Below are 72,089 nucleotides of genomic sequence, written 5' to 3' on the forward strand. Positions count from 1 at the left end.
CTGTTATTCTGAGTCTTGCTGGATATGTAATAGTAGCATGGTGTCCCTGATTTATCAGCTTAGTGCATAGTGGGGCCAGTTCCCTTCTCTTTATAGAGGTCTCTGATGAGAAATCCTGAAATAACATAATTTTAACGCCCCCCAAGATTATGGGCTGGTTCTTTTTAAAATATTGTAATATTAATACCTTATCTTGGTAATTAAGCACTTTGGCAATAATTGGTCTGGGTCTAGCATCCTCTCTATCTGGTTTTTGCCATCCTAATCTATGGGCTCTCTCGAGCACTATCCTCGGGTATGTTTGTGGGATTTGTAACAATTGTGGGAGTGTTATAGTTAACAATTTGTCAAGGTCTTCATATTGCTTCTGTTCGGGCACCCCTATTACTCTGAAGTTATTGCGTCTAGCGCGATTCTCTAAGTCTTCTAACTTTGTCTGTACTTTTATGAGTTTGGAGTTCATTATGTCTATCTTAGTTCTATGACTTGTTGTGTTGTCTTCTAGATCTGAGATTCTTTGTTCTGCTTCTGTTAATCTATTTGAGAACTGACGAATTTCTGCTGTAAGTGTGTTTATATCCTGTTTAATTTCGTCTCTTAGGAGGTCAAATTTTGGTGTCAGGGCCTCTGAGATACTAGTGACTAGTGCTTGTAGGTTTATTGGTTCAGTTGTTTGTGGGGGATTCGGACTAGTGGAGTGGGTGTCTACTGTGGTCTCTACTGTGGTTTTATTCTTTTTTTCTCTTTGCCTCCCAGCCATATTGGTGGGGGGAGTCTTTGTGTTAGTGGAAAAAAATTTGTCCATGTGCTAATAACCGTGCCTAAGGTGTAAAAAAAAAAAAAAAGGAAAATGGGGTGTGTGTTGTGGGGGGGAGGGGTGTGTATCAAAAATGATTAAAGTTATGTGAGTGTGTACTAGTGAAAAGTTTAAATACTCCTTGTATTACTTTCTTCCTTATACCTTAACTACAATCTTTTCCCTTTATTTTCCCTTATTCCGTCTCTTCTTCCCCCTTTACTTAATCGATTCTAGAAACCAATTATTGTGTTAGCCTTTCTTTTTCTTTTAGCGAATCAGGTGTCTTAGCTCCAAGGTCTCTTTTTTAGTTGATATTGTACCTTTTTATCACTAATCAAAGCCAGTTAAATGTAACTTTTCTGAAGGGAGTATTAAGTTTATTTATCTGGCTAAGAATTTTTGTGAAGTAATCCAAGAAGCTCTTAATTAAATAGTTATTTTTGCGATTCTCTTATCCCTTAAAGTTTTTCTCTCCTTCCCCTTTCCTTCTCCCTTCCTCCTGTAATTAATTACACAGTAGATATCATTTATATCAACCTATAACAGTTCAATTAATACGGTTTATGACATGTTTCTATATGAGATCAAATAACGAAAACAGATGTATATGCACAGTTTCATATGATAAACAGACAGTATTTGTAGTTAGCTAAAGTATAATGTTTAAATAGGGGGTACCAATTGTATAGGTTTATGTCAATTCCCTTAATGCAAGTTATAATATATCTCTATATGTATTCAAAAGGCAAAAACACTTTTGTGTACAGAGAATCATATATTAAACAGATAACTTTTCTTATAATTAGCTAGGGTTCCCATTTGTGATTAATTCTGACACTTCATTCATTATCTTAGCCTAAGCTAGGTATTTTAGCTCGAGAGCCTGTTTCTATCTAGTATTATTAGTTTTAGTTACTGGCTGAGGTCAATAAATTGACCCAAAAAACACTTAATTGAACACTTCTTTTTACAAATTATTGCCCCCTTTTTTTTTTTTTTTTTTTCTTCCCTCTTCCCTTCCCTTTCTTTCCCTTTCTCCTCCTGTACTTGGTTAAGTAGTGGAGGCCAGTTATATAAGCCTATTTCAATTCCCCTTAATCAACTTGTGGTGTGGTTCTTCCTAATAACAGGGGTAGATTTATATGCTACAAATCTGTGTGATAAACAGATACTTCTTGCTTATAGTTAGAAAGTATGTTTTGATTAAGTAAGAGATACCAATTCTATAGGTTTATATTAAATCCCTTGTTACAGTTTATAATATACTTCTGTGTCTATTTATATATAGGTAGCGTAATTGTGTAGCAAAGTCCGTACAACAAGCAGGTAGCTTTAGTTAAGGTTAGCTAAAAAGTTCTCAGATTGCTATCTTCTTTTTTCCCTTCCTTTGTTACAATGATAGAAAGTACCTGGCCCCTGTCCGTGGGGATCTGAGGTGATGGTTCTCTGCTTCTGGGGGAAGGAAAGAAGGACTCTAGATAGACTAGTCCCCCCCTCGCAGCATCGGTGGGGGGAGGAACACTGGTGTTCTAATCAAAGAGAGGTGGTCGATTTTCCAGCCTTCAGTTTCAGCGTTGGAGGCTAAAGTATATCCGAGGCCCACATCTGATGGGACCTTGCAGCTTAAGGGTGTTACTTTATTGTAGATCCAATCGGGAGCCTGAGAAAAGTCCGCTGGGGTAAGTACCTTAGGGTTTGTGGCTGCTGCTTTCTTTGCCTTCCAGGGGTATCTGTCTGCGGAAATGCTTACGTGCAGCTGCCGGTACCCTCACGTTAAGTGTGATTATCGCCGCCACTCCCCCTCATCCGATGGATCCAGGCCACCCGGGGGTGGGGGCGCAGTCAGCTCCGATATGCTGAGGGAAAGACCGGCAACCGCAGCACTCAGCCCTCGCCACTTGCCCCTTGCTCCGGTCAGCCCACAGGTAGCCACCCGCGCTCAAATCCAGGCACCTATCCTCATCCAGACAGGCTCCAGGTGAGTCGGGCAGGATTTTATTTGAGGACTGAAACTTTGCGACAGCGTGTATCTCTGTTCTTATTTTACCGGTGTCAGTATGCTGACATGATGACAAGAGGTTTGAGAGGCTCAGAGTTTGCAATGTTATTTTCAGCCTACTCTTGTTTCACTGTATCCCATACAGTTTTGTTCAAGTTTAAAACTTTACAAGGTAATTTTCCTCTTTCCCAGGAACAATAGACAGGTAAAAGCCTATGGATGCAGTCTTTTCTCTTTTTTTTTTTCATCAAGGTTATGGCTTTATCTGCAGTCCAGTTGCTCTTTACTAATGTGGAATCAGTGTGATGTTTTAACACTGTTAGGAGAGCCGGCAGCCGAGTGTAGTTTGCTTTAACAAGCTGCCCAAGGTCTTGGGTGTTCGGCACGTTTTCCCTCTGCCAGTAGCTTGTTTAGGAAATGTGGAGCAGGTGTGTACCTGACCTTACACCTGTGCTCCTCCCACCGGATCTCCAGAACATACAATTTTCAGAGGCACACCATTTTAAACAACTTTCCAATTTACTCCTTTAATCGGAAATTAGTTCTCTTGGTACGTTTTTTAAAGTAATTCTAGAAGAGCTCAGGGGTGTGCACAGTCTTAAAGGGACAGTTTACAACGATTTTCATATAACTGCATGTAATAGACACTACTATTAAGAAGAATATGCACAGATACTGGTCTAAAAATCCAGTAAAAAAAACTTTTAAAAACTTACTTAGAAGCTTCCAGTTTAGTTCTGCTGATAGGGTTAGGCTGTGACATCCAGTGAAAGGGGCTGGTAAAGCAGTAAAAGCAGACACTCCCCACGCCCTTCCCTGCATATGGAAAGACAGATTACACAAACAATAACAGCAAGAATCTGCAGACCTTGGTCTAGATCTGATACTTTGGAGTCTGAAAATCAGCATAATGTTATTAAAAAATGAAACAAACTATACATTGTTACAAACAAACACCCAGATGGGTTACATAAATAGATCATCTACAGAACCTTCATGCAAAGAAACATTTAGGGAACAATGTTACTTTAAGCAATCTGGCAGCAGTATTATAAATAGTTACAAACACTGCTGCCATAGACTGCTGTAGAAATGTGCACGCTCCTAAGCTCCTATCAGCCTACCTAGGTTTAGTCTTCAACAAGAAATACCAAGAAAACAAAGCACATTTCATAATAGTAGTAAATAAGAAATTTGTTTAAATTGCATGTTCTATCTACGTTTAATATGGACTTTATTTTCTCTTTAAGGGAAAACAATTCCAGTTTCCCTTTAACTGAATTATGATCCTGTGGTTAATGACTATTGAAAATATATATATAAAAAATGTTATGGCTAATTTAGGACTAGATTACAAGTGGAGCAGTATTTAGCACTCCTGCTTGAGTGTAAACTTCAGCAGAAGTAAGCTTTTTTTGTGCGTGTCGGGAAGCGCGCATATTACAAGTTAAAAGTAAAATGTTGGCTCATGAACAAAACCCGTCACATGCTAACCAAATAACTTTGAATATCACAACTGTGTTAACAACCCCTTACACTTATCGCTCATGCTCTAACCCGACAGATTTAATAATTCACATTCCAATTTTCTTCACATACAGAAAAAAAAACATTTTTACTGTAAATATATATATATATATGTTTGTGTATATAGCTATACCTATATGTCTTTTCCTATAGATATATAGGTATAGATATCTATTTTACATTAACATTATCAGATGCAGTACATATATAGAAACATATATTTAGTAATACATTTTACATAGACCTAAAGCTGGAAACCCGAATCGCATTACTCATAATTTACATTACTAATGCGGTGTCGGGTTAGCGCATATGAAGAATTAGTTGTCTTAAAGCGCTTTCTTGAAATATTAAATATAAAATATTAAAAAACATTAATACTATTACAAATTATACATACTGTAAAAATATATTCTACAGATTATTTAGAATATTTTACAGTACCTAAAATGATTTTTAATAATTGTTAATATTTTATAATATTTTATATACAATATTTCAAGAACATGCTTTAAGATTACTAATTCTTCATGTGCTCTAACCCGACACTGTGTTAAATTAAATATCCGAAACCCGAAGCGTGATACGCATATTTACATTCCTATGTTTGTATTCAATATTTCAAGAATGTGCTTTAAGATTACTAATTCTACATGTGCTCTAACCCAAATCAGCGTTAGATCTAAAATGCAAAACCCAAAGCGTGTTGCGCATATTTTAAATTCCTATGTTCTTGCAAACATATAAATAAATACATACACATTTTTTAAAAATGTACAGTGTTTTTATGTATATATTCAATATAACCCCTTGCAATCAAACACCCTGTTACATACAATATAACTGATTTATTTATATTTATATGACTATTTTTTATCAGATAGTTTTTATATGAGTGTAACTGTAATTTTCAATGTATTTATGTTGTGTTTAGTGCAACTTTTTTTTTAACTCAATACCCATTACGCAAGGTTTTCAGCGCTACTTAACACTCCCGAGTGTTAGCTGCACTAGAAGTAAGCTTTTGCGTGCATCAGGTTGCACTCGTATTACAAGTTGAAAGTTGAAAGTAAACTATTTTCGCTCGTGCACTTACCCGACGCTAGCTGAACTAAGAATATAGGGCACTATAACCTATTCCCCCATAGAATTCAATGCAGCAAAATAAAAAAGTGGGTAAAAAACTAACGGCTAGATTTGGAGTTTTGTTGGTAACGACCCGAAAAGCTAACGCCGGCTTTTTTCTGGCCGCACCATAAAAATAACTCTGGTATTGAGAGTCCACAAAAAGGCTGCGTTAGGCTCCAAAAAAGGAGCGTAGAGCATATTTAACGCAGCTTCAACTCTCGATACCAGAGTTGCTTACGCAAGCGGCCAGCCTCAAAAACGTGCTCGTGCACAATTCCCCCATAGGAAACAATGAGGCTGTTTGAGCTGAAAAAAAACCTAACACCTGCAAAAAAGCCGCGTTCAGCTCCTTACGCAGCCCCATTGTTTGCTATGCGGAAACACTTCCTACGTCTGCACCTAACACTCTGTACCCCGAGTCTAAACACCCCTAACTTTACACTTATTAACCCCTAATCTGCCGCCCCCGCTATCGCTGACCCCTGCATATTATTATTAACCCCTAATCTGTCGCTCCGTAAACCGCCGCTACTTACATTATCCCTATGTACCCCTAATCTGCTGCCCTAACATCGCCGACCCCTATATTATATTTATTAACTCCTAATCTGCCCCCACAACGTCGCCTCCACCTGCCTACACTTATTAACCCCTAATGTGCCGAGCGGACCTGAGCGCTACTATAATAAAGTTATTAACCCCTAATCCGCCTCACTAACCATATAATAAATAGTATTAACCCCTAATCTGCCCTCCCTAACATCGCCGACACCTAACTTCAATTATTAACCCCTAATCTGCCGACTGGAGCTCACCGCTATTCTAATAAATGTATTAACCCCTAAAGCTAAGTCTAACCCTAACACTAACACCCCCCTAAATTAAATATAATTTACATCTAACGAAATTAATTATCTCTTATTAAATAAATTATTCCTATTTAAAGCTAAATACTTACCTGTAAAATAAATCCTAATATAGCTACAATATAAATGATAATTACATTGTAGCTATTTTAGGATTAATATTTATTTTACAGGCAACTTTGTAATTATTTTAACCATGTACAATAGCTATTAAATAGTTAAGAACTATTTAATAGTTACCTAGTTAAAATAATTACAAAATTACCTGTAAAATAAATCCTAACCTAAGTTAGAATTAAACCTAACACTATACTATCATTAAATTAATTAAATAAAATACCTACAATTACCTACAATTAAACCTAACACTACACTATCAATAAATAAATTAAATACAATTCCTACAAATAACTACAATTAAATAAACTAACTAAAGTACAAAAAATAAAAAAGAACTAAGTTACAAAAAATAAAAAAATATTTACAAACATAAGAAAAATATTACAACAATTTTAAACTAATTACACCTACTCTAAGCCCCCTAATAAAATAACAAAGACCCCCAAAATAAAAAATGCCCTACCCTATTCTAAATTACTAAAGTTCAAAGCTCTTTTACCTTACCATCCCTGAACAGGGCCCTTTGCGGGGCATGCCCCAAGAAGTTCAGCTCTTTTACCTGTAAAAAAAAACATACAATACCCCCCCCAACATTACAACCCACCACCCACATACCCCTAATCTAACCCAAACCCCCCTTAAATAAACCTAACACTAAGCCCCTGAAGATCATCCTACCTTGTCTTCACCTCACCAGGTATCACCGATCCGTCCTGGCTCCAAAATCTTCATCCAACCCAAGCGGGGGCTGGCGATCCATCATCCGGTGGCTGAAGAGGTCCAGAAGAGGCTCCAAAGTCTTCATCCTATCCAGGAAGAAGAGGCGATCCAGACCGGCAACCATCTTGATCCAAGCGGCATCTTCTATCTTCATCCGATGACGACCGGCTCCATCCTGAAGACCTCCACCGCGGACCCATCTTCTTCCGGCGACGTCCAACTGAAGAATGACGGTTCCTTTAAGGGACGTCATCCAAGATGGCGTCCCTCGAATTCCGATTGGCTGATAGGATTCTATCAGCCAATCGGAATTAAGGTAGGAATATTCTGATTGGCTGATGGAATCAGCCAATCAGAATCAAGTTCAATCCGATTGGCTGATCCAATCAGCCAATCAGATTGAGCTCGCATTCTATTGGCTGTTCCGATCAGCCAATAGAATGCGAGTTCAATCTGATTGGCTGATTGGATCAGCCAATCTGATTGAACTTGATTCTGATTGGCTGATTCCATCAGCCAATCAGAATATTCCTACCTTAATTCCGATTGGCTGATAGAATCCTATCAGCCAATCGGAATTCGAGGGACGCCATCTTGGATGACGTCCCTTAAAGGAACCATCATTCTTCAGTTGGACGTCGACGGAAGAAGATGGGTTTGTGGTGGTGGTCTTCAGGATGGAGCCAGTTGTCATCAGATAAAGATAGAAGATGCCGCTTGGATCAAGATGGTTGCCGGTCAGGATCGCCTCTTCTTCCCGGATAGGATGAAGACTTTGGAGCCTCTTCTGGACCTCTTCAGCCACCGGATGATGGATCGCCAGCCCCCGCTTGGGTTGGATGAAGATTTTGGAGCTAGGACGGATCGGTGATACCTGGTGAGGTGAAGACAAGGTAGGATGATCTTCAGGGGCTTAGTGTTAGGTTTATTTAAGGGGGGTTTGGGTTAGATTAGGGGTATGTGGGTGGTGGGTTGTAATGTTGGGGGGGGTATTGTATGTTTTTTTTTACAGGCAAAAGAGCTGAACTTCTTGGGGCATGCCCCGCAAAGGGCCCTGTTCAGGGCTGGTAAGGTAAAAGAGCTTTGAACTTTAGTAATTTAGAATAGGGTAGGGCATTTTTTATTTTGGGGGTCTTTGATATTTTATTAGGGGGCTTAGAGTAGGTGTAATTAGTTTAAAATTGTTGTAATATTTTTCTTATGTTTGTAAATATTTTTTTATTTTTTGTAACTTAGTTCTTTTTTATTTTTTGTACTTTAGTTAGTTTATTTCATTGTAGTTATTTGTAGATATTGTATTTAATTAATGTATTGATAGTGTAGTGTTAGGTTTAATTTTAGGTAATTATAGGTATTTTATTTAATTAATTTGATTATAGTATAGTGTTAGGTTTAATTGTTAATTAGGTTAGGATTTATTTTACAGGTAATTTTGTAATTATTTTAACTAGGTAGCTATTAAATAGTTCTTAACTATTTAATAGCTATTGTACCTGGTTAAAATAATTACAAAGTTGCCTGTAAAATAAATATTAATCCTAAAATAGCTACAATGTAATTATAATTTATATTGTAGCTATATTAGGATTTATTTTACAGGTAAGTATTTAGCTTTAAATAGGAATAATTTATTTAATAAGAGTTAATTTATTTTGTTAGATTAAAATTATATTTAACTTAGGGGGGTGTTAGTGTTAGGGTTAGACTTAGCTTTATTGGTTAATACATTTATTAGAATAGCGGTGAGCTCCGGTCGGTAGATTAGGGGTTAATAATTGAAGTTAGGTGTCGGCGATGTTAGGGAGGGCAGATTAGGGGTTAATACTATTTATTATAGGGTTAGTGAGGCGGATTAGGGGTTAATAACTTTATTATAGTAGCGGTGCGGTCCGCTCGGCAGATTAGGGGTTAATAAGTGTAGGCAGGTGGAGGCGACGTTGAGGGGGGCAGATTAGGGGTTAATAAATATAATATAGGGGTCGGCGGTGTTAGGGGCAGCAGATTAGGTGTACATAGCTATAATGTAGGTGGCGGCGCTTTGCGGTCGGCAGATTAGGGGTTAATTATTGTAGGTAGCTGGCGGCGACGTTGTGGGGGGCAGATTAGGGGTTAATAAATATAATACAGGGGTCGGCGGTGTTAGGGGCAGCAGATTAGGGGTACATAAGTATAACGTAGGTGGCGGTCGGCAGATTAGGGGTTAAAAAAATTTAATCGAGTGGCGGCAATGTGGGGGGGCCTTGGTTTAGGGTTACATAGGTAGTTTATGGGTGTTAGTGTACTTTAGAGTACAGTAGTTAAGAGCTTTATGAACCGGCGTTAGCCCAAAAAGCTCTTAACTACTGACTTTTTTCTGCGGCTGGAGTTTTGTCGTTAGAGTTAGAAAGATCCCATTGAAAAGATAGGATACGCAATTGACGTAAGGGGATCTGCGGTATGGAAAAGTCGCGGCTGAAAAGTGAGCGTTAGACCCTTTTTTGAGTGACTCCAAATACCGGAGTTAGCCTAAAACCAGCGTTAGGAGCCTCTAACGCTGGTTTTCACGGCTAACGCCAAACTCCAAATCTAGCCGTAACACCCTACCCGCATGCAAACATGATTGCATATTCTCAAGTGCGCTAACCTGACATGAAAACATGAATATTTCACATTTCAATGTTCTTCACGTAGCAGAATACATTCTATTTATTCATAAATGCATATAATATATATATTTAAACCTATAAATACACACATCTATTTTTAAATTTTTAAATACATAGATGATATTCTGCTATGTGCAGAACATTGGAATGTGAAATAGTTACAGTAAATACACAGTTAAACACTTTATTACATTTGAATATTGCAAAAGTATGCTTTTAGATGTTTCATCTACTTAAAAGGATAGTCTAGTCGAAATTAAACTTTCATGATTCAGATAGCGCATTCAATTTTAAGCAACTTTCTAATTTACTCCTATCAGTTTTTTTTCTGTTCTCTTGGTGTCTTTATTTGAATGTAAGCTTTGAAGCCGGTCTATTTTTGGTTCAGCAGCTGGGTAGTACTTGCTGATTGGTGACTACATTTAGACACCATTTGTGTTAGAAGAGGGCATTATACAGCTAACACATAAATAAGCAATATGAATATATAAATAGCTCAAATATAAGTTCGACAATTGTAAGATCCACAAATATTCTTATTTTAATAATCTAAAAATCTAAAATAGCATCACGTCTAATTATAATCAGGGACGTCTCCCCATAAATCAGCACATCAAATATGTAACAAAACAAAGCATAATAAAAACACAGCGTAATAAAAACATGTGTAATTAAAAGAATATATACTGTATATCAGCGGTTGTGCAAGAAAATCTTCTTGTAGCTTTGTTCAAAAATAGAGTTCCTGGTTCCACAGAGTAAACACTATGGGGCCTAGTTATCAAGCCGTCAAACGCAAATACGCTGGAATTCCGCAGCGTATTTGTGGCGAGACTGATTCGCCTTAGTTATCAAAGGCTACAGACCGGCAAAAGTAGAATTTTGTGACGTAAGCTTCGATCCGCCGGACTCAGTCCGACACAGATCGATTCTTACGTCACTCCAGATTTTCCGCACACAAGTGTGGCACAATCTGACTACTTTTGCTAGTTATTAAAAAACTAGCAGGTACGCTCGTCACTTTTCCGGCCCAGCGTACCTGGTTTTCAATCCACCGCCCTGGAGGCGGCGGATCCCATAGGAATCAATGGGAGTCTGACCATAGCGAAAGTACAAGTTCGCTGCTACCAGACATCCCATTGATTCCTATGGAAGCTGTCTACACCTAACACCCTAACATGTACCCCGAGTCTAAACACCCCTAATCTGTCCCCCCTACACCGCCGCAACTAAATAAAGTTATTACCCCCTAAACCGCCGCTCCCGGAGCCCACCGCAAGCTACTCTATACATATTAACCCCTATAGAGGGCGGCGGTATAGGGGGGCAGGATAGGGGTTACTAGGTATAATGTAGGTTGCGGCGGTGTCCGGGTGCGGCGGTTTAGGGGTTAATACATTTATAAGAGTTGTGGCGGGGTCTAGGAGCGGCGGTTTAGGGGTTACTAACTTTATTGGATTGCGGGAGGCTCCGGGGGCGCCGGTATAGGGAGTAGAACAGTGTAGTTAGTGTGGGTGCTTAGTGACAGGCTAGCAATAAAGCTGTAAAAAAGCCGAAGAGCAGCGAGATCGGATGAGTGATAACTATCACAGTCCGCTGCTCATCGCCCCGTACTTGGTGCGCGGCTTTTTGACAGATTTATTTATAACTTAGGCGAATTTTTTCAGGTCTGCGGCGGCGATGGTAGGTGAGCTTAGGCGGGCGTATTGGGCCGGCGAAGGCAGGAAAGTTGACACGTTGATAACTAGGCCTCATTATCCACAAATATAGCAAATGCACTCATATTAAGACCAAAACAGTACCGGTCTGTAGTAGAGAACAATGTAACTGTTATTTATCGCTGTTTTGCTGCAGCATACAGTTATAACTTGGTTCCGAATAGGGTACAGTGTAGCCAAAAAAACGCTTCTACTACCTGACCTTGGTATCCGCCGTTTGCCTTCCGCTTACACAGCAGCAAGTTCCACATCTCCCAAGCCATTGCACACCTTGTGTGAACCTGGTGAGACTCTCTGCTTCCATGTGTAGTGCTTCAATCAGCATAACGGTTGCTACCAATACCGGTCACCTGACCTGCGGTCATCTAACCATTGGTTGAATAGCGGACTTTAGAATTCTTGAATCCTTAAGGTGCAAGCAGTTGCAAATTCTCTTTCTGCAGTCAAATCTTTACAGCAATCACAACGGCTCTCCACAGTTATCAGTCGACACGTTTTGCCCACTATCTTGGGCTTTATCAAGATACATAACTGTGTTTGGAGCCTTCACTTTATATCTGTGGGAGCTTTGTGATTGGTTGTGGAGAAAAATCCCATTTTAAGGTGGTATTGTCCCAAAAAGGGTACAATATTAAGATGATATTTTATAGAGGAGTATATTATGAAACAGTTTTTGTCTCTTTGCTTCTGATCATAGTCATATCTGAGTGGAACCAATTTCAATCGTAAGAATGATATTATACACAAATATAATGAGTTTAAACACAATAATAGGGCAAACAATCCCAAAACTCCATATATAGTTGGGTTTTATATTGGACAAGTTGGTATAATTATTTATCTAACTATAGAATGAATATTGCACTTACATCTGGATATATAGTAGGGCAAATTTAGAAAGGGCACAGTTTGGGAACAAGAGTATATAACTTAAGACCTTAAAGAACAATATAGCATTAAAAACATAAATGTATTGGGACAGTTGTAAATAAAAACATAAATGTATTGGGACAGTTGTAAATGAAACATAAATGAATCTCTAGTCCGATATTCTATTAATAGCTTTGAGTAAGTAGGAACAAAAATAAGTTGCACTTCATTCTCATTATCTTTATCATTATAATGCATGCTTTCCATTTGTAATGCAGTTAAGATGTTCCCCAATTCTTTTTCTGAGGGTTCTTGTAGTTTCCCCAAATATTGCAATTTACACGAACATTCAATAATATAAATTATCCCTTTATCTGTACATCTTATAGTTTCCTCAATCTTAAACTCTTCTTCTAAGATTGAGGAAACTATAAGATGTACAGATAAAGGGATAATTTATATTATTGAATGTTCGTGTAAATTGCAATACTTGGGGGAAACGTAGACGCATCTCCAGGAGCATAGGATGCAGTTTCTGTAGAAGCGTTGGTAATTCCTGGCAATTCCATCGCCCTGCGCTGATCAAAAATAACTGCGTTCTTTACAATACGACCGGTCGCTGCTGTGCTCTTCTCCCTTACTGTTTAAGTCTCCTGGCGATGGTTAGGAGGGTTCATTGCTTGCGGCTGCTCCTCTGTTTTCACGTGGCTACCGGAGTCAGATCGGGATGGCCTCTCTATATCGACACAGAGCTGGATCCTATAAGTCTCCAGGATTGATCTTATTATGGCAATAATCTGAGTATTTCCCATTGATTGGTGCTTTGATAGTAGTTTTCAGTGATAGTACACTGCATACACAGCTTACAAGATACCGGGGGGGGGGGGGGGTTGTTGAGAGCCTCACACTGAGGAGCCTGCCTTAAGCCTCAACGCTCCGGATCAGTTATTAAGAGTGATATTCCCAATATTGTGGTATCTTTCAATTCTGCTTGATATGTATTTCTTAGTTATCAGGTTGAGGTAGATGGATGATCCTCTTATACAAAGATAAAAGGCATAATATTAGTGTTTCACTCAGAGCAACCAATATTGTGACCATTTAAGGTGCTGCCCAGAGACACGCCTCACAACTTTTATTTTTAACCAAAGGTCTGGCCTCTGATTAATTGTGCTTAGCGCAAAATGAAACCGCAAGCTTGTGGTCACATTAACCAGCCACTTGTAATGGATGGTTATTTAACATGCGCCCTTATATGGACAAATTGGACCCTTTATGGGTGCACATTAAGATAGCGCTCCACTTGTAATCTGGCCCATAATACGCTATTTTACAGTATAATACGTAGATATAACACACCATATACACATTTACAATATACTTACAAATCCTAAGCTCTTATAGGTTTATTTTTAAGTTGCTTTTTTTCTTTATTTATATTTATTTATTAATAATGCTCATCAAATACATAGCAAATATATATATTTTCATGGGAGTAACCTGTATAACAATAGTGAAATGTTGTATGTTCTAGTGTTCTAAACAATACCCGCTAGCTTATGGGCACCATTTTACACATACCTGTCTCTCTACCCTTTCAGTGCCAAGATCAACAGTTGTAAGAAATATGTGACATCTACTGTTAAACTTAGTTTGCATATAGATTATTTCACCTATTACAAAATAAAAACATTTTTAAAGTTACAAACTTCACATTAGTGAAAAAAAAAAACTAACACCATACTCGCGCACAAACCTGATCGCATATTTTCAAGTGCACAAACCCAATATGAAAATATTAATATTTAACATTCCAATGTTCTTCACAAAGCAGAATATGTTCTATTTATTCAGAAGTACATGTTCCTACATTTGTCTGATGGTATTTTGGTACAATATATATATAGAGACACTTTACACTTAGGGGCCCCTTTATCAAGCTCCGAACGGAGCTTGTGGGCCCATGTTTCTGGCGAGTCTTCAGACTCGCCAAAAACACCAGTTATGAAGCATAATCCTGTCCGTCTGCTCTGATGAGGCGGATAGGAATCGCCGGAAATCAACCCGATCGAGTACGATCGGGTTGATTGACACCTCCCTGCTGGCTGCCGATTGGCTGCGAGTCAGCAGGGGGCGGCGTTGCACCAGTAGCTCTTGTGAGCTGCTGGTGCAATGTTAAATGCGGAGAGCGTATTGCTCTCCGCATTCAGCGAGGTCTTGCGGACCTGATCCGCACTGTCGGATCAGGTCCGCAAGACCTTTAATAAATAGGCCCATTGTGTTTAATTTCCCTATAATATAGCTAACTCATGAAGCAGTTAAAGACTTGAGAAATGGTCACCTTACAGCACATACTATGTCTAAAATAGCTTAAAGACTTTACACAACTTAACAATTAAATGCTACTTATTTTTAGTTAATATAGATTTGCAAGCAATTAGGCTAATTGGACATTAGATTTGTTATAAAACCAGCTAGATGACGAATACTACGGTATTTTTATTGATGCTGTGACAGATTTGTGTTAATACTATAAATCAGTTAAATTAACATTAAAGTTACTTCAATTAATATATTTTATTTCTTAAGCAATAAAGGTTTATTTACTTAATGCAAATTAATTATCACAAAAACATCAGTTACCATAAAGACAACATTAATGATAGCAATTACAGCAATTCTCAGTGAGATCCATCAGAGATGCATTATAGTAAAGCTTAGATCCAAACTGTAATACTAAAAATAGTTCTATTTTGTAAATCTAAGTTAATGAGAATAATGATTTCCATTAAGGGTCAATGATTAAATATTTAAAACTATGGATGTATAATATGCCATGTAAACAAATATAGTTTACAGCATGCATTTTTAAAGCACCCACTTTTTAATGATTCTTTCCTTTCTTAATGTCGAGCTCACAACCATCCTGCATTTTGCGAAATTTACACCTTTTGGGAACTCTACCCTTTGTTCCTCTCACAGCTATAACAGGACCCAATTTGCAGAAGATTACTCAATGTCCCAGCCCCTTACCTAGCTCCGCCCTTCTCCTTACCGACAAATGCTCAGTCTCTGCTTTCTCCTCCGGCCTGGATCTCCCTGACTAAGCCACTATCCCAGATGGAGTTGGTAATAATGTCTTTCACCGCATGTTCCTGTTAATTATTTACAAGTGTGCATACAGCAGTTCAAAAGCCAACACAAAATAAGCAATACACGGACATAACGTTTTTTTTTAGAACAGCTTTGGGTTGGCGCTCAAGCAATAGCCAGACCTGAGTTTTATAGCAGGACTCATATAAGTCTATTAGGTGAGGGCTTTAGCATTGCCGCACTATCCGACCTCCAGATATTAGCACAGCCGAGACTCCCTCTTGAGTGCTTTACTGTTGTGTAATATGGAAGAAAAAACCCAGGCCTTACTTTTTCTGTGTCAAATTTTGAAGAAAAGTTTAAAATTCCAACAGAAATAAAAAGATGGTTTATTATTTATAGTTTTAAATAGAGTATTTTTATTCCCTATTTTTTCATGTAAAATATTCAGGATGTAAATCTTTCTTTCTTTCTCTCTCTTTCTTTCCTTCCTTCATTGCTTCCCACAATTTATTTATTGCATCCAAGATGTTTTTAGGGACATGAAAGTCAAAATACAATTTTAATGATTCTGCTTAAATTAGCTTTTTTTTCACTTTGTATCTTTGTTAACTTTCATGTCCCCCAAAAAACATCATAATGGATGTAAATTGAAAAGCTTTTTTTCCCCTTTTTTTAAATTTAATGATTTATCTAAATCACAATAGTTTATTTTGACTTTCATTAAAAAAAAAAATTAAGAAAGGTACATTAAGAAGTTTGTCACTATGCATATACTGTAAAATACTACAAATCTTTTGAAATAGGTGATAGAAATTGGATTTGGGTTTTTAGTTCAGTGAGTAATTTCACTACCTATATCATTGTGTTTTTCCCTTTTCAGCCACATAATTGGTGAAAACAAGAATACTGTTGTAATCATGGAACACATCTTGTTTGTTTCAGAAATAACCAACTAGGAACAGACCAGAGAAGAGGATGTGATTGAAACTTCCACAACAATAATTATTTAGTTTACCTTACCTACCACTTCTCTGTTTTTTCATTGAAGCAAGTAGAATTACACAATGTACTGACCTCAAAAAATATAAACGTGTTTTTTTCTTCAATTGGAAACATATATTCTGTAGCCTTTATTTGCTAAATACGGGCTAGATTACAAGGGGCAACTTATTGTTAGCACGGGTTACGATAAGCCATATCACATCAGTGCTAACTTGCACACATATTACAAGTTGAAAGTAAATGCGTTTACTCAAGTGCAAACAATCAGCATGCGTCGTGTTTGTGCAAGGGGAGACACTGGGGCCGAAATATCAAGCTCTGTATGGCTCCGACTGGCTCGCCAGAAACAGCAGTTATGAAGCAGCGGTCTTATAACTGATCCGCTGCCTCTGAGGCTGCAGTCTGCAATTCGCCCGATCCTATACAATCGGGCTGATTAACACCCCCTGCTAGCAGCCGATTGGCCACAAATCTGCAGGTGGCGGCATTGCACAAGCAGTTCTGGTGAACTTCTTGTGCAATGATAAATGCCGACAGCGTATGCTGTCGGCATTCATCGATGTCTCTCGGATTTGATCCTCTGAGTGAATCATGTTGGACAGACTGATGATAAATCGGCCCCCTAGTGTAAAGTGTAAGAGTTAAAAAAAATGTGCACAAAACACAATATACAATACAGTACATTGTATACATTTACATAAAGGATACAGACTTATTAACAGAATGAAAAAGTGTAATGGAGGAGTGTTAAAATAAATTTATGAATAAAACATGGAGAACATAGAAAAGGACATTTTAGAGATTAGACAAGAATTAGAAGGATGTTTATTATCAGCAACTATATAAAGACATTTAAAACAGAATATATAAACTAGAAGTAGAAACTATAAAAAAGAAAAAGATAAAAACTAGAAAGAGATCAGAATTAAAAGAAAATAGATACAGAAGATGTTTTCACTGAAAATGAATGTTGCAGAGAATCCAAATTTGGACATACTCCATAGTTCCAGTCAACAATTTAATTTTTGCACAAATAACTCCAAAAAACAAAGTTCATATTCTCAAAAGAAACAGAGACATTCCTCTAGATATAATGAATTTCAGAAATAATCAGAAAATTATATGAGAAATAAACAATACCAGACAGATAGAAGATATAAAGAAAAAAGATACCTTTATACCACATTGGGTAAGAAATAAAAATAGTAATACGAACAATACACATACGACACAAACCAAACAAAACCCATTGTTTAGGAGTAAGAAAAAGAAGAGAAACTCCTCAAAAAATAAGCTTCTATCAGATCACAAAAAAGAAAAAAATAATTTCTGAAGAAGAGGGTTTAGAGGAGGAAACAAAAACAAAATAAGATCCAACTGGCAGAAAAGATAGAAACTGATTCTAAAATAATTACAAACACAAAAGTTTTTTTATTTTCCAATCGAACTTTAAAGGAAATAGTTAAGAAGGTACTAAAGGAGTTCTTGTCTTTAGTTTCTCAAAATGGACTAGATGCATTCACTTTATTTCTAGATACCAATAAATACATAAGGAAACTAACTCTACAGAAACATTTCCTGGGAAAAAAAATGAGAAAAGTAGTGGAAATAATGAGTAAAGGAGTAGAACTAAAAAAACCATGATCAGACAAGTTTTACACAAGGTAGCCAGGAAGCATTACTAATCCTGGGGGATCTAGAAAATGAAGTGTTATATAAGGTAGAAGCATTAGATATACCCTTTACTCATAGGAGATTTACACCCCAATCATTGTTCCATCCAACACACTCCAAAGGAAAACATATTACATTTTTTGACAATTTAGTTCTAAATTATTTTGTAACACTATGTACAATGTTTAAACCACAAACAAAAAACATGATGAAAAAACAGGAAGAAACCTTAAAACACTCAAGTGAAATATAGTATTTAGGGAAGCAGGTAAGAGTGGGGAAAAAGTAATCAAAATTTAGACCATTGAAGGCATATATGGCCGCAGGGGCCAATGTTTGCAGCCTTTGTTCCATTTTGTCAATTCCGTGAGTCGAGTGACTGCATGAGAAAAGTTCTTTATAAACTTGCGGTAATAATTGGAGAACCCCAAAAATCTCTGTAGTGCCTTTAATGAAGTAGGTTGAGGCCATTCTAAAACTGTAAAACAGTGAGTTTAGCAGGATCCATGGCAAAACCTTCTTTCGAGATGTCATAACCAAGGAACTGGATCTGAACTTGGTCAAACTCATTTTTCTAGTTTGGCTACAAAAGAATTGTCTCTGAGACGTTGAAGTACCTGTTTCATGTGCTTATGATGCTCCTCCAGAGTGGAAGAGAAAATAATGATGTCATCCAGGTAGACAATGACAGTGCGATTGAGGTCATGGAAGACATTGTTTACAAATGCTTGGAAGACTGCAGGGGCATTACACAGTCTAAAGGCCATTATGAGGTATTCATAATGCCCAGATCTTGTGTTGAAGGTGGTCTTCCATTCATGGCCTGGGAAGATACGGATCAGATTGTATGCCCCACGTTAGTCCAGCTTGGTGAAGAAACGAGCATTCTGGAGTGAGTCATACAGTTTGGTGATCGAAGGAATGGGATATCAATTCTTGATAGTTATGTTGTTCAAGGCCCTGTTGTCGATGCAGGGTCTGACAAAAAAGAAGCCGGCCCCAGCAGGAGAGGAGGAAGGGCGAATGAAACCTTTAGCTAGCTTCTCTTGGATATACTCCTCCATGGATTTAGTTTTAGCTTTGGAGAGTGGATAAGTCCTCCCTTTTGGAAGTGGGGCTCCGGGAAAGAGGTTGAATTTGCAGTCATAAGGATGGTGGGGTGGCATCACATCGGCTGTTTTTTCTCAAACACATCTGCGAAGTCCGCATATACTGAGGGCCAGTTTGAAAGCGTCTGTATGCTGGCTATGGGGATGCAGAGCAGAGGAATGACTTTAGCAAGACAGGAGTGAAAACAGGAGGTACCCCAGGAGGCTAGTTGTCCTTCAGCCCAGTCGAACTGTAGGGAGTGAATGACCTCAAACTGCAGCTGTTCCATATGAAGGACTCCTACAGTCAGGGTCAGGGGTGCTGGCTCAAAATGGATCAAACCTGAACCAAGGAGAGTGCCATCCAGAGTAGTTATTTTGAGACAATGTCTTTTCTGCAGAAGAGGCAAGCCAGCTTGAATCATAAAACGGTGATCCAGAAAGTTTCTAACTGCCCCTGAATCAATAAAGGCTTGAGTGTGGACAGTATTCTGAAGGAAGGTAAGGGTAACAGGTACCAGAATCTGAGAGGAGTGAGGCGATTTAATAGTGATCATGCTTAGAGGTACCCCAGTGTTTTCCCCTAAGCATTGGCTTTTCCCGGCTGAATGTCACAATTCTTTAGTTGGTGGGTGTTAGATCCACAATAAAAGCATAGTCTCAATCTCCTTCTTCTCTGTCTTTCAGACTCTGAGGGCTTGAAGGAGGAGAGATCCATGGGTTCCACCACTGGGGTAACTGAAGCTGTTGAAGGGGTAGAGGATACTGCAGAAACCGGACAAATAGAAGGATGGGAGGGAAGAACCCTCCGAGTTCTGTCTCTCTCAGCTTGTCTCTCCTGGAAGCGAGAGTTCAGACTGATACAAAGTGTTATAAAGTCATCCAAAGAAGAAGAAATATCACGATAAGTGAGTTAAAATTTGATGTGTTCATGCAGACCCCTCCTAAAGGCTGCTTTAAGAGCACTGCCGTCCCAAGTGGTTTCAAGTGCCAAGGTGCGAAATTCGATGGGGAATTATGCCACAGTTCTATTGCCCTGACTGAGATCCAGGAGAGAAAATTCTGCAGCAGAAGTACTGCCAGAAGTCCCAAACACAGAAGAAAATGCAGAAATGAAGACATCAGCATCATGCAGGAGTGGAGCGTTTTGTTCCAAAAGGGGAGAGACCCAGGCTAGGGCCTTGTCTTTCAGTAAGGAAATTATAAAGGTGACCCTTGATTGGTGAGACTGAAAGGTGTGAGGATTGTTACGGAAGTGCAGCCTGCACTGGTTAAGAAACCTCCTACAATCAATAGTACCAGGCAATGGTATCCGGGGAATGCTTCCAGAAGCAGGGGAAGAAGCCTCAGTACTAGGAGCGGAGACTGGCGGTACAACAACATAAGCGGTATTCCTTGCTGCAACTAGTGCAGAGAGTTGAGCGGTTATAGCCTCTAGTTTGGAATCCACACTCTGCAACTGTGTGGTATGGGTTTGCAACATCTGTCCTTGAAGATAAACTGCTCTTGCTACCTCATTTGGCTCCATGGCCCATGTATAATGTAATGCTCATGGGATATTCCCCTATCAGACCGAACTCGGCCAGTTGTCTTCTTATCCCGGCGTCGAGCTGGAATGATAGTGAATATTCCAGAGCAGAGAAAGTTTGCAAGATGAGGTAAGCTAAACTCACCACAGGCAGGATAGTCTTCGGCGGCAACAGGCAGGGAATCAGAGAAAGGCAGTTTAAAGGTAAACCACTAGAATGGTACGGCAGGCAGGGTTTGGCAACGGTATAGCAGTCTAGAGATAAACCACTAGGATGGTCAGGCAGGCAGGATCTGCCAACAGTAAAGCAGTCCAGAGATAAACCACTAGGAGGGTCAGGCAGGCAGGCAGGCAGGCAGAATTTGGCAACAGAGAGGCAATCCAGAGCAATAGGCTTTAATCAAGTAGAGTAGTAAGACAGGCAGGGTTTAGCAATAGTATATCAATCCAGCAGTTTAGGGGTAAACAGGCAGAGTGGTCAGACAAGCAGAGTTCAGCAGCAGTAAATCAATACAGCAGTTTAGGGGTTAACAAGCAGAGTAGTCAGACAAGCAGAGGTCAGCAACAATATAACAGTCCAGCATACAGCAATAATAACACCCAGGAGAACACTAAGTAACACCTATACTTGGGAAGTGATAGGTAGCAAGTGAGTAACTTACATAGGTGCAGGGTTCGTGCCACAGGAGATCCTGACCGGCTTCAGAACGGAGGAAGCGTGCAGCAATTACGTCACCACTGCACGCAGAGAGGGGCTGACTCCCCCTAGGCAACAAGTAGGACAACAGGTGCCGTGTCCCTATATATATATATATATATATATATATATATATATATATCTTATATAGGGGCAGAGGTGGAGACACTTTCATGAGTTTTTCAGACGGGAATCATCATGTTTGTTATTAACTAAATGCCTTAGAAATATAACTCACCGGGAGCTCAGACTGAGCCCTCAGACCAGACTCTCCTCTTCATCTCCTTAACACAAAACACCAGCTGGGTATCAGTTGCACCAGACTGGGAAAGGAGTGGGTTCATCTCCTTCATAATCATATCCTTCAGACTGAGACTGTTAAAGCCCGTGCACAGCACCGCACTATAGCCTGCATGCAGTTCTGTGACGCCACTAAATCTAAAGTATCAAAGCTGTGAGGCTTAGTTTGGGAATCCTGCCTGCCTGCCCTACTGACACTGCCTCTGTCACTGTGCCCGGGTGTTCTGAACCCCCCTCGCATCTGCCTTAGCATGGACGGGGGTGTACCCGCACCCCCCTAGTGACGCCACTGGAAAAAAAAAACGCTTAACGCTTGCGCATAACTCTTAGTGCTCCACTCGTAATCTAGCCCTGAATAGACAACAAATTGACTTTTTTGGAAAGGTTATACTTATCGCTCGCGGGCTAAACCAACACCACATCAGACCTACAGCGCTAACCCAAAGTGAGTAATGCATATTTTACATTATGTTCTTCACACAGGATAAACATCTAAGAGAAGAACATTGGAAATTAAAATATTTACAGTAAAAAACATAATTCTTATTAATATTCAATAAAAATTATTTTTATTTTTTTCATGTATTTGAGTGGAAAGGGCTCCAAAGTATATATATATATATATATATATATATATATATATATATGTATATATATATATATATATATATATATATATATATATATATATATATGTGTGTGTGTGTGTGTGTGTGTTTATATGTGTATATATGTATGTATATACACATATAGACACACAAATACACATGTATACACATATATACACACACAGATATATATATAGATATCAAAATAACAAGAGTACTGCATTGAGCAATGATACTTTTTTATTGGACTAACTATACATTTATAAGATGACAAGCTTTCGGAAGAATGTCTTCTTTTTCAAGTATGAAGCAATACTGATCAATCCTTTTTTGACTATCTTATATTCCCCTGTATACCTAATTACCTAATTTCACATCTTTATACATATTGCTTCTATGTTGATATATAACTTTATGTCAGTATATGCTTTGTTTATAACCATATATTTCCCCTGTCTGTTATCTTTTACTGACACTATCTGCCCGTCTCCTAAACCCCCATCATGATTTTTACGACACCCCGTCCTCCGCTGCATTCATAGCTCTGTAACACTTTCTGTCCTATGTTTTAAGATATAGGGGCCTATTTATTATGTGTCTGTCTGACATGATCCGATCAGCTGATCATGTCCGACAGACATCGCCGAATGCGGAAACAGCAATACACTCTCCGCATTCAGCATTGCACCAGCAGCTCTTGTGAACTGCTGGTGCAACGCCGCTCCCTGCAGATTCGTGGCCAATCGGCCGCTAGCAGGTGGTGTCAATCAACCCGATTGTATTCGATCGGGTTGAATTGCGATGATGTCTGTCCGCCTCCTCAGAGCAGGCAGACAGGTTATGGAGCCACAGTCTTTAGAAGGCTCGCCAGAAACACGGGCCCTCACGCTCCATACGGAGCTTGATAAATGGGCCCCATAATCTGTAAATTCCATCAAATTGGTCAGTATTGCTTCAGACTTGATAAAGGAAGACATTCTTCCGAAAGCTTGTCATCTTATAAATGTATAGTTAGTCCAATAAAAACGTATCATTGCTCAATACAATCCTCTTGTTATTTTGATATCTAAATCGCTGGACTAACACGGCTACTCCAATCAACGTATATATACTGTATATATCTATATATATATATTATAAGCTGACAGGAGACACTCACTGGTCTTTTATATAGTGGTTTTAATAATGAAAACGTGTGTGGGTAGGCCGGAATGAGAAGGTAAACACTGCTACCTCAGAAAATTGTTGCAATATGTTACTGGCAATAATAGAATTAAAAAAAATATATTAAATCTGAACTGCTACTGGCTCACAGTGGATTTAATTGCTTCTCTAGGTGTTACGGTCACAAAAAGTTAAAAATGATAGCTCTATTACTGGTTTAAACATGATTAAACAACTAGTTTGTGTGTTACTGATTTAAAGGAGTTAAATCACTACTTTATGGGTTATTGTTAGACACCAGAGCACACCTCACAATGGTATCAGGAACTTAGGAGGTTGAGGGGGGCCTGTCTGGGTGATTGGTGGGCATATCTATTAGTCTGCAAGGGGAGGCTAAGGAAATTCAGAATATTGGGATATATTGCTGTCTCAGAGGGATAGCAGGACTGTCCCCTTCAAATTTGGATAATTTGGAGGTCTTTCAGAGTACAATACCTGCTTTGCATCCAATTATTGCTCTATGTTTGTTACCAGCAGACAAAAGGTTAAAACCAATACTTTGATTGTGTTACTGGCAACCAAGAGAGGTTAAAAACACATCACTACTTTGTGTGTCTTACCAGCAGCCAAGAGCTAAAATTATTTCATTGTTACTCATAGCAATTTTTAAATACATGATGGGGTTTAGGTTAGAGGTTTACAGCGCTCTGCTGCACTATTTAGTATTCTTTTTTATTTAAACTAAACAAAACAAATACTGAATATTTATAGAACATTTATGTTTTCATTTAACAAATGTAAATGTTCCAAAGGTACAGATGAAAACGTTGACTTCTAGCTTTACACTTATCTTTAGTGTAGGGACTGGGAGCCGCCATGCTAAGCCTCCTCTTAGTGCGGCCGGGGATCTGTAAAGAAGAGCACCAGGTTAGAGCGGCTCTCCAGCATGCTAAAAGTAAGCATTTTAACCATTTAAAAAAAAAGAATGAATATTGACAAATTTCAGCAGTATTTATTTGTTTTCTTTAAATTTCGGTGGTGCATTCTTTGGGATATTCGCTTCGTGAAAACAAAACAAATATTCCTGTATTGTAGCAAATATGCATTTCTGACAAAACTGAATGCCCATGTCTAATTTAGGTGGTGCATTGGTTGATACCTAAGGTACAAATAGAGGTCATTATATTACCCTACCTACCTCCTTGCCCTGCTCAACTCTTGTGCAAATGACTGACCATAAAGCTACCAATGGTACAGGGGTTCTGTGGAGTCCTTATCATCTACTACCTCTTCCTACATTTATTTACTATTGTGCTTTTAATCTCCCTTCTTGATCTCTCTACTTTCTCTGCATAGAGCCCTGAGAGATGTTTCTACCAGTTTAGTAATATGATTAAAGGGACATAGAAAGTGCAAAAAGAAAATGTTATAATTTGTTGGGGAATTTTTTTATTGCACTGTTTCTTGCATATAACACAGGGGTCAATTACAATATATCAGTGATTCACCCCCAAAATAATGGATTTTTGCTTTCAGCCCTAATTGGTTATCATGTTTTTGGGGTGATTACATTGCAAAATGGCTTTGTCCATTAAAAACCTGCAGCCATGAACTCTTTTTTCAACAGAAAAACATGAAAAGTCCTTTTTGTTTGCTTGGTACTTGTTTATGATAAAGGAACTGCAAAGTCACCTAAAACTGAGAGATACAATAGCCCTTCCACCCCTCTTAAGGTTAAAGTACAGTTCTTTAAAATTAACCCATATGTTACATTTTGAAGGCAAATATTCATTTGCATGTGTGACATTAAGCTATTGTAATTTGAATCCATCCGCACCACTGATTAACAATGTGAATGCAATTTGTATCTTTGCATGATGGGCATGCTTTGCACGATTGCTCAATCACTATATTGTCACTTTTAATCTTTAAGTATTGGTTTTTTACAACCGTTATTATTTATTTTTTTGTTTGTTAAAGCACTGTTTCAACTTTCAGGTTTGCGTGATCTTTAAACAAGATGGAGATTATAGGTTTTTATTGAAGGGACATTGTATACTGGAATTAAACAGTACTGAAAAAGTCTGAAATCCCTCCCTCGTAACATTGTAGTTGCAAAGAAGATGTTCAAATGATATTCTGCCTACATTATTGAACTTCTAAGTGAGAACTTGCCTTTGTTACCGTGAGTTTAATAAGATGACCGTGAATTTAATAATGAAGGCGAAAGCACTTTAAACTGCAATATCGTGTCTGTGTTCATAAATTATTTGCTATATAAAAATGATGAAACATTATTTCATTAAAATATTTTTAAGAATTAGATTTGCCTTTAAGCTACACAAGCTGGGAATTGCTCATTGACACAAGGAAATTGAGAGAGACCTCACTGATTTTGACTGTCAAAAAAAAATCTTTAACAGCAGAAGAAAATCTTCCTCTGCCAAAATCTTGGAACTTAATTTTAAACTTTTAGCAAGATGGTATCTTACACGCTCTCACCTCGAAAGCTATTCCCTAATACTTCCTCATTATGTTTGAAAGGTTGCTGCGATAGAGAAACATTATCCCACAAATGGTGGTACTGCCCAAGGATTCACCCTTTTTGGAATAAAATAGAAACTCAAACTCTGAGTTCCGTTTAGATCCATTTGTTGCCAGAACATTCATGCACACTCAGACTTAAATTGGTACAATATTTCCTAAATTTGGCCAACTCGGATAGCCCTAACTGGAGATCACAGAATGTTCCCAAAGCTTCCATGTGGATCGAACACACCACTAAACTTTTAGAGAAATATAGCTTTTTCAGGTTAGGTAAACTGGATACCTTATACTATATCAAATTTCACTGGGAGGCTAACAAACAACAATTTGAATCAACACACATATGAACTTAGAATACTAGCTCTAGATCTGCCTCTACAAGAAGGACCTTTGGACATGTATTAAGGACACAGTTCTTCATGTTAGTCTTGTTGATTTTCTAATCTGTTATATTGGCTAATCAGATTTTTCTTGAACATTGTAAATACTATAATATTCTTTAATAAAGGCTTTAAAAAAAGTGGCTGACAGAATGAATGAAGTGATATTTTATGGACCCACAGGGTCCATTTCTAGACCATATAATTTGTGCATGCAAATATTGACGATAAAGCAGGATTATTACAGTGAATGCATAGTCCCAACAGGGAATCATGGAGGTGGGAGTGTGACAATATGGGGCTGCATGACTGCAAAAGGTGTTGGGGAGATGACATTTATAGAGGGCACCATGAATGCCTGCAACATACCAAAATACTGGCTGACAATAGGACTCCCAGTCTCCAGAAGTTTGGCAGAGTACGAATATTCCAGCATAATAATGATCCAAAGCACACGGCCACAAGGTATAAAGGAGTATCTAAAGGAGAAACAAGTGAAAACTATGACCTGGCCAAGTATGTCACCTGACTTGAATCCAGTAGAACACCTTTGGGGTATTTTAAAGAGAATGGTAAAGCAACACAACCCCTCCAGCAAAGAGCAGATGAAAAAAATTATCTCTGAAGAAGGGCATACCATCTCTCCAGAAATGTGTATGACACTGGTTTCCTCCATGCCAAGGAGGATTGAGTCTGTCATCAAAAATAAAGGTGGACATGCAAAGTATAGAAAAAAATAAAAGATTTGAATCTCAGTAATGAAAGGTGCACTGACTTTTGCTGCATTGATTTCCTGCTTTGGGGCCGGCATTTTTAATATAGTAAATCTAAACTGTTAGTTTTGAATTTTACATAAGAGCAAATACCCTATTGTAAAACTTAGACGTAATGCAGTTACTGTTAGGTTATACAATTTTGAATCATTTGACATTTATAGGGATAGTAAACCCAATTTTTTTATTTTATTATTCAGATAGAGCATGCAATTTTAAGCAACTTTCTATTTTACACCTATTATAAATTTTTCTTCTTTCTCTTGGTATCTTTATTTAAAAAAGTAGGAATGTAAGCTAAGGAGCCATCCCATTTTTTTTGTTTCAGCACCCTGGCTAGTGCTTGTGATTGCTGGCTGCATTTAGCAAACAAATAAGCAAGTGCAACCCGGGTTCTCAACCAAAAATGGTCCGGCTCTTAAGCTTTACATTCCTGCTTTTAAAATAAAGATACCAAGAGCACAAATAAAAATTGATAATAGGAATAAATTAAAAAGTTGCTTAAAACTGCATGCTCTATCTGAATCATGAAAGAAAAAAAAATTGGGCTTACTATCCCTTTAAGTGATATTGCACTGGGGTGTACTCACTTCTGTTGTATACTGTATGTCTTTCTTGGATATTTGAATTTATAAACTTACAGTTACTTTCTAGTACTTAATTGTTGTTTGTTTTGTAGCATACAGTTCAACTACTTTTTAGTTTAATTTCATTGCTCTCTTACCCCTAGCCTTTGTTTGTACACTGACTTTACTTTCCGTGATCCGGTAAGGGCTTGTGGTGAGCTGGGCCTCTTGGCCATTGATTCCAGCTTGTTTCATTCGGAAACAACAGCACTCCACCTGACACTGAGAAGACGCATGCTCGGTCAGGAAAGCGGTTTGCTGTTTGTTATACATATTAAACTAGAGAAAAGAAAAGACCAACACAGTTTCCTTTTCAGCTTATTGTAAGAGGAATCACAATGTGCCATAAAGTTATTGTTGAGGCTGCAGAAGATTCTTCTAGAAAAATAAAGATATTGGCAATTCAAAGTTTATCTTGTGATGTATTCTCAACTTTATCTTACCCAATGTAGCAGTTATTAAGTGTGAGCTAACACCTCATGTCAAATGGAATGTAAGTACATCCATATACACTATATGGCCAAACGTATGTGGATGCCTATGTGAGCTTAATGGAGCTTAATGGACATTAATATGGAGATGGCTCCCCTTTTGTGGGTAGGCTTTCCAGAAGATTCTGGAGTGTGCCTGTGGCAGTTTGTGCCCATTAAGTCAAAAGAGCATGTGTAAGATCAGGCAATGATGTTGGGCAGAAAGGGGTTTTTTTTTTCTTTTTTTTTAAACATACTTTTTTATTTAGAAAAAAAAACATTGTCTCCAACAAGATAATAATCTTATGTCACAAATAAATCATGAGTACACAAAAATATCACCGCCTCGCAGGGCTGTAAATCAATATTGACTTCAAATGCATTTTTTATCACACAAAAGAAAGAGAAAAGAAAAAAAAAAAGAGAAGACTGTGGAGACAGACATAGGAGATACCCCTACATTGTATAGCTTAATATCGAATATGTCCTAGATATCTTGCTAATTCTGATAATGTACATAGGAACTTTATATCCCATCTCCTACTCTTATCTAACCTTATTGTTATATATAGGATTTTAGTACCTTCCACCAGGGGAATCTCAATTCAACAGAATTTAATAAATTAAAATTCACCAGAACACAAAAAAAAAAAAAAAGACAAGACAAAACAAGACAGGACATAAAAAAAACACCAAAAACAAAAACAACCAAAAAAAAAATTAAAAATAATAAAAATAAAAAAAAATAAGTAAATAATAATAATACTCCTTCTCCGCACCAGGGCCCACCCCCTGCCAACAAAACCCATATTAACTATCAATAATGGTATTAGCCCTTCTTCTCAGATGTCTGTACCTATCAGATAATACTAACTGCTGAAATAAGATAGAGTCCTGCAAATGCGATAAAATTTGACTTTGTACATTCTCTGCTAAAGTGACTAAGACTGGTTCCCATTTAATCAGAAATAGTTTAAACTGGTTTTCACGATATAGCATAGGATCTTTACTGTCTACTATAAGTTGCGATATATTACTAGTGAAAGCAGTGAAATTCGGCGCATTTTTATCCTTCCAATTATAGAGAATCAACTGCCTGGCCACTAAGATAGCTGTATTAATTAAATGCTTATTATTAAATTCTTTATCTATCACCAATAGTATAATTTGTTCCACTTTGAGTTTGATTTTAATTTGTAGAAATTTATTTAACCAGAACTCCACTTTACACCAAAATTGTTGTATCTTGGGGCATGAATAAAACATATGAATTAAATCTGCCTCAAAAGCACTGCATCTTGGACATTTCATTATTTCTTGTCTCTTCCACCTAGACATCCACCAAGGAGTCAGATAGGCTCTATTTAATAGCTTTATGTGTGATTCTCTAAATGAGATGACCCGAGTATACTCAAGAATTGAAGTAAAGCTTTTTTTAAAGCGATCAAAGGTTAAATTTCTAAGATCCCTACTCCATTTAATATGGAGCTCTGAGATTTTTCCCTTGGCTTCTGTGGCGATTAAATTTTTATATAAACATGAAATTGAATAGTTCCCTGCTTGATAAATGTTAATAATCGAGTCTAAGGTCCCAGAGATATACATGCTTGAATCTGTCAATTTATTAGCATCAATAAAATGCTGTACTTGTAAATAGGCAAAGAAATGGATTCTATTAAGATTAAATTCCTTCACTAAAGAGTCAAACGTCTTAACCATTTTGAATTGTGTATCTATCAATTGAATAATTCTAGTCAACCCCCTTTTGTTCCAATCATTAAAAGCCGGTGTTTCCATACCACTAATAAAATGGGGATTTCCCCTAATAGGCAGATACTTTGACATTTTTGATTCAGAGAGTAATATCTTACAAATTTTCTTCCATGCCAAGATAACATTATGTATTGTATAATAGAAACTGCTTTTGACAGATATTTTCATCATGGGGAAATGTAAGAGAGCTGTAAGAGATAGTGGATATACCGCTAATTCCTCATTTTTATAGTTAGTAATATATTCTATCCCTGTTAACCAGTCTAGCGCATTTTTTGCTAATGCTACCCAATTGTATAATTTCAAATTCGGTAAGGCCAGACCTCCATCTATTCTCATATGAGCCAGGTTTTTCATTGCTATCCTTGGTTTCCCTTTTCCCCATAAAAATTGTTGACAATGCGTATTAAAATTACGTATATCTCTTGCCGGAATAAAGATTGGAATATTCTGCATGAGAAAACATTTTTTGGGGAACACCATCATTTTAATGAGAGTTACCTTTGCCGATAGAGATAATGGTACTTTAGCCCAATTCTTTAAATAGCCTAGACATTTCTGCCAGATAGGGTTAAAATTCAAGCTGTACCAATCCGCTGGATTTTTTGATAAAACTATACCAAGATATCGAATTTTCGAAGATGGCTGTTTAAAAGGATTTTGGAGTAAGCTATTTCTTTTTTTAACGATCCATAAGATTTCTGATTTGTTCAAATTGATTTTATACCCAGAAAAAGTACTAAATTCCTTAATTAATTCCACAACACATGGTATATTTATCCTCAAATTACTTATATAGAATAAAATGTCGTCTGCATACATTGACATGATGATTTTTCTATTCCCTAACATAATCCCTTCTAATCTTTCTCTACATAGGATCGACAAAAGTTCTAAAGAAATGTTGAACAGGAGCGGTGATAACGGACAGCTCTGTCTGGTTCCTTTCTGCAGGCTAATATAATCTGACGTTAACCCATTTAACTTTATATATGAAACCGGATTTTGATAAATTAATTGTACATAGTTAGCAAAGTTTCCCGATATCCCAAAACTGTTTAATGCAGTAAATAGATGATTCCAGGAAATAGAGTCGAACGCCTTTTCGGCGTCGACCGTCAATAAGGCGTAATCAACTTGTTTAAACCTCTCATCCTTCTGATTGGAAAGCATCTGCTCAATAAGGAACATCGCTGTCCTAATATTCTTTTGTATAGTTCTTCCGGGCATAAACCCTGTCTGGTCTGTATGTATTATATGCCCTAGAACTCCTTTAAATCTGTCTGCTAGAATACTGGCAATTATTTTATAATCGACATTGAGTAAAGAGATAGGACGGTATGCATCCATTGTTTCTATATCTTTGTCTTTTTTATATATTAAAGTAATATTAGCTTCAGTATAATACTTTGAGAGCTGTATATTCTTGACGAAATAATTGTTATATAAGCTTACCAGTGTAGTGCTAATATCTTCCTGTAAAATCTTATAGAATTCAACTGGAATTGAATCCGGTCCTGGAGCTTTACCACAGGGTGCAGTTTTAATAGTTTGCACAATTTCTTCTATTGTTATGTCTTTATTTAAGAGATCCAATTGACTTTTTTCTATCTTAGGTATATTAATCTTTTTCCAGAAATTATCTCTTATCTCCGGGTCAATATTACCGTCAGAATATAATGACTTATAGAAGGACTGAAACTGTCCCACTATCTCCTTGGGTGAAGTATATCTTGTACCGTTAACCTTAATAGCCCCAATAAAATTATTTTTTTTCTTACTTTTTACTAACTTTGCTAGCAATTTAGCTGTGTTAGAAGTGAATTTACTAAATCTGATCTTATTATTTACATCTCTTTGCAGCATTTGTTGATTCAAGAAAACTTCTCTTTCTGATTTTGCTGCCTGATACTTGTACCAATTTACATTAGAGGGGTTTTCTAAATATTTTACGTATTTATTTTTTAGTTGATTTGACAATTGATTTTCTCTAAGACTCAATTTTTTTTTCCTAACACTCATATATGCCTTAATCAGTCCACGGAGAAAAGCTTTCGCTGCTTCCCAAAAAATTTCTATCTTTGCCAGATAGCTTTTATTAAAATGAACAAATTCTTTCCATTTAGCTTGTAGCCAATTTCTATACTTAAAATTGGAAATGAGGAAAGATGGAAAGGAAAAGCTATTCTTTTTGTTATATTGTGGATTCAAATTTTCAATTGCGATAGAAATAATCGCATGATCTGAAACCAAAATATTTGATATATCCGAGGAGATCTCAGCACCCAGAAGGGATTCACTTACTCATATCATATCAATTCTTGAAAAACTTTTATATGTCTTAGATTCACACGTATAGGCTTTCTCGTCTGGGTGCTGAATCCTCCATATATCCTTCAATTTAAGATTTTTAGAAAAACTATGTAAACTTTTTGCCTCTCTGATATATCTATGACACTGTGTTTTTTTTTAATCAATCAAGATGTGGGTTGAATACTCTATTAAAATCACCTGCCAATATAATTTGGGAATCTACATGGACTATACGTTTAGCGAACAGATTTTCCCAAAACGCTGGACAATACTCATTGGGTGTATATATAGTACAGATTGTTAATTTAAGCCCTTGAATAATGGCAGATACAATTAAGAATCTACCCTCTTTATCTGAATATTTTGATGTTATCTTGTAATCTAAATTTGTATTAAATAAACACACTACCCCTCTTTTCTTACCTATTGCAGGGGTAGCTATTACCTCTCCAACCCAACCCATCTTTAATTTTTCAACTTCCTGTTTATTTAACCGTGTCTCTTGTATGAGAGCAATATCTGGGGAGAACTTTTTTAAATGATATATTATTTTCTTTCTTTTAATTGGGGAGGATATCCCTCCAACATTCCAGGAATTAATTTTTAGTGTACTATTCATCTATATTTTTTCTTTTCTTATTTTTTACCTGAGAAAAATAAAAAAAATGAATAAAAGAAGTAGCTACAACCAGGGCTGCATACAAATTGGTGAGAAGGGTGGGCGATGGGGCAGAGGAGAAGGAAAAAAAAAAAAAAAAAACATACACAAAAATACATATAGTTACAATCTAGTACCTCTTGCTTACAAATCATTCTATTTCCTTCATAGTATAGCTGAAAAAAAATGTTTCAATTAATTAAAGCAATCATTTGCTAGCAGCACTATTTTCCTTGTGCTTTCTCCATTTGTAATTTGATCTTTTTAATAAAGTGTTTTGCGTCTTCTGGATTATCTATAAAAATTGTCTCTGTATTATACAGTATTTTTAATTTTGTGGGATAAATCATATTTGTTTTTACACCTAGTTCAATCAGTTGTGTGCAATAGGGTGAAATTTCTTTCCTTTTGTTCAATGTTTCTGTTGCAAAGTCTTGGAAGATCAAGATTTGTTTATTGTTAAACTCAACGGGATAATTCTTGCGATATAGTGCAAGAATTTTGCACTTATCTTGATAATCCAAGAATTTTGCAATTATTGGTCTTTTTAAATTCAGCGATCCATCTTTTAGATTGACGGGCCCCAATCTGTGTACCCTTTCAATTTTAATTGGAAGCTTTTCTATAGGATATCCTAGTGCTTTAGGGAGGTGGAGCGAAATTAATTCCATTATATCAGTGTATTCCTTGTCCTCGTAAAAACCTATAAACCTTAAGTTGTTTCTTCTGGACCTATCTTCTAGATCATCTATGCGGAGTTGTAAAGTATGCACTAATTTAGCTTGGGAGTCTAAGGAAGCCTGTTGGCTAAACTGCAAGTCCTCTATATCTGATATTCTAGACTCTATCTCTGTCAGTCTATTTGAGAACTGTTTGATTTCATTAGACATAGAAATTATCTCCTGTTTTATGTTATCAAAGTGTGGCAAAAAGATTTCCGAAATTTGTTTTACCAAATTTTCCGTTTCAATCTGATGACTAATAATGGCAGGTTTTTCAGTAGGCTCTAGATCAACTGGGCCAATACTATTTCTAGGTTTCCTATATTTTACTGGTTTTGGAGGCATTGTTTCGCTATTATTTTTAGAATTGGTCAAAAATCTGTCCATCTATTATTTGTACCAGATTTAGGCAGTAATTCGTGAAAATACTATAGTGTTGTACTGTTCGGCAAACTAAGCGCCAATGTGTGAGAGAAAAAAAAAGAAGAGAAACAAAAGTGAAGGTAAAGGATACTCAAGGTATCAGAGTTTGAAAGTGATATGTGAATTAAATTTTACGTGCTAGTGTGTGTGTCCTTTTTTGTGGGGAATTAAGTGGGGGAAAAAAAGGGGAGTGATACGTGAAAAACACTAGAACACTGCCTAGTCTGAAGGCCTAGTCCCTTGACCTCTGTCAATCGCCTTTTTAAAGACGATAGGATATTATACCTATAACAATACTCCTCTCTCTCCTAATACTTCATTTGGGCAGAAAGGTTTTTAATCAGCATTACAGTTCATCCCAAAGGTGACCCAATGGGGTTGAGGTCATGGCTCTGTGCAGGTCACTCGAGTTGTTCCACACCACACACCAAACTGTTGCCACAAAGTTGGAAGAACTCAAATGTCTAAAATGTCTTTGCATCCTGTAGCATTAAAATGACCCTTCACTGGAACTAAGGAGATAGGGCAAACCCTGAGAAACAGCCCCCAGAGCACTATACCTTCTCCTGATAGGTAGCCATCTCCTGGCATCTCCCACACTCAGATTCTTTCATCAGACTTCCAGATAGCAAAACATGATTTATCGTTCCAGAGAATATGTTTCCACTGCTCCAGAGTCCAGTGATGGCATGCTTTATACCACTCCAGCTGATGCTTGTGTACAGTTGTTCACCAATGGAAACCCATTTCATAAACTTCCCAATGCACAGATTTGTGATGATGTTGCTTCCAGGGGCAGCTTGGATCTCTCTAGTAAATGATGCAAAAATTATAAGTGATACATGCTATGTGCTTCATCACTCAATGACCCTGCTCTGTGAGTTTGTGTGGCCTACAACTGGCTGTGGTGCTTTTGCTGGTAGATGCTTTCACTTTCTAATAATAGCCCCTACAATTGACTGGGGCAGATCTAGTAGGGTAGAAATTTCAGGGACTTGTGACAAAGGTGGCATCCTATGACAGTGCCATGCTTAAAGTCACTAAGCTCTTCAGTACAACCGATTGTATTGCAAAAGTTTGTCAATGGAGATTTTAAGGCTATGCTTAATTTTAGGGGCCTGCTAGAAATGGGTGGTGCTGAAACACCGGGATTCAATAATTAAGGGTGCCCAAATACTTTTGGCCATGCAATGTATATTCATTCACTTTTAATTCACTAAAATACTTTAGGCTAGATTAAAAGTGTCACACTAACGTTTGTGCACGAGTGATATAAGAATATTGCAGGCACCTTTATTTGTGTTTTACAAGTTGAAAGTAAACGTGTTCACTTGATAAGCAATCTAATTTAACATGCACAGAATTAGCATGACTTAAAACCTCACGTAAAGGGTAAGGGATAAAAAAAAAGTTGCACCAAACACAACATAAATACATTGAAACAAACTATCTGATAAAACATTAGTCATATAAATATTCATATTTATAAGGGTCCAAAGGTATATGGTATATGGCCATGTATTTGACTTCAAAGGGCTGACCGTAATAGGCGGGATCAGACTGATATACTACAGGAAAGTTCTACTCTGTGAAAATCATTATTGGGCTAAAAGAAGCTGCACCCAGGTGGCAAATCGCCATAGAACAGGCTAACAATGGTATTGAGCAAGTTGTTCATTCCTGTGAGTGTGCTTCTCTCTGTGTGTATTTAGTCTACCTATGGGAAAAAGGGGCAACCAGATGTGGACTCCTTGCTTGGTGTGCTTAGAGGACTATAGCTACACCTCACTGACGAGGCCCAATGAAGGCCAAAACGATCGTCTAGGGTTGCTGTGTTCCTTGTTCAGAGATGAATTGCCTGGTATTTCGGCGCTGGACTGACCATAATAGGCGGGATCAGACTGATATACTACAGGAAAGTTCTACTCTGTGAAAGGCATTACTGGGCTAAAAGAAGCTGCACCCAGGTGGCAAATTGCTATACAACAGGCTAACAATGCTATTGAGCACGTAGTTCGTTCCTGTGAGTGTGCTTCTGATTTGAACAGCCAATAGAAGTTCAGAAGCTCTCATCTTATTGGCTGTTTTGAACAGCCAATAGGATTTCAGTAGCGCTCATCCTATTGGCTGATTAGAATTTCCAAAATCAAATCAGCCAATAGGAATGCAAGGGACACCATTTTGAATCACATACCTTGCATTGAAGATTCAGTATACAGCAGCGATCGTATGAAGAGGATGCTCCGTGTCTGATGTCTTCAGGATGGACCCACTCCGCGCCGCCGGGATAAAGATAGAAGATGCCGCCTGGATGAAGATAGAAGAGGCCATCTGGATAAAGATTTCTTGCCGCCTGGATGAGGACTTTGCCTCCTGGATGAAGATAGAAGAGGCCACCTGCATGAAGACTTCTCGCCGCCTGGATGAGGACTTTGCCGCCTGGATGAAGATCTTTCAAGCGGGACTTCAAAAACTGTGGATCTTCGGGGGTTAGTGATTGTAGATTAGTTTTTTTATTTTAGGGTGTTTTTTTTTTAAATGGGTATTAAAATAGGAATATTTTTTATTATTTTTGATGATTCGTTTGTTATTTTGTGTAATTTTTTTTGTTTTGTTTTTTGGGGTGGGTTTTCATTTTTAGATTAGGGGTTGGGCATTTCAAAACAGAGCTGAATGCCCTTTTAAGGGCAGGAAAAAGAGCTGAATGCCCTTTTAAAGGAAATGCCCATACAAATGCCCTTTTCAGGCAATGGGTAGATTAGGTTTTACTTTATTTTTATTTTGTGGGTTTGGGGGGTGGGGGTTTGTATACTGTTAGGGGGTATTTGTTTTGTTTTGTAGCAAAAGAGCTGTTAACTTTAGGGCAATGCCCTGCAAATGGCCCTTTTAAGGGCCCTTGGTAGTTTATTTTAGATTAGGCTTTTTTATTTTGGGGTGGGTTTTTTATTTTTTTAAAAGGGTATTAGAATAGGAATACTTTTTATTATTTTGGATAATTTCGTTTGTTATTTTATGTAATGGTAGTTTTTTTTATTTTTTCTAATTTTAGTGTTTTTTATTTTTGTAATGGTAGTTTTAATTTTTGTAATGTTAGGTTTTAGTGTAAGGCAGCTTAGGTTTTATTTCACAGGTAAGTTTGTATTTATTTTAACTAGGTAATTATTAAATAGTTAATAACTATTTACTAACTAGTCTACCTAGTTAAAATAAATACAAACTTACCTGTGAAATAAAAATAAAACCTAAGCTAGCTACAATATATATATTAGTTAAATTGTAGCTAGCTTCGGTTTTACTTTATAGGTAAGTATGTATTTAGTTTTAAATAGGTAGTTAGTTAATAATTGTAACTTTATTTTCACTCTATTTTAATTATGTTAGGGGTGTTAGGGTTAGGTTTAGGGTTAGGTTTAGGGGTTAATAGTTTTATTTATGTTGTTGTGATGTGGGGGGCTGGAGGTTTAGGGGTTAATAGGTTTATTTAGTGGTAGTGATGTGGGAGGCCAGAGGTTTAGGGGTTAATAACTTTATTATAGTGGCAGCGATGTCGGGGAGCGGCGGAATAGGGGTTAATATCTTTATTATAGTGCAAGCAATTTTGGGGGGCAGGGGAATAGGGGTTAATAACTTTAGTATAGTGGCGGCGATATTGGGAGGGGGGATTAGGGGTTAATAGCTTTATTTAGGTGGCAGCGATATCGGGAGCTGCAGATTAGGGGTTAATAACATTATGTAGGTGGCGGCGATGTCAGGGGCGGCAGATTAGGGGTGTTTAGACTTGGGGTTAATGTTAGGGTGTTAAAACAGTACTTTTTTTCCCATAGACATTAATGGGGCTGCGTTATGAGCTTTTCATTCCACGCTTCAGGTGTTAGTTTTTTTCTGACACCTTCTCCCCATTGATGTCAATGGGGAAAGCGTGCACGAGCACGTCAAAACAGCGCTTGATATGTGTGCGGTATGGAGCTTAAAATCCCTGTATCGCATGCACAAGCTGGCTGTTTCAAAATTTGTAATGGCTGCGCTTTAGAGGGTTAAATAACGCAACTTTCCCTATAGCGCGTATAACTTGTAATGTACCTGATATATATTTATTCACATTATCGCATATATATAAAAATATATTTACAAATAAAAAATATAAATTTTTTTTATGTGAAGTACATTGGAATGTAAAATATGCCTAACGTGCTTTAGGTTTAGCGCTTTAGGTCTAAAGCGGTGTCGGGTTAGCGCACATGCAGAATTTTCTTGTATGTGAAGAACATTGGAATATGAAATAGTAAAAACTCCTGTTGGGTTAGCGTGCAAGCGATAAGTGTTAGGCTTTTTTCTTCTGCGCTCTCCATTGAAGTCTATGGGCAGAATAAGGCGGCGTTGTTTTTTGGTTAGCATGCGTCGGGTTTGGCTTGTGCTCAAAAGTTTTACTTTTAACTTACAATACATATGCTAACCTGCATTCACAAAAAGATTACTTCTAGCAATGTTAACGATCAAGCGGGAGTGCTAAAAAGCGTGCCACTTGTAATCTAACCTTTTTTGGCAAACAGCCTTTTTATTAGCCGTCAGCTGCATCTTTCTCATGTTAAAGGAAAAAGCAGCGAGGTAATGTGCTTCTCTTGATCAGAAAAAAATGACTTGGACTTTCAAGAAAAGACTCTTTTAATTGGGGGTCAGCTATATGTTACAGGAAACGTAAAGTGTAGCACAACTGAACTAAATGAGACTGCATTCCATTTCTTGTCTCTGACATTCTTTTGTGTTACAAAGGAAGGTCATTTTAAGTAGCATATTATTGCTTTTTGTTCTTCTTCCATATAAATGTCTGTTAGCCGCAGAGCAAACAAATATATGACCATAGCGGATGCTATCTAAATTATAGAGCCTTACGGCTCTTTCAGTTTCATTATCCATCAGAGCTATTTCTAGAAGTAATTGCTATTAAATAACAGAAGTAGAAAGCCAGGCTTTTAAATCTGAGGGAAAAGAAATTCAGGAGACATAAAGGCTTCATACGTTTGAAAATCAAAGCAATTACTAACTGAATTAAATGTAAAGCCGTCACACTAAAACTGACACTTAGCAATATGGCTGCACAGTTGATATCCAAGAACAGCTTTATAGTTTCATAATATCCATTAGTGTATGTGGCTAATTATGCATTCATTTGCTGGTAGGGTAGTTTACCCGATGACAAACTAAATGTCCCATATGCTTTAATGTGGAATTTTGTTGACAAAAAAAAATACATGATAAACGTCTAAGGGCCAGATTAAAAGTGGAGCGCTAAATATCGCTTTCATAAAAGCGATATTTGTGCTCCACTGAGTAACACGCTAATGTGCGCTGGTATTACAAGTTGACAGCAATGCGAACCCAAGCTCATGTTGCTGGGAAGAATTGCATTCACAAAAGCTTCCATAGGCTCCTATGGGAGCCTCGTTCTGATGCAGTCATACACGGCACAGAACCAAAGCGCAGTGAAGGGGGTAAGTAGCGTAGCGATGGACAGCAAATTGTGAATATATATGTATATGAATTAGGGCTGCACGTTTTTTCACGGTTGCAGTTTTAAACTGCAAATTTAAGCTGCGGTTTAAAAACCGCGAGAGTACGCAATTTTTTTGAAAAAAATTATGCTCTATTCGGGAATGAAAAACTGAGGAGGAGAGGGAGGATGAGAGGCGGACCAGTGTACGGCTGAGGGCGGACCTCAGAATGCCCGCAAAACTGCCATTTTGGAAGAGATTGCAGACAGAGTGTGTACTCTGCCTTTAGCTGTTCTTAGGGCTAGATTTATCAAAGCTGAGGCGTACAGGGGTACGTATACGCGCCCCTGTATGCCTCAGCTCACCTGTGGGGGGAGAAATTACCCGTAGGTAATTAACATTGCACACAAGCGCAATTTTGCGCTGGCGTGGAATCCCGCCCCCTGCCCACGCACAGCCAATCACGTGCGGGCAGGAGCTGTCAATCTCCTCGGTCGGACCCGCGGAAATTGAATTTCGCCACCTTAGAGGTGTCGAAAAGCTTAGGGAAGCTGCTTGATAAATTGCGGCGGCGAGCAAGTTCTTATGAGAACTTGCAGCCGTAGGGGCTTGATAAATCGAGCCCTTAGTGTTATGTACTACTACTACTACAGAATAGCTGTGTGATGTAATATGACAGACAGGGCAGGATGTCAGGATTTTCCTTTACTGTATACTGTCTTGTACACAAATCATACTGCTATAAATTCAGCAATTTTTAGGTTTTTACATGCATACACTGCTTCATATGTTAATCATACCACAGTTATAATGACTGTCCAAGAAAACATGACAATGGTGTGCCAGTAGACCTAAGAAATGGCTAGTTGCTACTATGTAATCACAGCACAGGCAGCTAATTTTATTTTAACTATTTTGTGGTTTATATTTTTATGCTCCAAGAGTGTTTTGTACACTGAGAAACATGTACATTAAGATTCTGTAGTGTTAAATAAACTTTTTAATGCAAAATTAAGGTGTTTTAGTAATTTTTAATAAAATCGCGATTAAATCGCAACCGCGTTTTCTTTTCAAAAAAGTGTGTATGTGTGTACATACTCATATTAACACAAATATATATTTATATAAGCATATACATATATTCTTACAGGGAACACATAGTTCCCATAGACTGCAATGTATAACACCCCACACCCACCTGGTTTAGCCCCCAAAAACTGAAAAGTGCAGTTATTTTAGTAAAAAATAAAAGTGCTACAATACACTACATATATAAACACAAAAATGCACATGTATATACATATATGTACATATATATATATATATATATATATATATATATATATATATATATATATTATACACCCATACACATATTTTCACATATATATTTAAATATGTATATATATATATATATATATATATATATATATATATACACAGTATATATATATACATAATAGCTCTTTCCAGTAAAAAATTGTTATTAATATGTATATGAATATTTTTTTTTATCTGAAACTGTATATATGAGTGTGACTTTTTATTTTAATGTATTTTTGTTGTGTTTGGTGTACATTTCTGTTAACCCTTATACTTTACGTACCTTCACTCAAGCTAACCTGACAAGCGCAAATTTTGTCTGCGCCCAAGCGCACCCGTTTACTTCCAACTTATAATATGTGTGTCACTTGTAATCTAGCCCTATATGTTTTAATAAATATATTATTGAACTTCTCGCACACAGCTCTGTGAAACCATCTCAGCTAGGCTCATATTTCACAGAGAAGTGTGTGAGTAGCTATATTTGTACCTCCGGTGTCTGTACAAGCTAATTTATTACCGTCATAACCACCAGGTGCCAAGGGAAGTGAGCACCGGAGCACAGAGGCAGACAGGGGCTGTGTGATTCTAGCCTGATTAGTTTGTTTGTTCCCTGCTCTTCAGGGTTCTTCACTTAAAACTGAGATTCTCCCTTCTGCATAGTACTAAGCCAATGGACATGTCAGCTAGTGATTCCCTGACTCCGTGCAGGCTAGTTAGGGAGTGAGAGGAACCCATAGCTATGTAATCAGTGTGTATTACTATGCATAAGCAGTCAAAGCACTGCAAAGCACTGTTCTTTAGCTGCAAAATGTTTAATAGATGTATATAGGCAAAGTTTACCTACATGTCCAGCTTTATTTAAAAAGCACACTTTCCTTTTTAACTACACTTTAAAAGGACAGTCTAGTCAAAATTAAACTTTCATGATTCAGACAGGGTATGTCATTTTAAACAACTTTCCAATTTACTTTTATCATAAATTTTGCTTTGTTATCTCATTATTCTGGAAATAAGGGTGTGACCCTACCTTATTTCCAGATATTTCCTTTATTTGCCCAAACTTTTTAACCTAGGCTTTAAACTGTCCATGTTTTAACAAGATCTAAATTGTTTGGCATTTGCAGAAAAGATAAGATAATAAACTGAGACTGAGCCCTCACCAAGGTTACTAACATTCTCCTTTCTGCTAAAAACAAAGGCTACTACTCTATACTCATCTTACTTGACCTCTCTGCTGCCTTTGACACTGTTGACCATCCCCTTCTCCTATGGACTCTCAGCTCTCTTGGGCTCTGTGACACTGCCCTCTCCTGGATTCACTCTTATCTCTCTAACAGATCCTTCTCCATCTCTTTTGCTGGTGACTCCTCCTCTCTATTGCCTCTGTCAGTTGGAGTACCTCAAGGCTCAGTCCTGGGTCCTCTACTCTTCTCTATTTACACTTCTTCACTGGGTAAACTTATCAACAGCTATGGCTTCAGCTATCACCTCTATGCTGATGATACCCAGATCTACCTTTTTACCCCTGCACTCTCTCCTTCTGTCAATTCTCACATCAGCAACTGCTTATCTGGCATTTCCTCCTGGATGGCCTCTCACCACCTAAAAATAATCATGTCCAAGACCGAACTACTTCTAATTCCCCCCTCTAACTCTACTCCAGTTTCTAATTTTTCTACCACTGTTGGCGCACTATCTCCCCATCACCCAAAGTCTGCTGCCTCAGAGTCACACTTGAATCAAATCTGTCCTTCATTCCCAACATCCAACTGCTCTCTTCATCCTGCTGCAACCACCTACGCAATGGGGCCTATCTATCAAGCTCCAAATGGAGCTTGACGCCCCGTGTTTCTGGTGAGCTTGCAGGCTCACCAGAAACAGCAGTTATGAAGCAGCGGTCTAAAGACCGCTGCTCCATAACCCTGTCTGTCTGCTCTGATGAGGCGGACAGTAATCGCCGGAATTCAACCCGATCGAGTTGATTGACACCTCCTTGCTGGCGGCCGATTGGCCGTGAGTCTGCAGGGGGCGGCGTTGAACCATCAGCTCACAAGAGCTGCTGGTGCAATGCTGAATACAGAGAACGTATTGCTCAACGCATTCAGCGATGTCTGTTGGACCTGATCCGCACTGTCGGATCAGGTCCGACAGACATTTCAGAAATAGGCCTCAATATCTCCAAAATTCATCCGTTTCTGAGTGCTGAAGCTACTAAACAGCTAATCCACTTCCTGGTAATTTCCCGACTTGACTACTGTAAGAACTTACTAACTGGCCTCCCTCTCTCCCACCTCTCTACCCTCCAATCCATCCTAAATGCATCTGCCAGGCTAATCCACCTCTCTCAACGCTCTGTTTCTGCTGCACCTCTCTGTGAGTCCCTTCACTGGCTCCCCACAGCAGAGTTAAATTCAAAATTTTCACCCTTACCTACAAAGCCCTCACCAATGCTGCCCCACCCTACCTGTCCTCACTCATCAACAAATATACTCCTGCCGGCCCCCTAAGATCCAACAATGACCTGCTTCTTGCGTCCTCTACCATCATCTCCTCTCATGCTAGACTACAGGACTTCTCTCGTGCGGCACCAACCCTCTGGAACGTACTTCCTCAAGCTGTCAGACTTTCCCCTAACCTCTCCTCCTTTAAACGTTCCCTAAAGACCTTTCAGTTCAGGGAAGTTTATCACCCGACTTATTAACAAACTAACTTCACTTAACTAACAGTTGCCCTCTATCTCCTCACTAATATCATTCTCATCTTTGCAGTCCCCACCTCCTTTTTCCCATCCTCCTACCCATCTAGATTGTAAGTTCCCATGGGAATAGGGCCCTCAATCCCCCCTGTATTTGTCTGTAAAATGTTGTCTTTTATCTTATTGTTTCTCCATTGTACTGTTATTCTTGTACCCATGGGCAGCACTGCAGAATCTGTTGGCGCTTTAGAAATAAAGAATAATAATAATAATAATAACTGCAAATTAATAACAGGTATGTGAAGAAGTTAGACCTGTGAAGCCTGTCATGTGCCCTTCTAGCTGTAAAAATTAGGAAACTTTATTTTCAGAATAAAATTACAGGAAAAGGGTGTGAGATAAAAAATATGTAATGGAAAGCTGTTTTACTACACATTATTAGATATTTTGGGTCAGATTACGAGTGGCGCACTAACAATTGCGCGCAGGGGCGCATTGGGGGGGCAGCAATGCAATTGCCCCTCACGATAGCTAGGACCATGTGTGTGTAAGACAGATCATGCTGCTAAGGTTGCCACCTGGCCAGATTTTACTGGTACAGACAGAATTTTACTCCATTATGGTGGGCCCAGTAAAATGCAGCCCAGGGCAGGAGGAGGTGAAGTCTGTATGTAGCTTTGCTCTCTTTGTGAAGCACCCAGCTAGCAGGCAGTCCTTAAAAGTAAAAGTCTGCAAACTTACCATGACAATGATGTCATGGATTGGGACAGGAGTGCTCTGGCTGAGGCTCTGACTCCTAAGTTGAGTGACAGCTGCACCAGCCAATCACCATTCTAGAAACTCAGTGCAAGGTATGCTAGAATCACAGCAGCATGATCTCACTCATGCCTCAATAGTCAAACCATTCCATGCAAACCTCTGCATCTCAGTATGACGGTCTGTCGAAATATTCTGAGGAAAGGGGCGTGTCCAAGTAACGCCACTTGTCGACATTTTGCTGCGGCGGGACACACACACACCTTATTCGAAGTGTGCCTACACGGCACAAACAGTGCACTCCCTTATTTGCCCAAACTTTTTTAAAGTCTCCCAGGCTCCCTTATTTTTTACAACATGTGATATTGAACTCTTATGCTCTTATTTAGTTGATAATTTTGATAGCTGGCAGTACAAACATGGCCACTACCCTCCTCGAAACTTGTAATCACATTTTACTGCTTCGAACATATCGATCGGGTGTTGATGTGTCCAAAGCAAAGTGCAGGCTACTCCCACTAGCACGCCCTGCTTAGTCCCCCTAAACGCCGATAACAACATCACGCCTAACCTACACTCCCCTGCTCTGCCTCTTTATATATAGGTAAATATATATATTGTACTAAACTACCATTAGTTATATGTAGAAATATGTATTTATGAAAAAATAGAACATATTCTACTATGTGAAGAACATTGGAATGTGAAATATTCATATTTTCATGTCGGTTAGCACACTTGAGAATATGTGTTCGGGTTAGCACGCAAGTAGGGTGTTTTTTACCCGACTTTTTTTGCTTCATTGACTTCTATACGCACGCAATATTGGATGTTCGGCACAATGGGTTAGCGTGCAAGCGATAACTTTTTACTTTTAACTTGTAATATGCGCACTACCTGAAGCGCAAAAAGTTTACTTCTAGTGCAGTTAGCGCGTGAGTTGGAACGCTAAATAGCGCTCCACTCATAAACTAGCCCTTTATATTAAAGTGCCAGTCCAGCCAAAATTGGAATTTGCTTGGATGAATTTCAGTTTTGAATAGAAGTATTTAGTAATATACATGTTTTAGCAAACATGGGTCTAATAAAATCTATAGCTATTTCAAAAGTTTATTTAAGTATGCACCGTGCACCAGCATTTTAAACACAACACTTGCTCAGAGAGCCTAAGGTGCTTGTACTATCTGGTAATGACTCAATTTGTTAATTGCTGACATGATACAAGCCCCACTGGTGCTCTGAGCAGCTGCAGTATTTAAAATGCTTGCACACTAACAATATCTAGCTATGCTTTGTATGCATGCACGGGCAGAGAAAATGTTAACTCTAAAACGGTAATGGCTTTCACTAGAAGCATTTTTGCTAACACATGTATATTGTAAATATGTTCAAAGATGTAATTAATCTCTGTGCATTTAAATTTTAAATGGAATGTCCCTTTAATATGTCAAAGTGTTTAATGACATTTAGGTGTAGTTAAATGATAGATATGCATTGAATGCTATTAGTATACTAATAATATAACAAAATAATATGTAAAGATTGAGACATAAAATAAGAATATGATTAATCTCAGCATATTTACCCCATACCTATGATCTCTTGCTGCACAACAATGCTTGAGCACAGAGGAAATTCTCAGTCTAGCAGTTTTCACATTCATCTCACAGGGAGCAACACATCAAATAAAAAATATACGTCCAATAACAATGAAACACTATTCAATCTCCTTTGCACACAGCCTCAGATTGTCATTGCTTACTGCTTATATTTGTCTTCTTAACAGTACGTGACATTCTTGTCATTCTATTGTAGTTCTATAGCTAAGAGTTATCCCTGATGAATGTAAAAATCTATGTGCAGCAAAGTTGTTGTCTTTTTTTTTTACACCATTCATTGCAGAATTAGAGCATTTTATAAATAACCCAACATCTTCAGATATTCCTTACTGTGTATATATTTGGTGCGCGATCACATATACGGCGCCGCCCGTAATTTCACCTCGCACATCGGGGTATCACATATACTGCGCCGTTAGATGCTAAACTGGCGTAAGTAGGGCAAACTGGCGATCTTCTGAAATGTGCGCAAATACACATTTAGTCGTCGCAAGTAACTTACACCAGTATTTTATCCACGGAAAGTGCCAATAAAGAGTAGTTTTATGCAAATTAGGCTAACTCGTAAAAATGAACTGCGATTTCATATAAAAATAAGACACATAATTATGCTATTCAAAATTCATATATAAACCCATATATAAAGAGATGAAGGTAATACAATTATGATTTCCCATTGTTCTCTCCTCCAAGTATTGTTGATTGTTTGAGAATAAATTTAAAGTAAATAAGCAAGTATATGTCCACAATGTGATAAAGTACCTACAAGCTCAATCCATATGATTATGTTGTGGCTTCAAACTATTTCAAATACACAAATAAACCTTAAAAAAACAATATCATAGTATACTGTCCCTTTAACCTTAAGATGCTGCTTAAATGTATGTGTTTGTTAAGGCTTCCAGGGAGTTACGTTGCTTTTTTAGTCAGTGCAAGGGCTGTTCTATGTTAGTCTATGGGTAAAAAAATACGTCTGAAGGGTGAAATATACGCGAGTAACTTGTATGCTACGCCGTATATGTAATACCAAAATCGCGCAAAATCTGGTGGCGGAGGATTTTGTGGGCGACGCTGCATATGTAATGGAGGCCTAGGTATTAATTTATTGCTTTTTATAAATAAGATTTTATCTATATTCAATTGCTATTGTAGCTTATTATCAGCCAGTATTTGCATTATAATGTATTACATTGTGTATTTATTAATATTTGTTTTCAATATTTTACCTATCTTTTATGAAGTATTTTGTGTAGAGAGCATAGTGCTAAAATTATAGTAAACTTAAAAAGACAGTTTATACCAATTTTCATATAACTGCATGTAATAGACACTTTTAAAGAATAATATGCGCGGATACTGATATACAAATCCAGTATAAAACATTTTTAAAAACTTACTTAGAAGCTCCTACTGCAAGTGGTTTTATAGCAAAGAGAGCAGACCCCCCCGCCTTCCTTTACATATGAAAAGACCCTTTACACAACAGGAGCAAGCAGGAGTAGGTATCTGTCAGTATTCTCCTAAAACTTTGGGGCTTGGTTAGGAGTCTAAAAATCAGCGCAATGTTTTTTAAAAATAAGCAAAACTATACATTTAAAAAAAAAAAAAAAAAGAAGCTGTATAGGCTATAAATAGATCATCTACAAAGCATTTATGCAAAGAAAAATCTAGTGTATAATGTCCCTTTAAGTCAGATGCAAATTGATCAATTGTGCATAAATGATATCCAGATGGTGGTTTTTTTGTGTGTTTTTTTACAAAAATATGCAGTGCAAGTATTAAATTTAAAAAAAGCATTTGCTTTAGTTACAGATGAAGATCACATAGGCAGATTTTGAAAAGCTTCTTTTTACCACCAACTTAGGGTGTTGATTAACAAGTTGAGCGTAAAATATCAAATGTGCTCTGGTATGACAAGTTAGGTGCAATGCGAACTCAACCTCGCATTCACATTGCACGGAAGCATTGCGCTCACAAGAACCTTTAAACTAGCGCAGCAAAAGGTAAGTCGTGCAGTGATGGCCAGCAATTTTCAATATATATGTATATGAATATATACATACAGTATACATTTATGTGTTAATTTGTGTATACATATATACACATAAATATATATGTATATAAGCATATGCATATAGATCTACAGGGAACACACAATTCCCATAGACCGCAGTGTAAAGGCACTTTTCAGTGCTGTTTCTTTTCCCAACACCCCACACCTGCCACTTTTAAACCCTACAAACTGCCCTTTATTTTTCAGGCATTTGGGGCACTTTTAGAAAATTTTCTTAGCGCTAATTGGTACCGCAAGCTTGAGGTAGAAATAACAAGCCACTTGTAATGGCACGCAATAATTTAGCGCTCCACTAGTAATCTAGCCCTTAATGCACAACTGTGGTAATAGGATTAAGGGTATTTAAAGGAATAGGAAACCCAAACATTATTTTAATCTATTTGAAAACATTGTTAAATATCAGTGGTATTTGTAATTAACAGCTATTACAGGTTTACCTGTATTTTATACCAATCCCCTGGTTATCCTCATTATGCGGGCCCTATAACGATGGTCTACCTAGGTAGAACCATCATGGTGCCGTATGTGCAGTTATAGACCATTGTCGACTCGCACGTGTGCAAAGTGGATCCCATCCGTTCTCTGTATTCAACAGCATCATGAACAAAGTGCTAAGATAACCGGCAGTGACGTAGGCACTTCAACTGCGCATGCACTCATTCAAGAAAAAAACTGTCCAACAGGAAGGTTTACAACAAATGTACACGTGATTTCTAATTTTCATTATTGCGCATGTGATTTTGAGCACCAGATAAGATAATGAATATTAAAAATAGAACATTCCTACTCCATCAGGATTGGATGAAGCACGATGCAGACGTTTGACAATGATCAGCCTACTTTTATGGGTAGTCATTGCTGCGAGTTTATGTAGAATTAAATATATGAATTAAAGTTATTTAGATACTTTGTTTTCCACTGGACACCATGTAAAAGGCAAGGATTCTTCTAAATCACCAGTAGAACCACCGCTCTCTTGTGACCCATTGTTTGCAGTAGGTGTAGAATGACCTACAAAGATCAGCTCAATAAAAAATATATTTTATTTTAAAGTACAAATAAAAAGAAACCCATAGTGAAATAATGGTCTTTGTGCTATAATATAACACATTTCTTAGCATTCAACCCTATTTCATCAGGCATAATAATGTTAATGTGTAGCTTGTTTTTAAAGCCAATGAGAGCCAATCAAAATTCTAAACACAAAACACCAATTACTAGTGCCCTCTTAAACAATGTGTTGGTGAATACATTTGTGGCAACCCATGAGTACTAGACATGTGCATGGCGAAAAAATTCGGTTTGGATCGATTCGGATGTTTTCGAATTTAGGTTCGGATCGATTCGAATTCGGAAAAATTTGAATCAATTTGTTTCGGATTAGTTCGGATTCGAATAAATTCGGCTGGATTTGGTTCGGTTCAATTCAGAAATTCGGAATTTCGGTATGTGTTAGGTGGGATATGCTGTGTATTAGACTAGTATTATGTACTGTATATTAGGTGTAACCCATAGCAGAGTGATATAACCTAATATACTGTACAATACTAGTATAATCCATGTCCATCCGAATTTACCGAATAAATCCGAACTAATTCGGATTTATTCGGTAGATTCGGCACTATTTCAATTCGGAAATTCGAATCGATCCGAATCTCCGAATTTAAGAAATTCGGCCGAATTTCCGAATCGATCCGAAACGAATCGCACATGTCTAATGAGTACTAAGCACATATCGGGTCTGCCCATCTAAACAGCCAAATTACATTTAATGTCAAGAGCAAGGAAAAACATAACCATACAATGTATCTGAAAATGTGATTAAAAGTAAGTGAATTCACAGGACTTATTTTTATAATACATTGATTTTCAGATATGAATGTTCTCAAAGATTTCTAATCCTTTAAAGGGATAGTCTAGTCAAAAATATTTTGTTATGATTAAGAGAGGGCATGCACTTTTAAACAACTTTCCCATTTACTTTTATCATCAATTTTGCTTTGTTCTCTTGGTATTCTTAGTTGAAAGCTAAACCTAGGTAGGCATATGCTAATTTCTTAGCCTTTGAAGGTCACCTCTTATCTGAATGCATTTGACAGTTTTCACAACTAGAGGGCGTTAGTTCATGTGTGCTATATAGGTAGCATTGTGCCCACGCATGTGGAGTTACCTAGGAGTCAGCACTGATTGGCTAAATGCAAGTCTGTCAAAAGAACTGAGATAAGTAGGCAGTCTACAGAGGCTTAGATACAAGGTAATCATAGAGGTAAAAAGTATATTAATATAACTGTGTTGGTTATGGAAAACTGGGGAATAGGTAATAAAGGGATTATCTATCTTTTAAAACAATAAAAATTCTTGTGTAGACTGTCCCTTTAAGGAAATTTAGGCCTAATGTTATTATTAATGATTTAGTAATACTATGAGGCATAAAACACTTCTAACTCTTAGTGAGCATTGGATTAATGCGCAGCTGTGGTTTTATAACAACATTTACATATTTGATGTTAATTATAAAGGGATAGAAAGGTCAAAATTGAAATGTGCACATGTGCGTTTCAGTTTTAAATAGAAGCATTTTGCAATATACTTCAATGAGCAGAAATGCTTCTAGTAAAAGTTATAACTGTTTTTCAGAGGCATACACACATATGCTGTGAGAGCGGATGCACCAGTATTCAAGCTCAGAGAGCTGGCAGCAGTGTGCATTATGCCTGTGAAGATGTAGGGGCAGAATTATCAAGCTCCGAATGGAACTTGATGCCAGTTTCCGTGCGAGCCTTCAGGCCTTCAGGCCGATTGGCCTCGAGTCAGCAGGGGGCGGCGTTGCACCAGCAGCTCTTTTGAGCTGCTCGTGCAATGATGAATACGGAGAGCGTATTGCTCTCCACATTCAGCGAGGTCTTGCGGACCTAATCCGCACTGTCGAATCAGGTCCGCAAGACCTTTCATAATTCGGCCTCTGTATAAGTTCAGTAAACAAATGAATAATTAGTTAGAAATAACTCTCAATAAGAAGATAATTTCTGTAGTAACTGTATAAGGATTCAATGTTTCAGATAACATATATGTTCAGTATTCATACTTCAGGCATAAAGTTAGTAGTACCTTGCGAGGAGGAATCCGAGAGGATTTGAGACAGGGCAAGCTTACTGCGACTCTGTACAAGCTCCGGATGAGAGGAGCAGTTCTATTTATTATTATGGGATGTTTTCTGTGTGTTGTTATTGCTTCATGACCTGCTAGGCAATTAGGGCACAATTATGCTTTTTAACTTAAAGTGATGCTAAATCAGAGCATTTAACAAACAGTGAGATTTACAATTACTAAAAATAAAGTAGACTTTCAGTGATCATTTAGTAAAAAAAAGTTGCTAAACTCACCCTGTGTGTGCCGCAGCACCTTGCTAAAGTCAGCGCCTCCGGATGCCCACGGCACACCTTTTAGGTATGCTGTCAGTATTTAGTGTTGTCGGGCAGACATGATTTGCTACATTTAATAAATTGTCCCCAAAGAGTATAACTGTGCACTAATAGCCTAGCAGGATGGTGACTTACCAACACTTTATGGAGGTAGATACAATTTAGTACTCAAATTTATTGAATTTTTTTAAAAAAAAATTGCAATATCATTTAAATATTTATTTTACCTTCCTTTCATATAATCTGTGTAAATTGTGATTTTTTTCATTCTCAGAACTGGAAATGCACACTGCAGATTCCAAAATGCTAATCCTGCTAGAAATATTTTCCTATAGCCAACAAAAGTAAATTCATAGATGGTGCAGTGATCTAAAGAATGAAAGAAGATACATAATAATACCTTTTAAAAATAGTATCATAAGTGAGCAGTTTTATTTAGCTCATGAATCTCTAAGCAACTTGCAAAAATATACTTTAAAGGGACAGTATACATCAATTTTCATTAACTGCATGCAATAGACCCTACTATAAAGAATAATATACACAGATACTGATTACAAAAATATCCAGTATAAAACCTTTTAAAAACTTACTTAGAGGCTCCCAGTTTAGCACTGTTGATAAGGTATGTCTGGTACACGCACTGAAAGGGGCTGAGAGCAGAAACACCCCCAGATGTGCTATATAAATAGATCACCTACAAAACATTTATGCAGAGAAAAATTTAGTGTACAATGCCCCTTTAACTATTTGGAACTAGGAAGCCAACCAAACTCTATGGTATTACAATATCCAACTATGTCAATACCTTTGAAAATTAGTAGCAAACAACAAAAGCTGTCTGGCTAGCTGGACTCGTCTAAAAACATTTTTATTAACAAATATTAAAAAAGACAACCTTGCCAGTAATAGTTAAAAAAAAGTGTGTTTAACCGAGTCTGGCTAGCCTAACCATCATTTTGCTTTTTGCTACTAAAATATATTTTCCTAATCGGGTTCAAGATAACTGCAAAACTGGCTGTGTGTTCTCCAAAAGTAAGCCTAGATGGACTACTCCAAATAAGGCACGTGCAGGTAGGAGTTAGGCTATTGAAAAAAAATTGCAGCAAACAAAATGTTAATTTAAAGTTAGAAGTTATTTTGATCTCACATTTCCTTCTGAGTTATCTCTGATTAAAAATGATGGAAAATATTTACCCCTTTTTTAGTAAGAATTATTTATTATCTACATTTGACTTGGGTGCTCAACGTTCTTCCCTGGTGCATACAAAGTTTGCTTTGTTGTCGTGCTATAGAATACATTTCAGCCAAGTCTAAACATTATTTTTTTTTAAAGGATAAACCTTCTAAAGGAAATAAAAGATTTCACACTCCTTTAATGAAATACAAACATCTTCCTTAAAGGGCCACTAAACCCAAAATATTTCTTTCATGATTCAGAAAGAAAATACAAATTTAAACAACATTACAATTTAATTCTATTATTTATTTTGCTTTATTTTTTAGATATCCTTAGTTAAAGAAAAAGCAATGCACATGGGTGAGCCAATCACACGAGGCTTCTATGTGCAGCAACTAATCAGCAGCTACTAAGCATATCTAGATATGCTTTTCAGCAAAGAATATCAAGAGAATAAAACAAATGAGATAATAGAAGTAAATTAGAAAGATGTTTAAAATTGCATTCTCTTTCTAAATCATGAAAGAAAAAATGTGGGTTTCATGTCCCTTTAAATACATTCTAGTTTTAACAGATCAAATTATAATTTAAATGCACAACATGGTTTGATGAAACTGAAAAGAAAGGACAGGGAGTAAAATACATTGTGGATACACTGTAGTCAAATCTAATTGTAATTCTTTTGCAAAATAAAATGTAGAGAATAATAGAACAATACTATTTCCTGAGTTCCTTTAATCATAGTTTTAAATGTTGTTTCTGAGACACATAGGACAGTGTTATTAATGAAGAGCATGGCTGTACAGTCAGCAGAGGACTGTAACTAGTCCCATTAATTCACACACTCTATTATAAGGTTGACTGAAGGAGCAACTCTGCCTTGAAGTGTCCTATATAAAGATTCTAATTTCCCTCAGTATTTTACAAACTGCTGTGTGACATCAATTTATATCTGGCTTCTTTGAAGTGCTCCAATCTGATGGTACATCTTCCGAGGTTTAAATAGTACCTCAGGAACTGCATCTGTAGTAATGAAGTGACAGATTAATGCTGAGCTACGGGTCTTTGAAATGAATTGTGCTTTCTGCTGAATTGAAGAGAATGGAAGGTTGGCTTCAATATACTGTAGTACACAATAGGAAAGCATGCAGTGTTTAATGTTGGAGAAATGCAGAAGGTTAACAACTTTATCTCCATTATTCAGAGTTTGGGTACAAATGAAAATTGAAGTAATTCAAGTTTGAAAGTAAAATAGAGATATTTAAATGAAATTTCTAGTCTAGAATCTGCACATAATTAAGACTATGGGGCATATATATCAAGCTCTGTGTTTCTAAAGATCGCTGCTTCATAACTTGTCTGCCTACTCTGAGGCAGCGGACAGAAATCAACCCGATTGAATACGATCGGGTTGATTGACATCCCCTGCTAGCGGCCGGGGGCAGCATTGCACCAGCAGTTCACAAGAACTGCTGGCGCAATGATATGCGTATGCTGTCGGCATTTATCGATGTGCAGCGAACATGATACGCTACTTCGTATCATCTCCACTGGCACATTGATACATAGTCTATGCCCCTATGTCACACTCATTATTAAGTTAAGTTCCATACATTTAATAACTGGGAATTAGACTATGAGAGATACTTCCTGAACTTTTGTATTCCAAGAATGAATTGACTCTTTGCAGCAGGGTTTAAACAGGGACAATGGGTTTATAAAGTCAAACATTTTTAGATTTGGTATCTGTTTTAGACAAAATAATGAAAAAAAAAAAATTTCTTCAGAAAATTATTAATAAATGATTCCTTTAACAAAACAAAGATTGAACGAATAAACCCAACAATGAAAATCTGTTCGTAAAATTGTTTCTTTGCAGGTGGCCAGGGCTTCACATGTAGACCATCCAATAATAATCCAGTAATGCCCTTGTGAAAGGATTGATTCCTGTATCAGACAATAAGTATGCAAGCTTCACTTAAAGGGACATTAAACACTTTGAGATATTTTGTTCCCCTTTACCTGTAATTCCATTCTGAAATTGTGAGCTTTTCAGTTCCTGTTAAAAAAGGAAGTTCAGAACACTCTTATATTTCACACAGCCATTGACTGCACACTCTAGTGACCTATTTATAACTGTCCTTAATTAGCCACAGCATAGAAGGTAACCTAAGTTACAACATGGCAGCTCCCATTGTTTTATAGACATTAAAACTTTTCACTTACTTTGTCACTATTTAAACAGCTAATGAATCTTTTAATAAAACATCTGCATGTTACAAATTAGGAACAGGACTTGGGAATTATTATTTCAGATGATTTAAAACGTAGTAAACAATGTAGTATTGCAGCGAGTAAGGCTAGCAGAATGCTTGGATGTATTGGTAGAGGTATTTGCAGCAGAAATAGTAAGGTTCTTATGCCACTTTATAGATCATTAGTTAGGCCTCATCTTGAGTATTGTGTGCAGTTCTGGAGGCCATATCTTCAGAAGGATATTACCAAACTTGAATCCGTGCAAAGAAGGGCTACCAAAATGGTACATGGTCTAAAAAATAAAACTTACCAGGATAGGCTCAATTACCTAAATATGTATAGCTTAGAAGAGAGAAGGGAAAGAGGTGATATGATTGCAACTTTCAAGTACGTTAAAGGGCTTAGTAAAACTGAGGCTGTGGGTATTTTACATAAAATGGAAAATTCAAGAACAAGGGGTCATGATCTCAAGCTGAAGGGTAGTGGATTCAGGATTAATTTGAGGAAGCACTTCACTTCCTCAAGAGGTAGTAATAACAAACACTATGGGGGACTTTAAAAATGCCTGGGACAAGCATAAGGCTATCCTACAAACTAGATAAGTTTATACTGTTAGGTAATATCGGGCAGACTTGCTGGGCCTATGGCTCTTATCTGCTGTCAATATCTATGTTTCTATGTTATTCTCAGACTAATCTTTTATTTGAATGCATCATTCTATCTAGCATTTATTTAGGGGCCAATAACGAGTGGAGCGCAAATGACATTAGATTTTCGCGATCATTTGCGCAGGTTAAATTGCATTGTTATTAAGAGTTGAAAGTAAATGCGATCGCTTGAGCGTAATCACAATTTAAGCTAGAATGATTATTGCGTCCTCAGAGCTGTGATTAACTGTTTTGCAAAACAAAAAAGTGTCACAAAACACTACAAAAATACATTAAAAAGTACACTTACACTCATAATAACACCATCTGATAAACATTATTTTAAAAAAATATTTCACACAAAAGTTAGAAGGGCTCAAAGATTGGAGGTCTCATGTGTTAGAAAAAAGGCAGGCAAAGGGCTTTAACATAGACCTACATACATATACATATCTAAATATGCAAAGGGCTCCAATGCACTCCTATATATGTCTATACATGTCTATATATGTATTTACAGACATATATATATGTATATATATATATATATATATATATATATATATATATATACACACATATAAACACATAAATACATATGTACACACATATATATATATATATATACATATTTAGAAGTGCATTTGCAGAAAACATGTAAAATTATATTTATACAATATTCATTTGTTAATAAAGTATTATACTGTGTATTTACTGTAAATATTTCACATTCCAATGTTCTGCACATAGCAGAATATGTTCTATGTATTTGTAAATAGATATTTGTATATATATTTGTATATATCTATAGCTATATTTAATCATCTATTTATATATATATATATATATATATATATATATATATATATATATATATATATATATATATAATCCAATTAGAACGTGTTCAAGCACTCCAGCTTCAACGAATAATGAAGCACCTGGGTGCAATCCTCAATGGATTGTAGATAAGAGCTAGGTAAGGGAGGGCACTCTCAGGATTTATATACATCAACGTTAGTTTATTGTTTATAACAACAACGTTAGAAAGTCATAAGGATAGGTCGACGTTTCGGCTTACATAGAAGCCTTCATCAAGACAGATGAACAACTGTTAAACGAAGAAGAAACAGATTTAAATACACAAAACACAGCATCAATACGTAATCCCACCACCAAATTGTTTGCAGGCAGAAAAATAAACCCACAAATAATGAAAATAAACATAGAAAAAATACAGATAAAAATAAAAATGAAAATAAGGCAAACCCAAACCCATAGCGCTAGGAGATACAACAATACAGTCCCTCCAATACTCTCAATCTGCTCTGGATATACACTGGTGAGATATATATTATAATCTTAGCAAGCAAACAAAGCGTATGTAACCCAATTGTAGGTGAAACACCATACAGCTGCACAGTTTATGTGTTATGCAAAGTTTGGTATACGCTGGCCTGTCCTATACATAAAAGACCCTTCAAAAGAGACTAGCAAGTCCCCATACCTCATTAGAAACCGCCTCAGGCTCTGAGACCATATACAGTTGTTCTAATGTTTCAAAGCAGATAGGTGCACCGTACATAGTTAAAAAAACATTTTTATACGCTGATGCATACACCCCTAAAAGTGGTAAGCCAACCACGCCCCACCCCTTAAGGAGGCAAATCCCCATTATAAGTCAGTTAAAACAAGTGCCTTGCTACCCGATCCATCAAGCTGGACCGAATTCTAGAGAGCCTTAGCCTGATAGTATCACACTATACGTACTTAGACGCAAGGAACAGACCATAGCACACACAATGATTGTATCCACAAGTATCAAAGGCTAATATTATAGTAACCTGCCTTTACAACATTTAGACTAGGGTTATACATTTAACAACGAAAAGGCGCTATATCACTATTCCTGATGCTCATTTATCTCGCATCTGACAACCTTACATTGCGTGCAGTAGTCACGCTGGACCCTACCACAACCACGTATACAAGCATGTGCACATCTTAGTATTGCACTCATAACACTTTCAAAAGACTCAACTAGGTCTACAGTCATGTGCACACCTTAGTATTGCACTAGTACCCCCTAAGTATATACACATGTACCTTACCAGCATCTGACAGTAGTTACAACATTACAAATCCACACTGCCATTAATACGTGCCCCACATGGTATAAGCTCAATAGATAGTCTAACTTTCCAGTCCACAAATATAGATTAAACTCGGGCAATATGTAATGTAAGCAGACCGCACTATAGCAAGATTATTATCCCATGACAGCTGCATGTCTTATGCGTTACACACCCACCGTTAACAACATGTGGCGCCCACAGTCCTAGCAAAAACATAAACAACCCCCATGTTTTGGGCCACAATATTAAAAAGCAGACAGATTATATTACCTCACAACGGCGACTAGCAGCCGCACACAACACCACCGGCAAAACAGAATGCCATTAACAGAATCCGGAAACTATTTAAGCCCTGATCACCAGGCTCTCATTGGTTGGCAATAGGGGTGTGTCAAAGACACACCTGTAGCAGCTGTATCAACTACAGAGAAGTGCAGACAGTGCTGGATACTCTAATTAACTCAATTATAACCATGTTCAGCTGCTACCGCAACAGCAGACACTATGGATGCTTAGAATTGGCAAGTGCCACAAATGTATATGACATAGTAGATAAAGAATGGAAGCCATAATAAACTAGAGGTAACTGCATTCAGCTACTGTATAAACCAGAGTATACAACAAGATAAGGATGGGATCGCATATTCTCATTATATTGCAAAGCAAGTTAACGTTCCTCAAACGACCATAAATATATAGTCAAAGACATGACTAACAGTGTACAGATGTGAAAACCCAGAAATTAACGTTCCTCAAACAACCATAAATACATACACTATGAATGCTTAGAATTGTCAAGTGCCACAGATGTATAAAACATAGTAGATAAAGAATGGAAGCCATAATAAACCAGAGGTAACTGCATTCAGCTACTGTATAAACCTGTAATGATCAGCAATTCGATTGCTGTTTCTTTAGTCTGATTATGAGTATTCTCTGGTAAATAGTTTGTATGTATCATGTGATTAAGTCTGTCTGCTAGTGAGGAGACAGAGTCTTAATCACCTGGATTAATGTAGCCCGGAATATTCACCTCAAAATTATAAGTAGTAAGATCAGGTGAATTATATCTGGGTCCAGAGATAAGTTTGTACTATGTAAACTTTTAGATAATAAGTAGCAGTTTATATAGGTTTGTGACAGATAAGTGAGGTCCCCTTTAAGGTAATATTGTGCCTTTAAATAATACACCTTGCGGTAAAGATAAGTTCACAGTGTGGAGTATAATGTTTCAGCTTGCTGGCCCTTTAAATAATACACCTTGTGGTAAAGATAAGTTCACAGTGTTAAGTTTACTGTTTCAGCTTGCTGGGCCTTTAAATAATACACCTTGCAGTAAAGATTTGTAAGCAGTGTTAAGAATACTGTATCAGCTTGCTGTGCTGTTAAACATTACACCATACGGTAAAGATAAGTTCACAGTCTTAACGGCAATGCTAACACTTGTATACGGAACCTGGCTCTAGCAGCTGTGTGCGTGCAGCTTCTCTGATCCTCTCTGCAGATTGCGGCCTGTGTCTGTTAAGCTCGAAGTTGTTAGAGAGGCGTGCGTGCTGCAGTTGCAACAGGTGACTTCTGCTTTAGATGAGAAGTAGCTTCAGTTGAAGGAGACAGAGCTAATCACAGAACAAGTGATACTCTGTTTTAGACAAGTAACAAGAAAGGCTGGAGAGTGAGTGGGTATCAACCTTCAATAAACCAGCAAAGGTGTATGGGAAATGGAAAGCTTTTAAAGGAAAAGAGAGCCAGATAATTGATTCTTAAGGTGGTATGTGAGATGTAGTAACATAAGTTAAGGTGGAACTGAGGAGTTCATGACAAAACCAGAGTATACAACAAAATAAGGATGAGACCGCATATTCTCATTATAGTGCAGAGCACATTAACATTCCTCAAATGACCATAACTACTTAGTCAAAGACATGACTACCAGTGTACAGATGTGAAAACCCAGAAATTAACGTACCTCAAACAGCCATAAATACATAGTCAAAGACATGACTACCAGTATATAGATGTGGAAATCCAGAACCAATATATGGGGTCCATCAGCCATTAGACACACCTCAAGTGGATGTCCCACTAGGAGGGGGGAGTATGCAGAACCAACACTAGAGGATATATAATAGTAGAACAAACCATATGACGGCACACACCAAGGTAGCACCCCAAAGTGTCAACAAACTGGTAGTGCTCAAACCACTATGCATCATTTAGTTTTGAAATGGGTAACCCATCCAGTGTAACATCCCAGCAGAGAGGGGGACAAGGGAGAAAATATCAAATTACAAGATATTGGAAGAAGTAGTGACTACTATTCATAGACAATGTCAAGAACACTATATCATTAAATGCATAATCAACTTAATAGAACACGGAATAATCTAACTGCATATTCAGTCCATGTGGGCTGAGTGTGTTCAGCCGATAGATCCACCGGCTTTCACAGCACAGTTCCTTATGCCTGTTGCCACCCCTCCTGGGGGGAATCACCATGTCAATGAGCATTGCTTTCAAGGATGACACAGAATGATTGTGTTCAAGAAAGTGGCGTGCCACAGGCTGGTCCGCACTGCCATCCTTCAGTGCTGCCCTGATGGCACTTTTATGATTGGCAAGCCTCTCCCTGAAGGTAGTGGTGGTCTTACCAACATAATTACGGCCACAAGGGCAAGTCAAAAAGTATACCACAAACTGAGAAGTACAAGTTAGGCGATGCCTGATCAGGTAGGTCTTATTCGTATGGGGATGGTGGAACTTAGAACCAGTTAGCAGCGAGTTACATGTGACACAATTACCACACTTGAAACATCCTGGCTTGGCATTAGCCAGCCAGGTTTGGGGTTTCTAACACAGATCCATTTCATTAGCATGGATCGAAGATTCTGGTTGCTCCTATGCGCCACTCTTGGTGGTGATGATCCAGCAAAAGGCAAAGAGTGGTCGTCCCTTATTAGGTGCCAGTTCTGGCAAACAATATCACCAATTTTATTTGATACTGGGCTGTATGAGGTCACAAAATTTAATTTATTATCATTTTCACCCGTCTTTGGTTTCCTTTCAATGAAGATTGGTTCAAATGAGACACTTCCTTGAGCATTCATAGTGTATGTATTTATGGTCGTTTGAGGAACGTTAATTTCTGGGTTTTCAAATCTGTACACTGTTAGTCATGTCTTTGACTATGTATTTATGGTCATTTGAGGAATGTTAACTTGCTTTGCAATATAATGAGAATATGCAATCCCATCCTTATCTTGTTGTATACTCTGGTTTATACAGTAGCTGAATGCAGTTACCTCTAGTTTATTATGGCTTCCATTCTTTATCTACTATGTCATATACATTTGTGGCACTTGCCAATTCTAAGCATCCATAGTGTCTGCTGTTGCGGTAGCAGCTGAACATGGTTATAATTGAGTTAATTAGAGTATCCAGCACTGTCTGCACTTCTCTGTAGTTGATACAGCTGCTACAGGTGTGTCTTTGACACACCCCTATTGCCAACCAATGAGAGCCTGGTGATCAGGGCTTAAATAGTTTCCGGATTTTGTTAATGGCATTCTGTTTTGCCGGTGGTGTTGTGTGCGGATGCTAGTCGCCGTTGTGAGGTAATATAATCTGTCTGCTTTTTAATATTGTGGCCCAAAACATGGGGGTTGTTTATGTTTTTGCTAGGACTGTGGGCGCCACATGTTGTTAACGGTGGGTGTGTAACGCATACGACATGCAGCTGTCATGGGATATTAATCTTGCTATAGTGCGGTCTGCTTACATATTGCCCAAGTTTAATCTATATTTGTGGACTGGAAAGTTAGACTATCTATTGAGCTTATACCATGTGGGGCACGTATTAACGGCAGTGTGGATTTGTAATGTTGTAACTACTGTCAGATGCTGGTAAGGTACATGTGTATATACTTAGGGGGTACTAGTGCAATACTAAGGTGTGCACATGACTGTAGACCTAGTTGAGTCTTTTGAAAGTGTTATGAGTGCAATACTAAGATGTGCACATGCTTGTATACGTGGTTGTGGTAGGGTCCAGCGTGACTACTGCACGCAATGTAAGGTTGTCAGATGCGAGATAAATGAGCATCAGGAATAGTGATATAGCGCCTTTTTGTTGTTAAATGTGTAACCCTGGTCTAAATGTTGTATAGGCAGGTTACTATAATGTTAGCCTTTGATACTTGTGGATACAATCATTGTGTGTGCTATGGTCTGTTCCTTGCGTCTAAGTACGTATAATGTGATACTATCAGGCTAAGGCTCTCTAGAACTCGGTCCAGCTTGATGGATCGGGTAGCAGGGCACTTGTTTTAACTGACTTATAATGGGGATTTGCCTCCTTAAGGGGTGGGGCGTGGTTGGCTTACCACTTTTAGGGGTGTATGCATCAGCGTATAAAAATGTTTTTTTAACTATGTACGGTGCACCTATCTGCTTTGAAACATTAGAAAAAACGTATATGGTCTCAGAGCCTGAGGCGGTTTCTAATGAGGTATGGGGACTTGCTAGTCTCTTTTGAAGGGTCTTTTATGTATATGGCAGGCCAGCGTATACCGAACTTTGCATAACACATAAACTGTGCAGCTGTATGGTGTTTCACCTACAATTGGGTTACATACGCTTTGTTTGCTTGCTAAGATTATAATATATACCTCACCAGTGTATATCCAGAGCAGATTGAGAGTATTGGAGGGACTGTATTGTTGTATCTCCTAGCGCTATGGGTTTGCCTTATTTTCATTTTTATTTTTATCTGTATTTTTTCTATGTTTATTTTCATTATTTGTGGGTTTATTTTTCTGCCTGCAAACAATTTGGTGGTGGGATTACATATTGATGCTGTGTTTTGTGTATTTAAATCTGTTATTTTTTCTTCTTCGTTTAACAGTTGTTCATCTGTCTTGATGAAGGCTTCTATGTAAGCCGAAACGTTGACCTATCCTTATGACTTTCTAACGTTGTTGTTATAAACAATAAACTAACTTTGATGTCGAAAAGGGACAAATAGTTTTAATGCAGTTTGTGACGTTTCGGGACAGCAACAGTCCCTTCCTCTGACAAGTTAACACTGAAGAAAATCAGCCTTTAAATAGGCTCCCAAACACACTCCCCTCAGGATCAGCCAATCCAGGCTGAATAATTAAGCACACCCCTATAGTGACCAATAAAAATAAGTGATACATTTGTGTATGTGAATGTTGTGAGATAATTAATCAAAACAATACTTAAAAACAAAACCTAAATGAACCCTGTTGTTGGTAGTCATGTCCCCTGCTCAAAATCAACATCATATGAAATTCTGAGTCAACTAAGATAATAATATAACACAATATAACCAAAACTTGGTCAAAAGTGGATAACCAATCAACTTTCGATTTACATTTGACTCTACTACGTCATCCACTCTGTTCCTGATCCGCCCCTTGTTACTAAGGACGCGATCACAGTGTAGTGTCTCTCAACGGCTATCAGGCAAACAAAAATAAAGTCAATCCTGAAACTAGCATACCGCCCACTCAGTGCAGTTAGTCTATAACCCTCAGATCGCATTACATAAAGATGACAAATATCCAAAACTATGTATGTAAACAAGAGAGCTAATACCGCCATGTATAACCATATTTGCGGTTAGCAGAAAAATTAGTAACAACCAATGTTATATGTGTCCGATCGCCGTGTAGTCATAAGCTGCAAGAAAATATACATAAAGAAAAATGTAAATAAAGAAAACCATCCAATAACCAGATGCCATGTCAGAATGGGCGTGTATGTGAAGGCGTGTAAACCATCCAATAACCAGATGCCATGTCAGAATGGGCGTGTATGTGAAGGCGTGTATACCACGTCGTATCCCTGCCTTGTATTATGGCCTTGTAATGTGTATTACCAAAGCATAAATAAACCACAAATAAACCACCATGAACTAAATCATATTGCTTAAAAATCTATGGCTTGCAGAAAAGTTCGTAACTACTAATGTTATATATGTATCAGATCGCCATCTGGAAATGGGCTACAGAATGTAAATAAAACAAGACAAAACCATCCGATGGCCAAGTGCCATGTCAGAAAAGGGCATGTATGTGGGAGCGTGTATATCACAGCGTGTCTCAGCCTTATATTGTGGCATTATAGTGTACACTACCAAAGCCTAAAAAAAAAAAACAATAAACAATATACTAAATCATATTACTTAAAGATATCATGTATCTAATCTGATAAAGGAAAAAATCACTAAAATAATAATGATCACTACCATAGAGTGAAAAAACGATCTATATACTCTGATCTCCAGAGTCACAAAAAATATATATGTCAATCTAAAAATTTAGAAATTTAAATGCACAACAGAGCAATATCCTGTGGAACATGACCAACCTGCAAGGGGATCTAATAGAAATTCGGTAAACACTCCTAGGAGTGATACCTAAAAATAAAAATACACATTTAAAAACAATTATTGGCACATGGAGAACTGGCAAAAAACATAATAAAAGATAGTATCCAAGGAATTTCAGGACAGGATAATTATATCTTAATATTTAGGTTACCCCAGGAGTGCACTAATCAATGTACCAATACATGTATGATGCTAAATTACTTAACTTCTAAATAGTTTTTCTCCAAAGGATGAAAAAGCTCGAAGATCAAAAAACAGTAAAGTAATAAAAATATGATAAGAAAAATGAAAAAATGAAAAAATAATAATTGTACAATATGAACCTGGACATAAAGTGAAAATAAAAATAAAATAAAAATAAAACAAAACTTGTAATAACAAAATCTTGCAAAATTCAGAAAAATCCAAAAGAAAAAATCAAAAACGTCAAAAAAGTATAAAAATCAAATTATCTCTGTGGTTGAGACACCTTGACTGGCTGTACCTCGTAAGGGTCTTAGATCAATCAAACATTCTAAGCCAATCAATAAAAAAGAAAGAAAAAAGGATATAAAGACCTTGAGCTCCATATAATAGGCTCATGGACTCTCATGTTTCTTCATAAACCATTATGCAGACATGGACTGTCGTGGACTCTCACGGAAGCAGTCATAAGGAATCTTAAGATATCATAAATAACATTGCCATCCAGTGTGGGTGTTGAGACCTCTGGGATGTACAGTCCCTAATTCATAAATCCATCTCGATTCTTTACGTAATAGGATGTTGCCTCTGTCTCCTCCTCTTCTAGGAACTGGCACATGGTCAATAAGTCTGAATCTCAGATCCTTGACTGAGTGTCCCGCCTCGAGGAAATGCCTCGCCACAGGTTGATCCGCTTTACCATTTCGTATTGCCAATCTGATACTAGATCTTTGATTGGCCATCCCGGTTTTGGCATTGTCCGTCGTCTTACCAATGTAGAATTTACCACACGGGCAAATCAAGAGGTAAACTACAAATTTGGTAGTGCAAGTAAGGAAATATCTAATGTCATAGATTTTATTACTTTCTAGATGATGGAAGTGGGGGCCTGTGAGCATCCCACTACAGGTCACACAACTGATGCAGCGATAACATCCCTTTTTCTTTGTTTTTAGCCATGTTTGTGGGCCACCTTCAGGGTTGATATCAGCTTTCACCAAATAATCTCTAAGGTTTCTACCCCGTCTGAAGCCTATTCTTGGTGGTTTCCAATCCTTGAATGGTAAAGTGTGGTCAGCTTCTATTAGTTTCCATTCTTCTTTAACCATCCGGGTTAGTGGTACTACTTCGGGGGAATATGTGGTCACAAAAGTAAGTTGGTTAGTGATATCCAATGGTGTAGTGGCTGCTGTATCTCGAGTTTGGAGTGCTTGAGCTTTCATATCCATTAACTCTCTTGGTTTGTATCCCCTTTGGACAAAACGTTGTGTCATCTCCTGTAGCTGTTCTTCACATGCTGTTTCATCAGTATTATTCCTGATGACGCGTTGGTATTGAGCCTTAGGAATGTTGCAGATGAGGCTTGGTTGATGGCAACTTTTCGCATGCAATAATGAATTGCGATCAGTTTCTTTGCGGAATAGAGTCGTTCCCTGACTACCTTCTACTTTGAACACTCTGACATCTAGGTAATCCACACTGTTGTTGCTGACTGTATATGTGAATTTGATAGGACTTGCCAATGAGTTGAGATGGTTGATCCATTCCAGTAGGCTATTCTCACCCTCGCTCCATATTAGAAACAGATCATCAATGTAGCGACAGTAGTATCTGATACGATGATCTTCAAAAACCTTCATCAAGAGTAACTCGTATTGCGCCATAAATAGATTGGCAAGAGATGGGGCCACATTCGACCCCATCGCTGTCCCAGAAATTTGTTGGTAGAATGTGGTATCAAATAAAAAGTAATTCTCAGTTAGACATAGAGTGAGTAGACCAATGAGTACTTCTTTGGAGGGGCCAATGTAGACTGCTTTTCTTAGAGTCTGAGTAACTGCCATGATGCCTTCATGGTGGGGGATTACGGTGTATAGGCTTGACACGTCTAAAGTGACCAATAGATCCAGGTTGGTGATGTTATTCAACTTAGTAATCTTAGTGATAAAATCATGAGAGTCCTGTATATAGGATGGCATTGATTTAACTAGTGGTTGCAAATAAAAGTCCACAAATTGTGCTAGAGGCTGAAGTAGAGACCCTCTAGCCGAGACGATTGGTCTCCCAGGTGGTTGTGTTGCATTTTTATGATCCTTTGGTAAGGTGTAAAGTAGAGGAATAAGTGGATGTTCCCGGCGTAGAAATTTATAATCCTGTTGTGAGATCAGTTCTTTGTTTTTGAATTCAATCAGAATTGTATCAATTTTCTTCTTTAGTCTGGAAGCGGGATCTCTATCTAAAGGTAGATAAGTATTGGCATCTGTCAGCTGTCCCAGAATCTCAGACTTGTAGTATGATACATCCATTATAACAATGGCCCCACCCTTGTCGGCAGGGCGAATCACGATTGAAGTATCCTCACTTAGGGATTTAAGGGCCACTCTTTCATCTTTTGTCAGGTTATCCCTTATCATCGTATGTGGTCTATCCTTAATACTCTTAGAAAGGAAACCGGTAAGAGTGCTAATAGTAGGATTGTTCGAAGATGGATCAAAAGACCCTTTCACTCTAAAGTAACCCCTTTGTTCCAGATTGGTGTTAAAATATTCCTTTAATCTAAGATTTCTACTGAATATCTATATACACATCAAATTCATTGATCTTCAAAGAGGGCACAAAAGATAAGCCTTTATTTAACAAATTAATTTCAGTCTCAGATAATGTACGTGAACTGATATTGAAGACAATATTGTCTATAGTCTCGGTTGTTGATGATGTCGGTGGGCAATGCCCCCCCCCGCCTCGTGTGTGGCCTCCGCCTCTTCCTAAAAAACGATGTGCAGATGGATGAGCAGCCAGTGGGGGTAGTGCTGCTGCATTAGAGTTGGGGGACTCCCATTGACTTCTATTTCCTCTTGACCTCATAATCACACCCCTATTGGCACCAATTGTGTCCTCTGGTTGTATTTCAGTTCCTGAACTATCTCCAGAACTGGTGTCTACCGTAGCTACAGACTTCTTCGTATACCTCCGGTCCCTTCTGGGTCTGTATGATCGCCTGTCTTCCGGTGATACCATCCATCTATAGATGGATTTGTATGAATAGTCTTGTGTGACTGTGTGTAATTTTCGATTTTTGAAGGCAATGAGGTCCTGTTTATAGGTCTTAATCTGGAGGCTTAATTTACTCAGCCAATTAGTATTGGTATCTGATTCCAGTAGTCCCTGTTTTTTGTCGTTCAAATGATTGTTTTTCGGTCTTAACTTCTTTCAGGAGACGGCCAACCTCCCTGATCACTAATAGCATGAGGTCAAATGAACATTTATTGAGAATTTTGCACCAATTGATGCAAAATTCATTATTTGACCTTCCAATAGTGGGGATATTCCTTATTCTAAAGCCCCTCGGTATCATCCTCTTTTTATGGTAGTCTGATAAGTATGCTCCATGAAGGTTTAGATCTATTTCCCTCTGTTTGAGTTTAATAAGTGTATTGTACATGGTTTGTAGTGATTCCTCCACTTGCTGTTCCTCAATGGAACCGAAGTGGATCAACTCAGCGTCCTCATCAGTGAAGGTGAAGATATCCTCATCTTTATCCTCAGGTAGCGTGCCACTGGGGTTCACAGAAACCTCTATATCCATGTTGTCCATATCCTCTCTGATTGTCATATTGTCAGTTCTCACAGTGTGTCAGATTAAAATGTAGCAAGGGGAAGAGTAATCAGGGTGTATGAACAACCCAAATGTGGGTGCACTGCACTGCACAGGAGTTCCAATTCAAGCAAAAATGGGTGTATGTGCACTCTCACCAACATTCCACAACTATCAGGGTGCTATGCGGTGAATTGTAGAAATGCAGAAAGAAGCACTCACTGAATTTTCATCAAAAAGTTTTTTCTTCTTCGTTTAACAGTTGTTCATCTGTCTTGATGAAGGCTTCTATGTAAGCCGAAACGTCGACCTATCCTTATGACTTTCTAACGTTGTTGTTATAAATAATAAACAAACTTTGATGTCGAAAAGGGACAAATAGTTTTAATGCAGTTTGTGACGTTTCGGGACAGCAACAGTCCCTTCCTCTGACAAGTTAACACTGAAGAAAATCAGCCTTTAAATAGGCTCCCAAACACACTCCCCTCAGGATCAGCCAATCCAGGCTGAATAATTAAGCACACCCCTATAGTGACCAATAAAAATAAGTGATACATTTGTGTATGTGAATGTTGTGAGATAATTAATCAAAACAATACTTAAAAACAAAACCTAAATGAACCCTGTTGTTGGTAGTCATGTCCCCTGCTCAAAATCAACATCATATGAAATTCTGAGTCAACTAAGATAATAATATAACACAATATAACCAAAACTTGGTCAAAAGTGGATAACCAATCAACTTTCGATTTACATTTGACTCTACTACGTCATCCACTCTGTTCCTGATCCGCCCCTTGTTCCTTGTTACTAAGGACGCAATCACAGTGTAGTGTCTCTCAACGGCTATCAGGCAAACAAAAATAAAGTCAATCCTGAAACTAGCATACCGCCCACTCAGCGCAGATAGTCTATAACCCTCAGATCGCATTACATAAAGATGACAAATATCCAAAACTATGTATGTAAACAAGAGAGCTAATACCGCCATGTATAACCATATTTGCGGTTAGCAGAAAAATTAGTAACAACCAATATTATATGTGTCCGATCGCCGTGTAGTCATAAGCTGCAAGAAAATATACATAAAGAAAAAATGTAAATAAAAAAACCCATCCAATAACCAGATGCCATGTCAGAATTTTTGTTTGCCTGATAGCCGTTGAGAGACACTACACTGTGATCGCGTCCTTAGTAACAAGGGGCTGATCAGGAACAGAGTGGATGACGTAGTAGAGTCAAATGTAAATCGAAAGTTGATTGGTTATCCACTTTTGACCAAGTTTTGGTTATATTGTGTTATATTATTATCTTAGTTGACTCAGAATTTCATATGATATTAATTTTGAGCAGGGGACATGACTACCAACAACAGGGTTCATTTAGGTTTTGTTTTTAATTTTTGTTTTGATTAATTATCTCACAACATTCACATACACAAATGTATCACTTATTTTTATTGGTCACTATAGGGGTGTGCTTAATTATTCAGCCTGGATTGGCTGATCCTGAGGGGAGTGTGTTTGGGAGCCTATTTAAAGGCTGATTTTCTTCAGTGTTAACTTGTCAGAGGAAGGGACTGTTGCTGTCCCGAAACGTCACAAACTGCATTAAAATTATTTGTCACTTTTTGATGAATATTCAGTGAGTGCTTCTTTCTGCATTTCTACAATTCACCGCATAGCACCCTGATAGTTGTGGAACGTTGGTTAGAGTGCACATACACCCATTTTTGCTTGAATTGGAACTCCTGTGCAGTGCACCCACATTAGGGTTGTTCATACACCCGGATTACTCTTCCCCCTGCTACATTTTAATCTGACACACTGTGAGAACTGACAATATGACTAACAGAGAGGATATGGACAACATGGATATAGAGGTTTCTGTGAACCCCAGTGGCACGCTACCTGAGGATAAAGATGAGGATATCTTCACCTTCACTGATGAGGACGCTGAGTTGATCCGCTTCGGTTCCATTGAGGAACAGCAAGTGGAGGAATCACTACAAACCATGTACAATACACTTATTAAACTCAAACAGAGGGAAATAGATCTAAACCTTCATGGAGCATACTTATCAGACTACCATAAAAAGAGGATGATACCGAGGGGCTTTAGAATAAGGAATATCCCCACTATTGGAAGGTCAAATAATGAATTTTGCATCAATTGGTGCAAAATTCTCAATAAATGTTCATTTGATCTCATGCTATTAGTGATCAGGGAGGTTGGCCGTCTCCTGAAAGAAGTTAAGACCGAAATACAATCATTTGAACGAGAAAAACAGGGACTACTGGAATCAGATACCAATACTAATTGGCTGAGTAAATTAAGCCTCCAGATTAAGACCTATAAACAGGACCTCATTGCCTTCAAAAATCGAAAATTACACACAGTCACACAAGACTATTCATACAAATCCAGCTATAGATGGATGGTATCACCGGAAGACAGGAGATCATACAGACCCAGAAGGGACCGGAGGTATACGAAGAAGTCTGTAGCTACGGTAGACACCAGTTCTGGAGATAGTTCAGGAACTGAAATACAATCAGAGGACACAATTGGTGCCAATAGGGGTGTGATTACGAGGTCAAGAGGAAATAGAAGTCAATGGGAGTCCCCCAACTCTAATGCAGCAGCACTACCCCCACTGGCTGCTCATCCATCTGCACATCGTTTTTTAGGAAGAGGAGGAGGCCACACACGAGGCGGGGGGGGCATTGCCCGCCGAAATCATCAACAACGGAGACTATAGACAATATTGTCTTCAATATCAGTTCACGTACATTATCTGAGACTGAAATTAATTTGTTAAATAAAGGCTTATCTTTTGTGCCCTCTTTGAAGATCAATGAATTTGATGTGTATATAGATATTCAGCGATTCAGTAGAAATCTTAGATTAAAGGAATATTTTAACACCAATCTGGAACAAAGGGGTGACTTTAGAGTGAAAGGGTCTTTTGATCCATCTTCGAACAATCCTACTATTAGCACTCTTAGTTTCCTTTCTAAGAGTATTAAGGATAGACCACATACGATGATAAGGGATAACCTGACAAAAGATGAAAGAGTGGCCCTTAAATCCCTAAGTGAGGATACTTCAATCGTGATTCGCCCTGCCGACAAGGGTGGGGCCATTGTTATAATGGATGTATCTTACTACAAGTCTGAGATTCTGGGACAGCTGACAGATGCCAATACTTATCTAACTTTAGATAGAGATCCCACTTCCAGACTAAAGAAGAAAATTGATACAATTCTGATTGAATTCAAAGACAAAGAACTGATCTCACAACAGGATTATAACTTTCTACGCCGGGAACATCCACTTATTCCTCTACTTTACACCTTAACAAAGGTTCATAAAAATGCAACACAACCACCTGGGAGACCAATCGTCTCGGCTAGAGGGTCTCTACTTCAGCCTCTAGCACAATTTGTGGACTTTTATTTGAAACCACTGGTTAAATCAATGCCATCCTATATACAGGACTCTCATGATTTTATCACTAAGATTACTAAATTGAATAACATCACCAACCTGGATCTATTGGTCACATTAGACGTGTCAAGCCTATACATCGTAATCCCCCACCATGAAGGCATCATGGCAGTTACTCAGACTCTAAGAAAAGCAGTCTACATTGGCCCCTCCAAAGAAGTACTCATTGGTCTACTCACTCTATGTCTAACTGAGAATTACTTTTTATTTAATACCACATTCTACCAACACATTTCTGGGACAGCGATGGGGTCGAATGTCGCCCCATCTCTTGCCAATCTATTTATGGCGCAATACGAGTCACTCTTGATGAAGGTTTTTGAAGATCATCATATCAGATACTACTGTCGCTACATTTATGATCTATTTCTAATATGGAGCGAGGGTGAGAATAGTCTACTGGAATGGATCAACCATCTCAACTCATTGGCAAGTCCTATCAAATTCACATATACAGTCAGCAACAACAGTGTGGATTACGTAGATGTCAGATTGTTCAAAGTAGAAGGTAGTCTGGGAACGACTCTATTCTGCAAAGAAACTGATCGCAATTCAT

The sequence above is a fragment of the Bombina bombina genome, chromosome 2 (assembly GCF_027579735.1).
Source record: "Bombina bombina isolate aBomBom1 chromosome 2, aBomBom1.pri, whole genome shotgun sequence".
In the NCBI taxonomy this organism is placed as follows: domain Eukaryota; kingdom Metazoa; phylum Chordata; class Amphibia; order Anura; family Bombinatoridae; genus Bombina; species Bombina bombina.